Source organism: Corticium candelabrum, chromosome 13 (assembly GCF_963422355.1).
Source record: "Corticium candelabrum chromosome 13, ooCorCand1.1, whole genome shotgun sequence".
NCBI lineage: Eukaryota > Metazoa > Porifera > Homoscleromorpha > Homosclerophorida > Plakinidae > Corticium > Corticium candelabrum.
This window is the reverse complement of record NC_085097.1, coordinates 2,139,084-2,201,702: the sequence shown is the minus strand read 5'-3', so window position 1 is coordinate 2,201,702 and position 62,619 is coordinate 2,139,084. Positions and strand designations below refer to the sequence as shown.

The 62,619-nt window shown below is 41.5% G+C and overlaps 5 protein-coding genes across 7 annotated transcripts; 1 reads left to right on the top strand and 4 right to left on the bottom strand.

The window, feature by feature from the left end:
- Positions 1 to 537: 537 nt before the first annotated feature.
- On the bottom strand, positions 538 to 4,558 carry LOC134189141 (52 kDa repressor of the inhibitor of the protein kinase-like). 3 transcript variants are annotated; one of them, XM_062657384.1, is made up of 6 exons: positions 1,200 to 4,558; positions 1,069 to 1,145; positions 925 to 1,005; positions 816 to 864; positions 705 to 755; positions 538 to 645 (listed from the first exon to the last, which is right to left on the bottom strand). In XM_062657384.1, the coding sequence occupies exon 1, from the start codon at positions 4,290 to 4,292 to the stop codon at positions 1,578 to 1,580; it is 2,715 nt and encodes a 904-aa protein (XP_062513368.1). In that variant the 5' UTR covers positions 4,293 to 4,558; the 3' UTR covers positions 538 to 645; positions 705 to 755; positions 816 to 864; positions 925 to 1,005; positions 1,069 to 1,145; positions 1,200 to 1,577. The 3 variants fall into 3 exon arrangements, with proteins under 3 accessions (XP_062513368.1, XP_062513369.1, XP_062513367.1); XM_062657385.1 differs by having other exon boundaries at positions 705 to 864; positions 1,200 to 3,940; positions 4,001 to 4,558; XM_062657383.1 differs by having other exon boundaries at positions 705 to 864.
- A 13,116-nt stretch (positions 4,559 to 17,674) lies between these two features.
- On the top strand, positions 17,675 to 20,088 carry LOC134189243 (uncharacterized protein K02A2.6-like). The gene is made up of 4 exons (XM_062657484.1): positions 17,675 to 18,148; positions 18,217 to 18,796; positions 19,040 to 19,189; positions 19,718 to 20,088. Exons 1-4 carry the CDS (start codon positions 17,675 to 17,677, stop codon positions 20,086 to 20,088), a joined length of 1,575 nt encoding a protein of 524 aa, XP_062513468.1.
- Positions 20,089 to 33,830: 13,742 nt separating this feature from the next.
- Positions 33,831 to 34,860, bottom strand: LOC134189275 (uncharacterized). Its single transcript, XM_062657512.1, has 3 exons — positions 34,727 to 34,860; positions 34,166 to 34,664; positions 33,831 to 34,098 (listed from the first exon to the last, which is right to left on the bottom strand). The coding sequence occupies exons 1-3, from the start codon at positions 34,835 to 34,837 to the stop codon at positions 34,016 to 34,018; spliced, it is 693 nt and encodes a 230-aa protein (XP_062513496.1). The 5' UTR covers positions 34,838 to 34,860; the 3' UTR covers positions 33,831 to 34,015.
- Positions 34,861 to 38,019: 3,159 nt separating this feature from the next.
- Positions 38,020 to 40,196, bottom strand: LOC134189242 (uncharacterized). The gene is made up of 5 exons (XM_062657483.1): positions 40,163 to 40,196; positions 38,904 to 39,920; positions 38,774 to 38,844; positions 38,592 to 38,715; positions 38,020 to 38,084 (listed from the first exon to the last, which is right to left on the bottom strand). The coding sequence occupies exons 1-5, from the start codon at positions 40,194 to 40,196 to the stop codon at positions 38,020 to 38,022; spliced, it is 1,311 nt and encodes a 436-aa protein (XP_062513467.1).
- Positions 40,197 to 48,643: 8,447 nt separating this feature from the next.
- Positions 48,644 to 61,805, bottom strand: LOC134189241 (uncharacterized). The gene is made up of 9 exons (XM_062657482.1): positions 60,907 to 61,805; positions 58,871 to 58,935; positions 58,705 to 58,797; positions 58,542 to 58,646; positions 58,386 to 58,469; positions 58,247 to 58,312; positions 57,997 to 58,186; positions 57,870 to 57,929; positions 48,644 to 48,936 (listed from the first exon to the last, which is right to left on the bottom strand). Exons 1-9 carry the CDS (start codon positions 61,697 to 61,699, stop codon positions 48,644 to 48,646), a joined length of 1,749 nt encoding a protein of 582 aa, XP_062513466.1. The 5' UTR covers positions 61,700 to 61,805.
- Positions 61,806 to 62,619: the final 814 nt, after the last annotated feature.

Sequence of the window (62,619 nt, the reverse complement as noted above, 5' to 3'; positions counted from 1 at the left end):
CACCACTCTGCTGTGCATGCAATATACACTGTTAGAAGGTTTATATACAGTAGTTCGCCATGATTACATCGTCTTCACACTCTGACCATCTCTCTGGCAGCCACATCATGTTAGTCCGCTCACGAGGCTGTTTTTCCTTGACGAATAGGTCATGTCTTTCAGACAAAACTTTTCCGAGGTAGATATCACAAATTGTATCCTGTAGATACAGCATATATTGTACCATGCATTGTCTTTTCTGAAGAAAGACATTATTTTCTTTCCTTTAACTTTGGTAGCAGCTGTTGGAATTCCTGTATAGTCAATGACATTGATTGTTTTTTTTATTGTTTTGCATTGCTAAACCTTTTTACACAAAACTGTACATTATACTAGCTCATGTAACATTTGATATCATACATTAGCAGTGTCTGTAAGATCCACTACCTTTTTAGTTGATGACAATTGTAGACTGTCAGAATTTCTTTCTACGTGCTTGAAGTGGGTGTACATGCAAAATAAGAGTATCATTTTAGTACAACATATAAACTTTTTTAGGCTTAACTATTATAGTACTAGCTGCTACTTTTTCTTTGCTGGAGATGTAATTTTTGCATGTTTCAGAAGTCTGCGGGCAAACCAAGATCGGATTTCAATAATGTTATTCTAAATTACAATGGTCATGAACAGCAATCTTAAAATACAATCCATTATCTTTAGTTAACCTCGCTGATAGATTTAATGACGGAACTTCCTACTGCAACGTTTCTCATATACTATAAGAAATAGGGTCCTTTTTAATTAGCCTTGCACCCACAGACTGATAAGTGAGATACCAACAAGGTATACACCACAACTTGAAGAGTCTAGCTGCCGTGCAGCATCCTGAACAAGCCACAGTATTATTTTAATGCAACACAATATTGACACATAATATAAGGATACTTGTATGTCACAACAACATCTTTCCAGTCATCTTCTAAAAAGCTTGTCTTCAATTCATTGGCTTCATACGTCAACCAATCCCTGTGAAGAATACGGGTATTAATACTTCATGTTACAACAATAGGACTGTTTCTTTAAATTAACCTGATCTTCTCGAAAACTCCTGGGGATCTTACCATTAGAGGTTCATAATATTTTATTGGTTTTTTCATGTCAATCACCTGAAACAACTTTTCATTGTGAGATAGTTGCAAGCATAATGTTGCACAACTTACACTGCAGCACCAGTGTTTTCTGATATTCCAGTGAATGGGGATCAACAAAAAATCATAGTTGAAAATGTTACCCTACCACAATAATAGCATTTAAATATTATACATAAAAGACAATTATCACTTTGTAAATTTGGAATCGTAGGGTTAGGACTTCTACTTCTTAGTATAAATCTCTCAGTCTGACAATGTGATCACAGACAGCTTGTAGATGATCTATTGCCTCCAAAGTCTGCATATGCCGTATTGGCTATACCTTTGTCAGGGGCGTAGCTCAAGGGTTTCCAGAGGGGTTTCCAAATCTTACGAGCTTGATATCTGTAGTGAATATGATAATAGCATAAACGTTTCACACAACTTCAAAATTGTAAACTAAGTCATTTAGCTGTCTAGCTCAGTGTCCCACGTGTCTTCTGGTGAATCAGTATCCAGTACAAAAGTGTTAGCTAGTTCACTGTCTGAGTATGGCTCTCCAAAGTTTGGGAGAATAATCTTTCTCGGGTTCCTGGCAGAAAATAAGCGGATCACGTCCAAGTGTGACAACTTCCTGTTGTAATGGACATGCAGCATGACAAGTCCGTTGAATCGGATCTGCGACATGGATGCCCGGAGAGATGTCTTGACGCGATTGAGAGCACTTATAGACCGCTCGCACTCACAGGACGTCACAGGCCAGGTGCAGACAAGGCGCAATAGCCTCGACACAGTTGGAATTAGTGGATTACCCATTGCCAAACGCAACGCTTCTGCTACAGTAGCGGGGTGCTCTGAAATGGGCAGTGATTTCAGTATGGCAATCCACAAGTCAATTTCTGCAGACAGCGCATCCAAGTTCGGACTCGCAGTAGGAAAATCACTTTGATATGCCTTTCCAAATTCAAGAATATCTGCTTTGGCTGAAGCATCACGTAGCAAAATCGTCGGCATAAATGACATTCCTTTCATAGCTAGTTGTTGAAGGTTTCCAAACCGGATATTCATTTGCGAAATAATGTCATCTAGTAGCGGTATACTCACGTTCAGGCGATAGTAGTCAACTGGCGTTTGCGCTGGAATGTTCCCACGGTACGTCTGCCTACTGCAATATCTTGGGAGACTCTCTTGCACTCCAGTCTTCAGACACAAAGCCTGAACGTCTGTCCACCATTCACCATGCCTGTCGTTGATGTTGTCCCGCATATCTTGAAGAACGGAGATGACTCTAGCGACGTGTTTGTAAGCCTTTGCAACATCTGTGGCTTTCTCTTGGAGACTTGATGTTAGGCTTTGAATTGCAGCCATCAATTTTGATGTTATCACAAATGTTGCAAGAAATCGGAACTGGGTTAGGTTATTGTGGAGAGATGTAGCAGAGGAGGAGCTAGTAGCGTTCCATGTAACTGTTCCACCCCTGTTTCTGCTGATTGTCTCCAACGTCGTTAAAACAGCTGGATAAAGCTCAGCAAACACGACAAGGGCTTCATGTCGCGCTACCCACCTTGTTTTGCACAAATCAACCAACTTTTTCTTTGAGTCGCCACCCTCTCCTTGACGCCATTCATGAACTATCTCAGCCATAGCATGAGCACGCTTTGGTGAATATTTGAAAAAGATGTTGACGTCTAACAATGATGACCACATAGACTGGATGAAAGGCAGTTTGCTTAGCCTTATTATACACAGGTTGAGACAATGTGCACTGCAATGGAGGTACAGCGCTTTTGGGCATTCTGCAGTTACTCTGCTTGCACAACCCTGCAAAGGTCCAGCCATATTCCCTGCACCGTCGTAGCCTTGTCCACGAAGCTTCTCTTTTGGCTGCAAGCCCATTTCCGTCATTGTGGTCAGTAGCAGATTAGCTAAAGCTAGCCCGGTGGTGCCATCAGAGCAACAGAGAAATTCAGCCAACTCTTCACGAATGAGTCCAGACTCATCGACGAAACGAAGAACCAGGGGCAACTGTTCTTGGTTGCTGGCATCAGCAGATTCGTCTGCACACACTGAGAAAAATGGTGCTTTTCTGACATCTCTCAATATGTCTTCTTGTATAACCTTCCCACAGCACTCAATCAACTCGTTCTGTATTGTTGGGCTCAGGTAAGACGCACGTAGTCCTCGAGCAGACTGAGACATATGGAAGTCCCTCAACAAGTGTTCATCACCTGCGTCCACACGAAAACGCAATAGAGCTAGAAAGTTTCCAGGATTACATGCTAACTGTTCGTTGGGGTCCCAAGTAAATCCTTTCTCTCTGTGGCCACGCAAAGAAATGTTCTGGCGTCCACAAAACTCTACAGTCTTGATCAAGGCACAAAGCTTGGCTATATTTTCCTGTTTTTGCTTACTCCCTTGGTCTACGACAAGCTGAAGAATATTTGCCTGACCATGTCTCCTGGTTGCAATGAAATGGCTGGCCCTGGTACAGCAGACCTTATGACATTCCTGTTGGTCATGCTTTCTAAGGGTCTCAGACGCTTTGGTGAACTTTACCATTGCTTGTTTGCAGAGCTGGCCTGTTGATTGATCAGTGCTGAAAAGTGCACAAGGTAGACAATATCCACCATTTTGGCTTGGAGAATAAACTAGCCAGTTATACTTTTCAAGCCATTGTAATTGAAAATAGCGCTTGGTATCTCGCCCACTCTTCTTCTCTTGCCGAGGAGGAAACGGAAAGTGGCTGTCTGGAACAAAATGACCCAACAGCAAGGAGAGCTTTGTATCATCCTGCAGTTTGTTTGGATCTACCAGTTCTCCAACATCGTTTCCTACGACATCATACGATACACTATTTATTACTGTACAGCCGCCGACTGCAGTACACTCACTAATCGCTCTGCAGGCTTCAGCAGGATCACGTTCATCCCCATTGACAAATGCAAGCACTTCAACACGATCGCTTACATGATCCCCGCTGCCACCAGATCCAGTGACTTCTATACTGAGGTCTGCAGTTTCATATGCTTCACTTGTCATTGGGTTCAGTTCCAAATTGATGGAATGCGACGATGCCCGCTCAGAATCTACACTCTCTTGAGTGGGGTCCCCGCCTCGAGATCTCTTTCTAGCAGCTTCAAAGAGAGCACTGATGGTCAGTTGGTCTTTAGAACGCCTCTTCATTGTCCACAGTCACTTTCGGAAATTCCCTCTCTTCACGTGTCAGGAGACTAGGAAAGGTGCCCGCCACGTGCAAAGTTGGAACACTAGCGCGCGTTAGGCGTGCCTTGACGTCCCTGCCGGTCACGGAGCGTATGTAGGGTGTACAGTACACCACAGGAATCACTGCCGAATCTATATCAAAAACTGTACGGGAGAAGGTGTGACGTAAGACAATGAGTTGATATTAGACGGCTGTTGCTTGGGGGGTTTCCAGACCCCCTGGAAACCTCTTGAGCTACGCTACTGTTTGTGGTGGGCTTTTTAGAATCTAATGGAACAGTTATCAGTAAGACTTTTAGTTTTTAGCACAATAATGATTTTGACTAAAATACCACGTGAAGTAGCAGATGGTACACCTGTTTCTGTGTAATTGTCTTTAGTTGTAGGGGGTTGGAGATGAAAATATATACGTAGTCTAGCATTCCATCTCCATTTGCTCTTCACTTAGAGACAAGAAGCGTTGAAGACAAATTTACAGTTGTTGTAGTGCTTACTTTTATTAGCATGCCAATTACGATATATCTGCATCCACCACTCTTCCCAGAGTATCAACATCTGTTGAGCAGTGCAGAGTTTGCTTCAAGCGTGCAGTGGTGGACATATTGAGTCGATTGTTCCTCAAGTCCACATTGGATCAAAACAAGAAAATATGTCTGACAGCAGTCATGGTATTCAGAAAGTATCTGTCTCTGCCCATTGCATTGTTGAGCTGTTCCTCTGTTTCAGTGCTGATCATGCCGTTCAGTTCCGGCACAAATTCTATTCTTTGAAGAATTTCTGCTTCTGTTTGGTGTTCCTTTCATGCAGCTTGTCAAATAGACAATATTTTGCAGACACTCCTGTGCTTGGATGACTACGCACTTGATAGTTGTGGTCTAAAGTAACTGCTGATTGTTTACTGTTAGTAGCCACAGTCTGCTGTAGCCACGACATTGGTATAAGTAAAGAATGATTCTGAGCTGCCTGGATATTTGATGGAGTTGCTTCAGTTACCTTTCCATGATATGAATGAAACATATGTGGGAAGAGAGAATTTCCATGTGCCGCAACCATGTGAGCCATATCAACAATGGTTACAGCCCAGGGGCGGATGCAGGAAAAATTTTGGGGGTGTAACGCAAATGGTACTGGTCTTGCCTTACGAAAGACTGACCTTGCATTGGCACTCAAAGTCATTTTCGCTTGCACTGCTTGCACCTTTCCCATTCCTTCCTTAGATAACTCAGGAAACTCGTGTAGGGGATCCAGGACATTCAAGGTAAATAGGGACGCCCAGTCCAACTTGAGTTGTGACAACCAATTCCCGCCAAGCATTGCTGGTTCTATATATTGATGACAAAGATAACCTGTCTTAATAAATTTCAGCTCTATTATTATCAGCGACTCAATATTAAATTTACTTTCCAACACAAGGCGAATCTTCCAACGATGTGGTTGCAATAAAGAATGTCTTCTTCGAAACATCTAATTTTTCAAGCGTGCTTTTGTACACAAGTCTGACTCTAATAGCTATAGATACATAAATATTGATGAGCAGATAATTTCCTACCCTGTAAAATGTACTGTTGAGCAAGAAACGACAGACAGTCTACAGGAAACAAAAGTTATCCATACCCACTACAAACGTCGTGCAGGGTGTGATCAGTTCGAAGATCAAACAGCTTCTGACTCTTAGATAAAAGACCATCTCCAGATTTTTTCACAAGAGTTCTCTGTAGTGCAGGGCATGTAGTCTTTAGATTAAGCGTAAGAGATCTGTTGCCATTCGATGATTGCAGCTATGCATGACGCGTGATGAAAACGGCAGTCAAGTGCTCTGACTTATTAATAGGGCAGCAGTCGTACAAAGGCTTGTCCGTGTCGGAAGAGAAACTATCAATGTCAATTTCCGAGTCGGTACACAAATTATCTAGTTCTTTATAACATTGTTTAGATAGTTCACATTCTGTTTCGAAGGAAGGAGACATGTCTTCTATTCATGTATACTACTAAAATTGATGGAGTTTGTATATATATATATATATATATATATATATATATATATATATATATATATGTAGTATTTTTTATATATATTTATATATATTTGCATATAATACAGATAACACAGATAACACATATCCGCCCTAAGGATGGAACCACAAAGAGTCTAAGTCATAATAATTAGGTAGATAGTCACTAATCAGTCTTGAATTATGTATGTATGTATGTATGTATGTATGTATGTATGTATGTATGTATGTATGTATGTATGTATGTATGTATACGTTTGATAGCTGGCTAGACCGGATCATCCACGAGGCTAAAATTTGAGACAGGCGTAACCCGGACAAAGGCAGAGCGTCGGTGTCGGCCTTCAGCTTTAGTCGGGTCCCTATTAGGGAATGCAACGTAGAACGACGTGATGGTGCTGTCGGTCGTTCAGGAAGGAGACTGCATGCTTCTGAGAGACTCAATTTGAAGAAAGTTTTGTTACATGAGCTGAATCTCATAGAATAGTTTTGTTATCTCTGATCTATGTGCAATATAGTCATTGTTGATCCACATGCCATTGTTACGTCACTACGTTATTCTAGCAAGCCCATCAGACTGTATTATTTGAGCAAGCTGGAGTTGATTTCACTTATTTTAAACATCAAACTACGTCCAAAGCAAAAAGATTTAGATATTTTTTAAAAAAAATAATGTTTAGTGCGTAGGTTGGAAACGTACTGAGTATATTTTAGAATACATTCCAGGAGGACTCCACCTCCACTCGCGAGCGAATTTCTCTTCAACGGCTCATCGGATTTCTACCAAAATTAAAATGTTTATTCCTGACCTCAAACGGTACGCACGGAGCGTGTCGTTTGTTGCTGGCGACGTTAAAAAAGACATTATATTTTAGTAGACATCTTGTTTTAAAAATACGCCTACCTTTTTCTGTTTGCCCAAGTACGTGCGTCGAAAAGCTGCCGCAGTCGATATACCTGTTCTCTGCAACAGCAGCAAATTCTTCGAAGTGTAGCGACGTCCAATGCGTACAATTGGACTGTTCAAAAGGCTGCGAAAAGACTTGATCACTCAAGAGACCCTGTACTTGCACTGACTCTAACCTACATGTTAAGTGCACCCAGCGCTACACTGGGAGTGTGAAAACGGAGCACGAACAGTGCGCTAAGATCATGCCTGCGTGGCAATTATTTAAGCTATAAGGGTGAGCATAAGACTACGAATGACTTTCAAGTTTCTGTTGCCCAGATGTATATTTCTGAATGGGGATAATCTAACCTGTCCGTGCAGAGGACGGGCCAGTGAGCAAGTATATATGTATATATGTATGTATGTAGGTATGTATGATTTTGATAGCCGGGTAGACTGGATCACCCACGAGGCTAAAATTTGGGGTAGGGTAGGTGTTCCTAATTGTGGACACTCCCAAGTAATTTGAGTTACAAACACTCTTTGTCTGGTAACCTGTAACGGAGAGAGAGGAAAACATGTCCGATGTACGCACCAATGACTAAGCTTTGGAACAATACCTGTACAACTAGAATCGCACAACGTCTGCTAGCGCACTAGCAAAATATACGGGATAACGTCTGTGAACAGCTCTAACGGGGGTGTATCCTAATTGTGGACATGTTTTTCTCCGCCACAGAAAGCGACTGGGTCTGAGTAACAGCTGGACTAGATACCTGAATGGTTGCCGCACAAGCTGGTATTTTGGGCCGCAATCAAAACCATGTTCTGTTGTGTATCACGACGATTCCCCTGCGAAACTGCTAGCACGTACAAGGTTCCTCCCATCACGTCCACAAATTCGAGGTACACGAATCGTTCTTTTGTTGGATCATGAAAGTGCCCTGACGTTAGTTAAGCAATTATCAAGCACCTTAGTAAAGTTTTGAGCCTAGTTACGTTGACTTGTGAAGTGCTAAAGAAGCGCATTATGTGCATGGAGCGAACGTGTAATTCCAGTCCAGTAAACACCTGAATATCTTCACTCATCATCAGTAATCCACTGACAATCTAGCTGTTTTCACTGCAACTACATCTGGCCACAATAGGGTATGAAATGAGAACGAACAAAGTAGTGGAATGTCAATATCAGCGACATTTGTAATCCAGTCAGTATTTGACTGTCTTCACTGCTACTAGATCTGGCAACAATAAGACACAAAATGAAAACCTACAAACTCACCTAGGATAGGTGGAAGGTCAAAACTACCTTGTCTGATATCAATAATCAGCTCTACCAGCAACGCCAAAAGACGCTAGAACCACAGTTTACAGTTGAGACGTTTATCTAAACATGATTGATCGTCTCCTGCATTGCATCGTAAACAGAACACTTGGTTTCTACAAAATTTGAACGGCACGATGCCATTTTACACAGAGGTGATACACCACAGAACATGGTTTTGATTGTGGCCCAAAATACCAGCTTGTGAGGCAACCATTCAAGTATCTGGTCCATCTGTTACTCAGGGTCAGTCGCTTTCTGTAACGGAGAAAACAATGTCCACAATTAGGATACACCCCGCGTCCAAGCTGTTTAGAGACGTTATCCCGTATAATTTGCTAGTGCGCTAGCTGACGTTGTGCGGTTGTAGTGGTACAGGTACCGTTACGAAGCCTAGACAATGGTGAGTATATCGGACATGTTTCACGGTCTCTTCGTGCAGGTTACCAGAGAAAAACAGCGATTGTAACTCAAATAAACGGGGAGTGTCCACAATTAGATACACCTACCCTAAAGGCATAACTTGGCATGGGTAAGAACATAGACAGGGTGGCGTCGGCCTCCAGCTTTAGTCGTGCCCCTTTTGAGGTATAACGTAGAACGACGTAATGTTGTTCGTCATTCAAGAAGGACCCTGATAGACTCAATTTGAATTAAGAAAGTTTCGTTTGGTAGTTTTACTTACTCTGAACTAAGTGTGTGATACTCACTTTTAATATGTATATTGTTTGTTCATATGCCATTGTTACGTCACAATGCTATTTAGAAGTCCCATCAGACTGGGTTATCCGAGCAAGTTGATTTTCCTTATCTTAAACATCAAACTACGTCCAGAGCAAAGTGATAACAGTTCCGAAAGAAGCTATTGTTCAGTGCGTAGGTTGAAAACGTGCTTAGTAAATTTTAAATATCCCAGCCGCCACTCACGCGCAAATTTCTCTGCAACCGCTCAGAGGATCTCCACCAAACGGAAACTGCCCATTAGTGACCTCGGACGGTATGCACGGAGGGTGTCATTTATTACCGGCGACGTCAAAAAAGATAATATGTTTTTGTTTAGTATATCCGGGTCTTTAAAATACGCCTATCCTCGGTTTGCCCGAGTACGCACGTCTAATACCTGCCACATTTGATACCCTTGTCTCCTGCAACGTCTTCAAAGTGACGACGTCCAATGGGACTGTTGAAATGGCTTCGAGAAGACTCACTGAAGAGAATCGTGACTGAATTTACACTGAATCCAACCTACACGTTTCCTGCACTGAACGCTAGACTGGGAGTGTGAAAACAGAAAACAAACAGTGCGCTAAATCATATCTGCGTGTCAAGCTACTGTATTCTAAGGGTGAGTAACAAACTGTACACGACTTTCAACTTTCTGCTGCCCGGATGGAACGGAAAAGTCGCTGCCAATTTCTTGGAACGGGACACTCGGCTAGATTTTCATTTGTCTTCAACGGGATATTAACTAATTAGCAGTTTCCAGTTTATTCAAACGCCCGCCCGCATCAGTCATTTGGACTAAATCGACATGGAGAGTGAGTCGATTTCTAGCCAAAAATTGCACGTGACGTGTTTACACACGCTCACAGTAAGTCTTCCGTACATAACACTAGAGTACTCTGCCCGTAGGACGGGTCATTATTATATATAAGAAAAACTGTACTTTCCACCTCAATTAACAAACAAGCTAACCTCATTTCTACATCTTCACACAGTACGTGCTCTCCATTACACCTCTTCTATAAGCTCTAATCATTTTTGTTTAATTAAGTATAAATATTTAAATTTTACAAATAATGTAATTTTTATTTAATAACTTCATGTTTATAATTTAAAATCTGACGACAACAACAGCATCAACAACAACAATAAAAACAACAACAAAACAAGTTAACTAAACTTACATGTACATGTATATACACGTCTATATAGCTGCCTGTTTGTTGACTACTGACAAAACATTACCGGCAGGTTAGATTGTAGTTGTCCTGCACTCTTGTCCGTACACTGCGTACGTATACTCTCGGAAGCAACGGGACAGATAGAAGAATTGACTACAAAGGCAAATTAAATGCATTCCACAAGATCAGAGTATGCGCTGCCCATCTAGATCTATAGATACCGTAACTAGTCGTCGGTCTTGAACATTTGACGTGACTCAGTTCTAGATGCCTTTATACATTATATTTTACTAGTATAGGTCTTGAAACTACGCAAACATGTCCAACAAGAATCCCCATCAAGTTTCTTTGGACAACGTACAATCACTCATTATGACGACGCACTTGTTTCAACATGGGATCAACTAGTAGCGGTCTTTGACTGAGTATAAGACTAGGTAAGCTACCGAAGTAGTAGCCAAGCTCTGTGAAATAAATGGCAATCCCACCAAAAATTTGCTTTAGTATTCTGACCCGAAAAACGACAGTACTGTACTCTCAGTCTGTCCTGGAATAGAGTGAACTGATCGACAGAAGTTGGTGACACGACTATGGTTCGCTGGGGAGGCTCTATGTATATATCCAGCGCATACAAACATTCTATTTGCGCTCATCAACTGTATGAGTCTGAAATCGATTTTGTATTTTGTGTACAATTTCAATAGCTTGGCGAAGCCCGCTTGCACGAGGTCGACGTGCTCCTGAAGAATCCGGAAATGGAGCGAGGAAAAGAAAAATGTGAACGAAAAAGCGGTTGTTTACTGTAGTTGACGTCTTTTCCAGATTTTCGTCAGCCGATGATGACAAGAAAGAAAGTCATTAACTTAATTAATTTAGGTCTTTCTCTGCATGCTGCCATATTCTGCCCGGTTGGTTGAATTGACGGTCTAAATAAGTTACATTCTGGTGTAATATACTTAAAATTTGTTTGCAGCCCTGATCTAATCCTAACGCTCAACTGCCCAGTATCAATGTGGATCAATGGTGTCAGAAAGAATGAATCCGGATTCAGATGCAGCCTTGGAACATGCATTATTAATAAAATATTGGTTAGCTGGAGTCTTCACTTTAATAGGAAATTTTCGCGATTGATTGTGTCCTTGATAAGTTTCTATGTAACTGCAGCGAGCCTGAAAAAGATTCAGAAGAGGACATTAAGTTAATATTGAAGGCATCCCGCCTGACTGCGTTCAGATATAGGCGTCTAGACTCGAGTGTACAATATCATTAGTAAGCTAAATAAGTCAGTGTGAGAGTGCTCCTAGAGACTGTGTTACTGTTTGACGAGTTCTGTTTCATTTATATCATTTGTAGAGATTAAGAATTAAAAACCCCAAATAAGCAAAAATATACATTTTTTATTTCCCGTGTATTCAACTACTTTTTTTTCAGAACTTGTCACGATAGGGTGCTGGTCCGGGAAGCTCCATAAACGGTACCGGATGTTTATTGTTTGCAGGTGTCCGTCTTGCGGAGTGGCAAAGACACACGTACAACGACACAATGATGGTTGGCCTTTGCAAGGATTCTACGCATGACAGCAAAGAGTCCAAACAAGCATACGGTATGGTAAACTCGGTCGCATATTCAGAAAGGGTTCTGCTGCGAAAAGTAGTCTGCGAAAGCTTCCTGCTACTTTGAAATATGATTGCCAAACGGTAGAATGGCTCTGAAATATTCCCTTCTGTGACTCTATGTTTGTGATAGTAGTTACTAAGGAAGATAAGGAGACTTTGTGATAGTAGTTACTAAGGAAGATAAGGAGACTTTGATTTCGAATAGAGGTTAAGTAATTAATTGCTTCCTGTTTTGAAGCAACTGACTTCGTATGTGTATTAGCTATAGGATGTCGTAGCCAGACACTCTCCCGCCGTCATATTTCTGGCGAGTAAGGTCGAGGAAACCGTCTTTGAATGTCGTTGTTCTTCTGTTGTCATTTTCCAACGGCATTCCGGTTGGGTAAAGCTCTTTATGTCTAATGGTTTGAAGACTATTAAAGTTTACAGGAGTGCATTCTGATGCCGTTTGTGATTAATTATTAAAGTTAAGTGTGACGAAGTAAATAGTTATGACCATGCAGTACATTCTACTGTTAACTTTCAAAAATATGTGCTTTTAAAGCATGGACGCTTCACTTGCATATTCTTTTTATTGAGTATTCATCTAATCAAATCTTGAGTTTAATAAATGCGATCTGGTGACCGTGTGAGAACCGCCAAACTTATAACCGAACGGTATACTACAGCTTATTGCACACAACCACCGATGAGAAATGTTTTGCGAGTTAGAAAAGTGAGCGCAAAATAGAGAGGGACAAACCACTCGCTTTGTGCTCTCACTACCCACATGCTATAAATCCTATGCTATTACTGATTTAATTAATAACATATGACTGCTTTACGTATTACTTGGTGTTTTGTACCACACCTGTAATTCTTATCATAAAAAAGCAGTGCACGACTAGGATTGCTTGTTCAGGTTCTGTCTAGCTAGAACTTGATGAAGCACTGGCATATTTAAAATAAATGTGCACTTATGTGACAAGAGGTACTCGAAATTAAATTGTAGCCAAATGAGACATGAGACATGAGACATGAGAATTTGAAATTGTATTTTCAACAACCATATGTTCTGGTGACAAAACGTGATCAAATATGTGATGTAATTCTGCCTGCTAATGCACCAACTTTAACGTCCAAAGAGACATAAATACGACACGTAGTCGTTTCGTGCAACCAACACACCAAAATATAATATCTCTGACAAGAAAACCTAACTTTGTGCTCTGTTTCGACATGTTTACAATATCTGATCTACTAACACGACTGCAACTGTCGCAACAGGCTACACCGTTACCTCAACAGTCTAACTGATGATGGGTGTAAATGCAAACAATTGAAATTATTCTAATTATTTTCTCACCCCGACAATATTAACTTCCAGGCGACATTTCGTTCACACTCTCTCGACTTTGCTAATCCAATGCAGCGTTTTGTAAATTAGAAGATAAAATGGCATAACCAGGAGTCGCATTTGTAAAACGACACATTGACAATAGCAAAGCAACAACAACAAAAAATTGTGACAGCATTCAACCCAACATGCACTCACTCCAAACAGTACAGCTGAATGATGTAACTCTATTGCAAACAGTTTAAACCTACAGACAGCCTACATCATGCTCTATTGATCCTACAGCTTGAAACAATTACTAACTCTGTCTATTGTCTCTGCATTCTAACTGTCCCGTTGTCAGTCCGGACGACATTCTTACACTAGAGCGGAACGTGAGTCTCGTTCTTGCGCACACCAGTGAACGTCTCCATCGTCCCGATACACATGGCATTGAAACTCGTCTTGATCGCCGTCCAGTCGACCAGATTTCCTCCCGGCTCGAATGCGCTGATAGCAAGTTCTTGAGGCTTGCCGACGGTACGCGGAATGGCTACCATGGGTTCGTTTGATCCTGTCTGTCCGTCAAACTCGAAAGTGCAGACTGGTGGCAATTTTTCATAAGACCGTTTGAAGGGCAGAGTCAACTGGAACTTGGAACCGGAAACGCCTCCAATATCGAAATTGGCTTCTCCGCCAAAAGCGGTACCCCTGATCGGAGTAGCCTTGTTGCTCGATCCGTCCCAGGTGACTCGGATAGTACTAACCGACAAGAGTTTGTCGGCATCTCTTGCCGGATCGAAGATGACCCACTGACTTGGTAACAAGGATTGACATTGTAGCAACATCGTCAGCAAGAGAAGAAAGACGGTGCACATTTTTTCGTACTCGTTCGTACACGCTAATTGGTTTGCAGAAAGAGTGGATTAAGGAGAAATGATTGACGGCGATTGATACTGCGAGTTTGACTGTCCGGCAATGAGGGTGGAACGTTGATGAAATAGACTGAGCGAATACTGACACGTATATGTGTTGTGACCGTTTGTATATAGAACTAGATGTATTCGTGTCTTCTATCGTATATTTGTGTACACACGCTGGCAATAAGCTATGCCATGTTTTGCTTTTCAATCATAGCAGCCGGTAAACAAAGTAGGAGTTTGTATACAAATATTATATTATATTACTTTTCTAATTTAGTATAAAATTATGCCAATATAAGGAGTTGTAATTTTGTATGCAATGATTGCATTGGTAGATATTGTGTTAAAGTAGGAACGAGACGGAAACAGCTAATGTGTTGTGCAACGATATTGAGAAATGGTCTGTAGACTATCACGAGCTACTTGAAGAGCAGACAGTGAACTGAGACTATAATTTTGAAATACTTTATATTGTCGCCTCATGCGTAACAGTAAGAACACACGCACGGACACACACACACACACACACACACACACACACACACACACACACACACACACACACACACACACCGTGCACAAATCATGTTTCTAGCTTTTATGCCTACTCATGTCTCTTGAAGGAGTCCAGTCTCTGCTCAAGCTCTCTTTACACTGTGCGCAGCGGACGTTTTTCTCTATTTCTACGCGATAGCAATTGCTTCAATATTGTCTTCCTTCCTTGCAGAGTAGACGAGTCAGTCGGACCGTAGCAGATAACGGAAATATTCGTCTTCACGTGCCTCCAGCTGTGTTTGTCTCCGTATGAATTGAACAGAAAGACGCTCACTCTGTTCCTTTGCGTTGCAATGCGCGTCATGTAGGTGTCGAACGCGAACTCCTCTCCTTCGAACGAGAACGAGCAGATGGGCGGTGTGCTGATATATTGAGTCTTGAAAGGAATCCTCAACTCGTTGTCGTCGTTGGGGTTGACTCCGGTGTTGCTCACGTCGAAATTGGCAACGCCACCCCAGTCGACGTCGTTGTTCGGACAGTCGGTCAGTTTAGCCTTAGACATACCTTCCCAAGTGCAGTAGAGTAGGCTGATGCCCAATGCGTCGTAGGCGTATGACGAAGCGACGTCTTCTATGAGGTAGAAAGAAGGCATTGAGAGTGCGTGGCCGCATGTAATGGTGATGCAGACCATGAGTAGAATGATGAGGGAGTTCATTGTTTGAATGACTGATCTCGCTCTTGCGGGGTTCGTGAGCAAACGAAGTTGTGAGTCTTTTGTGAGCGATTGGATCGATGCGACGAGTCGTCGTTGGCATGGCATACGTTTGAGGGCGTTTTTGATGTGTCGCGTTACCCGATTCTTCTAGAGATTACAAACGCTTCTAATAGCGTGGTGTAAACCTAAACAAATTTGTAGTGGCTGCACACATTAGGTTCATTCAAATCAGACGTGCATTCGGGTATGGTTCGTGTACTTGTTGCGACCAGAGATATAGCTCGCTCTACAAGGCAACGAATACACAAATTTTGAATCTCGTTTGAACCTGGGGGACGGTAGAATGGTAGAGTCCCAGGTGCGTGTCTCATGGCATCATTAGTGGGGATTTCAACGGTTACTCTAGATGGCTAGCCCCTCCCACACTAAAGGGAAAGAGAGTTAACTAGATAGAATATCCGTATTATAATAGTAAACTAGGTGATAGTGTAAACAACATGGTAGATTACACATTAATTATATTAGTATCAAATAGTCACATGATTTAATCTATGAATAGCAAAGACTTAACTTTATGGTAATTTAATTCGACGGTTCATTCCATGGAATGATCTTGCTTACTATAATTATTAATTGAAATCATTTACTTCAAGCTGTGGCAAAACCAAATTTTTGGGATTCCTTAAAGAAAGCTTGCAAGAGTAGTAAACATACATTATGGTAAGTCCACTCAAACGACTATGGGCCATTCCACACTGCTGGAGCTTTTGAGTTCTTTTAGATGATCACTAACTAAATAAGTCTATATACCATTTCACACTTGAAGCACATCAAACCGCATTCAATCTGCTTTGCAGCAGATGTGAATAGATGCGCATTCAATGCGCGTTGACTCATTTCACACTAGGAAAACGCAATCTTTGTATACGTCAGACATACACCTCCCCGTGTAACGTGCGTTAGAACATGCGGTCATCATGACTATAAGTCTCTTCGTAAAGATAGTTCTCTATATGTTGCAGTACGTCTATCCACGGTTTGACGATTAGGTTTCAAACGCCAATGCGCATTGACTAATGCGCATTCAATGCGTTACGTACTCAAACAAAAAGAAACCTGACAAGAACAACCTACTTTCACGGTGTACGTATAGATTTAAATGTATTGACTTACACAATTTTGCGCGTGTATATATTTTTACTTACTTCGTTTGGTAATGTTGATCACAACAACTGGGCATCAAGTCGTATTTACACAAAACTTGAGTGCAGTGTGTCAGATTCGTAAATTGACGGTTTTAATATTTTTTGAAAGCATTATATGTGTAGTTACTAGTTCACAAATTTTTTAATTGTCGCAATTCTTTAATATAATCTTTTAGCTTGTCTCTTTTCTTATTTCAACATTTTCCCCTGAAATTATAGTTGTATACGCCGCTTTCTAGGGGACCTGCAATGTATTGCTGAAAAGGACTATTTTTATTACTATTATTTTAATAACACATTTTTATGTACCCAATTACGTTCATATGGGATAGAGACAATAGTTATGATCCAATCCTACTGTGCAGGAATGTCCATGCAAGGAATTGATAGTATCGGGACACATCATGGTGACCATACTGTGGTGTATTGTGTGAACTAATTAGTTAGAGACGGAGTTACGATGACATATAAGATAGCTGTAAGGCAATTGCATTGTTAGAGTCTGTGTTCCGCGTTCAGATATAGTTCAGTGTGTCTATAGCAATAGAGCGTCAGTCTTCCGTGGTGTAGAATCAATGTGTGCGTATAAGTACAAATACAGTACAATTGGCGACGAGGATGGCCACGGGAAGACACGGTAAGCTGTCAGAATTTAACGCAGGAGTTGATAACGTAGAAGATTACAAAGAGCGTTTTCTTCTGTAATGCGCTGCGAATGGGTTGGAGGACACAGACAAGCAGAAAGCAGTCTTCTTGACTTGCGTCGGTACTGCGACATACACTCTCTTGAAGAATCTGGTAAGGCCAGAGAAGCCACAAGACAAGTCACTGGATGAGTTGTTTGCTCTATTGAAGAGCCATTTTGAGCCACGTATCGTTGTGATCGCGGAGAGATTCCGTTTTTATCAACGTCTTCAGAGAGAAGGTGAGTCGATCGCGAAATATATGACTGAACTGCGCAGGCTATCGAAGCAATGCGATTTCGGAGGCTACCTGGATATAGCGCTCAGGGATCAACTGGTGTGCGGATTATATCATGAGGCTGTGCAGAGAAAGATCCTCGTCGAATTAGAGCTGACCTTAACGAAGGCAGTCCACATTGCACAAGCCGCTAAAAATGCGAGCGACGAATCGCACGCTTTACGCGGGAATACCACAAGGCGACCACCTGTAAAGCAAGTCGAAACGGCGTTTAGCGTACAATATGACACAGCAAGTGGCGCTTACAACGCAAGGCAATTAGACAGCAGAGAATGCTATAGATGTGGTGGGCGTGGACATCACCCCAGTACATGCAAATTCAAGTTTCAGAAGTGTCATTTCTGCAAGGAACAAGAGCATATCAGTAGAGTACTCCGCAAACGATCTCAACAAATGAGCTCAAGAAGGGCACCGCGGCCGTACGTACCACAGCGAAAGGCAAGCCACAACCCACTCATCAAATTGATGAAGATACTGTCAGTGTGGTGTTTGCTCAATCTTGAAAGGACAGAGTCAAGAGCACACTGCAAGTAGCCGGCAGTCAGATACCAACAGAGGTGGACACAAGAGCCACAGTGACGGTAATACCCATCAGTGTATATGAGCAGTATCTGTCCCATGTCCAGCTACATGCAAGTACGGTGTCATTGAAGACGTACAATGGTGGAAGCCTCAAGGTGAAAGAAGAGGTAAGTGTAACAGTGAGATACGGTGAGCAGCATGCTACTGCTAATAATATAGGAGTAGATGGACAGGGTAAACCAGCCATTCTGGGAAGGAACGGATTAAGTCAGATCCGGCTCGATTGGGGATCTCTGTTTAGTGTTGAGGCACACCGAATGTTTGACCCTAAGGAGAAGTTTCCAAGATTATTTGGTTCCAGCGTGGGTACTGTACAAGGGCATGAGGCAAGAATTACACTGATAGCTGAGGCTAACCCGAGATTTTACAGGCCTCGACCAGTGCCATATGCTCTACAAGAAGAGGTCAATCAGGAACTAGATAGCATGCAACGCGAGGGAGTGATACGATCAGTAGAGAAGAGTGACTGGGCAACTCCAGTAGTTGTAATTCGGAAAGGGGATGGTACAGTGAGACTGTGTGGTGACTAAAAGGTCACGATAAACCCCTATTGGATATGGGAGGTTATCCAATGCCAAACCCTCAGAATCTGTTGGCAATCTTGGCTGGAGGAAGGCGATTCTCGCGAATAGATCTGAAACAGGCGTACCAGCAGCTGGGTGTTGCCTCTGATAGCCAACATTATTTGACGATTAATACCAACCAGGATTTATTTACGTTTAATCGAATGCCTTCAAATATGTTTAGCGCCTGGAACTTGGCAGCGAACTATAGACAACCTCTTGTCAGGAATTCCTGGTGTCATCTGCTATTTGGACAACATATTAGTAGTTGGCGAAAATGAAGAACAACATGAGCAGCGGTTGTTAACAGTGCTGAGACAATTGGATAAGGCTGGTATGAGACTGAAACAGGAAAATTCGAACTAAATCAGCCGCAAGTGGAATACTTGGGTCATACTATCAGTGAGCAAGGCAGCTTATCCTCGTAGACTAAGGTCCAGCGATTAGAGATGCGCCGAAACCGACAAACGTGACAGAGCTTAAGGCTTTCGCTGGCTTACTCAAATGCTACGGGCGGGTTTTGCCAAAATGGTCAGCGACCTTGCATCCCTTGTATGCGTTATTAGGCAAGAATCGACCGTGGAGGTGAGGATCTAAGGAAAGAGGAGCATTCCAAAAAGGGAAATAGGAGCTTCTGGAATCAAAATTTCTGACACATTACGACCTGCAAAGGCCAGTGAGTCTGAGTTGTGATGCATCATCTTACGAGGTAGGTGCCTGTCTGACACATAATGCCAGATGGCGAGGAGAGACCGATAGCCTTTGCATCCAGAGCACTGTCGACAGCGGAGAAGGTACGCCCAACTGGAAGAAGACGAATTAGTATTGGTATACGAATTGAAGCAATTTCACATGTACCTAGTGGGCAGAGAATTTACGTTGGTTACAGACCATCGGCCCCTTCTGAAGATCTTGAGACCATATGAAGGCGTCCCAACATTGGCAGCAGCCCGGTTACAACGATGGACACTGCTTCTTAGTGCATACAACTACAAGCTAAAATTCAAGTCAATAGTAGAGAACAAGGAAGCAGATTGGTTGTCCAGATTGCCGATAGCTATGCAAGGGATTGACCCAAATGAGGAGATTTACCATGTAGACTACTGCGATCAGTTGCCAGTGACGGCAACCGAAATAGCCAGAGAAATCCAGAAAGGTCCAATACCGAGAAAGGCTTATAAATATACCCGAAGTGGATGGATAACTTCAGGGAATCAGTGTTTAGAGCCTTAAACCACGCGCCAGTCAAACTCAGGCGCGTACTTATGGGGTGGGGGGTGACAACGAACTAAAACATTTTAGTTAGAGGTCCGCTTGCTTTCTATGTATAATATAAATTGCAATTTTTAGACACTCTATGTTCGTTACTAGAGCTCTAGCTAACTGTCTCGTTGTACTAACTACACAACTCCTATACCCAAATTTCTTCTAATAGACCTGGTAACTAATAAATAGATTCAGTAGAATAGAGCATGTTGAACTAAGATATGACTGGGAAGTCCACTAGAGAAATGCGAGCGCTAAACTTTGCCAATACACTCAGAAATCCCAAGTACAACATGGGATTCCGCAGTAGACAGGAGATTACAACGGACGCCAAATTGGTCACCATGTTCCTACCATTGAATGCCATGTTGGGCTCCCATCACGATATCGACACGGTTATGTTGAGAGTAAAGCACGCCTACCTCATATACAAAAGTTCGCTTGACAACTATATCTATAGAGCTGCCGCTGCGGCAGCGGGTAAATTCAACATTGAGCATCTGTCCGTATGGATGCCAAAGTTTCGACCGTCGCTCTCCGTGCACACGCATTTGGAGGCTCGGCTGGTGGCAGGCGCGCAGCGTATAGTCTCTACTTGAGCAAGTTAAAGTGTAAAGAAATAAGTTTGGAGACGCCGAATTGAGCCACACCTGGAGAGTCATCAGTGTTGCCAGCAAGCAACTCCGACACGTCCTTGTTGTGATTGTGTCCGTTGAGCGGGATGGGAATCAGCAAAAGAACAATCAAGTCTTCGACAACGCCAAGCTGACATTGTTGAGTGTGTGCGTCAATAGCAGGCAGTACCCAGACCGGGAGATCGAAACAAACTTTACCGAAGCCTCTAGAAATTACTCGAGGGCGTACATGTTATTCCAGAAAGCGGCCAATAAATATTCGGACACGGATTCGGGAAGCCAAGTCTCTGTGGAAGAGTTTGCAGAACTATACCCGATCATACACGTCGAAAGGTCCAAGCACAAGAAAAGATTGAAAATGAGTACAGACGACCACGAAATACGACGGCAATTGGCGAGCAACTTTAGAGACCTGGTAAACGACGATTCGGCATATCAAGTCTACTGCGTGGTATTGAGTAATTGATATACGATGTTGGAGGGATATTGACATGAGTTACGTCAAGTTTGGGTCACCCTGACGGCTAGTCAAAAGGAAACGTTACGAAATTTCTTTCAGATACACACGGGCTACACCCTGATTATCTCACTCCCAGTTATCGAGAGGTGGTGTCTTGAATATAACCCAGACTCAATACAACAAGATCACAAAGGTAAAGGCCGAGCGACGGAACATTGATTTGAAACTCTCCAAGTCGAAGATCGCTAAAAACAGTGCATCGATCGGCTCGATAATAGCTAATGTGCACCTAAATTCCTCAAACTTTCTCCCCCTCGGTGCTTGGCACTCAAGGTCTCGCAGTAGCATTGGGTGTTATCTTTGGAGCCACCAAAAAAGCTACCAGTGGTAATGGTGCGACACCTAAGAGAAGAAGATAGGCCGGTACCACCAAGAAAGCTGTCAGTGGTGTCCATACCAAGCAGGCTGGATTTCTGGGTACGTTGTTGGCCGGCCTGGTGGCACCTCCCATAGCAAGTGCGTTGGGTATCGGCGGTGGAGCCCGCAGGGCGGGCAAAGGATTGACATTGCACAGCTCGGTGGGTGGTTGAAAAAAGAGAAGGCGTGGAAACCTCTAACAAATTTACAGATCGACGACATACTCGAGAATTGAGGGGTAGCCAACTATAGAGGAACCTATAAGAAATCCTAGCAAACAAGCCCAAAGCCAATGAGTCTCTAGTCATTACCCTCAAAGATTACTTTGATAGTGATGGCACCCATTGGGTGGCCATCTACAACAATGGGGGCCAAGATGTGGAATATTTTGATAGTTTCAGAGTGCACCCTCCGAATGACGGCTAACGGTATATGCAAAAGACGGAAAAAACATCATGTACAATTCGAGTATGCTAGATATAAATAGCATGCTGTGTGGTTACTATTGCCTATATTTTATCATTCATCGGTGGCAAGGGCACTCTATGCAAGATATTCTTCTCAATTTCACCCAAGTGCCGTCGTTGGGAAATGAAAGCCGGATGGTAGAGAATTTTAATTAAACCTTATATGTAGTACCATGATGACGTACTATGTGAGGTGTAAAGACTCCGGAATTGAATCCTACTCCTATGCAGGCAAAGAACGGTAGAATAGGGTTGAGATCGACGTGCCTGGTGTTTAGAACCAATGAATCCAGATTTATGTCGACGAAAGAAATCGAGGGTCGTGGATTGGGTGGAACTACATCTCATATACCGTTTTTGCCATACACCGAGGGTAAAGCCTAGTTTACAATATGACGCTGACAACGCTCACGATGCTCGCAAAGATGTTCGCGAGAACGATGGCGAAGACGCCGAGTAGGTGTCAAAATGGTGACGCTGACGCTGACGCTGTACCATTTACAATATCATTTGATGAGTGTCAGCGATGAGCCACTACGCGCATGCTCATCATAATCGTACACCATGTTTAAAAAGTCTGTGATTTGGATTTCATTTCCTTCCGCACCAAGTTGTCGCGGAGATGCTTCCACATATCTTGGCAGATTGCTGCTGGAAGCCCGGCTATTTCGATACGTTTTTCCAAGCGTTCTTTCTTGCGCCTCACATCTATACAAGATACCATGACTTGATCTGCCACAATCAGCCGTACATATACGTATCCACATCCCGTAGGCTTTTCTTCCATAGTTTACTTCCAGTTATTTCGCTCGCGGATTTAATCTTTGATTTGTCGACAATACGCACGTGCTTCCGGTAGACGCTAGAGCACTTCTGGTTTGGACACTATAGTTGAACTTGAATCGACTCTAGTGTTGGCGACGCTGATGACGCTAATCGAGCGTTTACAATATGACGTCTGCCTGACGGTCCTCCCTAAGGTCCTCGCCAGCGTCGTCGCTAACGTCACCAGCATCATATTGTAAACCTAGCTTAGAGCGGAGGTGGTAGAACGATTTAATCAAACTCTCAAAACAAAGATGTGAAAGTACTTCTCGGCCAACAACATCTATAAGTATATAGACGTTTTGGATACCCTGTTGCAACAATACAATACCTCCTATCACAGATCTATACAAATGACGCCCACAGAAGAAGTATCCGTAACACGCTCAAATTTTATAGTCGGCGATCGTGTTCGAATTCCCACCTGGACCGAACAAGTGTTCGAGATCGTCAAAATACAGAGCACAAACCCAGTGACCTACAAGATCAAAGACTGGAACGGAGAGACTACAGAGGGCTCGTTGTACGAACCAGAATTGGAAAAGACGTCCCAAGGCGTGTTTCATATGGAGAAGGTGATACGAAAAAATTGTCGCCGAGCATTTGTCAAATGAAAAAGATATCCCGATGTTTTCAACAGTTGGGTGTCTGTAGACGAGCTTACCACCCTTGGATAAGATTTTGGATAGTGTTACATATTTGCTCATATATGATTAGAGTCTTTGGCTGGTGGGGGCACATTGTTGGCTTGCTGCTCTGGAGGCCCCATTCGCATGAATATCTTGGATAGAATAAAATCCAATTTGATAGGTTTCCTTTGGTGGAACCTATACCATATTCCTTCTATCTGTCGCATTCTCATCACGACCGTCTTCTTCTGATCTTCGGTGAAATGAAATCGTTCCAATTGTTTTTTGAGGTGCTATTTGAGATTGTGTTTGGATCTTTTGACGTAGTGGGTGTTTGGCCCCGCTTTTGGGTGTTCTAAGTCGTGAATTTTACCACATCCCACGCATTGGTATTGCCATTCCAATTTTAAAATTTCAAATTTAGACTTGAATTTTTACCTTTTTAAATTTTACACCATACTCACGTTTTTTGGATATGGGAGCTATCCATTCCAATTTTGGATGAGGATGGAGGCGCAATACCAACACTCTTGTCCTAGTAGATGATGGTCCTACAATGAGGACATTGGATAACCTCTCGAGGCTCGCGGCAGGTGTGGAAGCCGTACCAATCCTCTGCTTTGCACATACACAATATCCTATAGTTATAGGTTTTTCTTTCTCTAATAGATCACAATATTTTATGTAACTGTTTATATAGGCATGGAGGTACTTGAGTTCCTCTTGCATTTGTATGACAAAATTCATATCAGTTCAGTGGAGCTCCATAGCGCATTGTGCGTTCTGAATCCATCGGAAACAAGCTCAAGTATCTATTGGAGTTATTCGACCCAGATCAATTTGGTTGTACAGCGCTCTAGTGTGCCCTGCGGACCCTGTGGATAAAAGAGCTAGTATACCTTCTTCAACTGCACGAAGAAAAGATGATCAGTGATGAAGCCCTCAACTCAGGATTGCGTGCGCTGAGATCTCCCATAGAAGCATTTGCTTACTCGACGTCTCTATACTCATGTTGCTGGTTTGGGATATACGGTGACATTACTGGCCATTCAGATGCATCGAGTGGGGATGAATGGCAGAAGAAAGGCAATGGTAATTGGATTGCCTTTTCTTTAGACGAAGGCTTTCTCATTCTTCTTTATCTAAAGATTCAAGTTTTGATACATCAAAGTTGCCTGAAAGTTGTACTTGAGAAGCCTGCTCTAAAGGTTTTGGGTGATGACCCGAAACTCCTTGTGTACTCTCAAGCAGTTGTTGATTTTAGTCTGTCAGAGACAGTAGACATTCTCGTGTGTGAATCCACCGCCAAAGATAAAATTTGCCAAGTTCTACCATTGGGTGTGAACTGCAACTGCACTTTTGTCATGGATCTTGACTCTGTTAGTATTGCAGACATGAAAGCTGATGATTTGGGATCACGGTGTTCAAATGGCACTTGTCGCTCCTACTTCAAGCTGTTGAAACGAAAGAAGATCTCCTTTTGAAAATACCACCTCACTGCGAAGACCATTTTGTGATTATCTGCCGCTATTTTGTACATGCAACCTACTCAAAATTTCGAAGGAGCATTGAGGAAATTCAAGGTAGGCCAGCTGCTTTGGCTATGCATAATAATGTCTTTGACATCCCTTAGTAGTTATATGACGACCTCTTACAGGGTTTTGCCTAAGACATTGAGGGTATATTGCTGTGCTATGCCTCCTGCGAAGGCCACTCTACTATTTTGACCTCACGAACTTAATATCATGACATTAATTTCTAGTGTACTGCTTGTGCAACACATGGTAGCTTGTAGTAAATGTGAATTTTAGGAGGGCGCTTTTGCCATTTATGGTACTTTCAACTCAAGATAGATACTCATCTTTGTCAAATCTGAAGCAATTTGCAGTCATTTACACATTTAATAGTTCTATAAGTACCACCTACTTTTCTTTGGTTCTGTTGTCTTCTACTCAAATTGCTAATGATGAGAATAGACGAAAACATGCAGATGTCCTATTAATTGCCTGTTTCAGATTGTGGTAACCAACATGTACAAATGTTTTACAGCATGACAAGTGAACTGGATGTAGCATTCCAATGATGTGATGATTTTATGGTAACACAATAATAGCCAATCATACTCATAAACAGCCATACAGCTATTTAAAATTTTAAAATTTAAGAAGTGTGCTTATATCAATAGTACTACCTTTTTCTTAACCTTTTCGAAAACTCTGCGTTAGGGTAGAGTAGGTGGTGTGCTAAGATGTCGTGTCTATATAGTGTTGCAAACGTTTCAATTGATTTTGTCAGGGACACTGGTTGCTAACTAATTTTTAATGCTTTGAGGATCTAAAATATTCAAATGTTTGAACAAATTCTAATTACTTATACCATGAGTGAGTACCAGCATGTAACTGCTAGTTTATATGTGTAGAACATTCTGATGAAACATACTGAGGAATCATTGGTACAATACAAGTACAATAGCAGCTTCTAATAGGTGACATGATTATGATTGTGATTCTATGTTGTTGCAGACTTAAGGTAACAGCATCAAGTATTGCTTGCTGCAGTATTTGCTAGAGAGACCGAAAGTGGACATCAAAAGCAGCCTCACGTGAATTCAAAGACTACAATTTCTTTCTTTAGAACTTTCGAGAAAACCAAAGACCATAAGCAGTCACTTGCGATGAAGTCTACTCCTGAGCATGTGATAGAAACAGTCGCCAAGGAGCAAGGTAGAGAAATTGTAGCAAGAGGCATTGCATTTCTCCTTCGTGATAGAGCAGGTTGCTAATTTTCAAAGGATGGCTGCACAACCGAAAGACAGTGACGTGCTGTATAGCATAATGATGGAGAGCAAGCTTTCACAAGGTAAAGGAGAGTTGTTTGTGCAAGATGTAAAAGCAGCCCCGAAGCCTCAATCAGTTCTATTCTATGAGTGGCAGACAAATGACCTCATCCGTTTCTACACAGATAATGATCAGTTCTCAGTCATGAAAGCAGAAACCACCTTTAACCTTAGTGAATTCTTCGTCACACCACTAACTTAGTATCACCTGATTTTGGAAGATGTTTGCACAGGAAAGCACCCATTAATGGCGATAACAATGCTTGTGCACCAGCGCATGCAGTTTTCTACGTTCAATTATTTTGCCTGTACATTGGTCAGTCACAGCAAGTTGCTTCGAAACATTATGGCATTTGGTGCAGATGGAGACAGGAATCTGACTAGAGCTCTTGCTCATAATTTTCCTTTTTGCCTTTTAACTGCGATGTTTTGTGCACTTCAAGAAGGATGTTCAGGGAAGTTATGCGAATTGCCTATTCCTAAGCAAGTATCGCAGAAATTTCTGGATGAGATTTTTGGGAAACGTAAAGGCAATATAAGAGTTGACGGTCTGGTTGATGCCTGCAGTGTTGAGGACTTCGATGACAAGCTAGAGGCTGTAACGGTATCTTGGAATGAACGAGATTCTCAGTATGCTAGCCAGGTTGTTCCCAAATTTTGCAATCACTTAAACAAGCCAAAGCTGATGTAGTTCGTTATCACATGCGTAAGGATATTCGAGAAGCTATTGGCCTTGGTCCTCCTTCTTTAATCTTCACAACAAACAACTCAGAAGCTATTAATTCTGTGCTAAAGAAGCAAGTAAGCTACAAGAAGACCCAGTGGCCTGACTTTGTACAAGAGATGAAAAGGCTAATCGATGCACATCGAAATGAGATCATTTGTTCGTTGTCTGGAAGGGGCCAATTTTGACTTGCAGAGAACTACAAGCACCTTGGCGTGGCGATGGAAGAATGGAGTAAGATGCGATCAGAGCAGCGAAAATGAGTTGTCCAGAGGTTTCATTCTGCTCCGGTCTCTGCTTTATCTCACCCCCTTATCAGAGATGATGATGTAGCAGCTTGCACAGTTAGACTCCTCAACCACTGAACTGCCTATCTATTTGTGCGGAAGAGAGTGGAATTTAGAGATTACCAATGGTCTTCCTGCTTGCTATATGGAACAAAGCTGGTATGTTACTAAAGGGGGAAGACATTATTACCCCATTGCCAGGAACAGGCAAAATAGGTCGAGCTGTCTTCTTACCGTAGTGATATTCCTCACATCGTTAGAGATAAAGGAAATGGGCAGTATGCGTGTGATTCTAACTGCCCACAGTGAGTTTCCAGCAAGTTGTGCTCGCATAATGTTGCTTTTGCAAAGATGAACCTTTCCTTTAGAGAATGTTTGGAATGGTATGGGGCATCACTGCCATCAGCTTCTCAGCCTAACATCACCTCGTTAGCAATGAGTGGAATGCCCCCTGGAAGAGGATGAAAGAAAAAGCAGGTAACTCAAAGTGGAGTCAAGAAATATGCAGCTCCAACTGACTCTATTGCTGCCTTGCCATATACTATGGTAGCTTTAGGCACGGTTCCTGCAACAGAACAGTTTATGGATAATTCTGTCATTGCCCATTTTCAGAACATGAGCTGTCAATTCATCAATCGTCTGTGCCTTCCTGCCATTGTGTCAGGGTACGTACCTTGACAATCCCTACAAACACAAATCCGTTTTATCCCAAATTTATAACCGAAAATATCCGCATCTGCCAGGGCTGTAGCAAACTCACTTCGATAAGCAGATGGAACAACTCCAACTCCATCATATGATATCACCACGGCAAGAGTTGAAAAACGCTCCTACCGGGATACATCAGGAAATCTTGTCACTCACAAAAAGGAATTAGCTGCACATTATTACAGTGCAATTGAGTGCGTGAAGGCAGCTGAACCAACCTTTGAACTAATGAGCCTTTGTATTCCGACTGATATTTATAGCCAGCTGTCCTCTGTGCATTGAGAATGCCTACGTATGCTATTTTGGACCGAGTCTTTAGAATTTCATGAAATACCTTATTTTTCATTAGCCAGTTGTGTTGTTCATTCCACATTGCTGTTGTGTTGTGTTCGTTAGGCAATAATTTTTTGTGTTGTGTTGTTCATTAGACAGTAACTGTTGGGCTGTTCATTAGATACCCAGTGTTGTTGATCCTGTTCTGTTTTTGGTACTGCTTATGTATGGCTGTGTGGAGATACTGTCTGCTTCTTAAATGTTGTTGCGCAGTTCTGACTCACGTTGCAGCCCGCGTTTGATATTCCATTACAGATTATTTGTTTAATTTTGCTCTATTCAGGATGTGTGCAGAAATTCAGCTTGCATCAATTCGCAGACATGGCACATGCGCATTCTATTCCGCATTCTATTCCGCGTTCCATTGCATTCCACTTTCCTTGTTACCCGAGGCCCGGATTTCCGGGCTAAGGGTATGATAGTCGTTCGATAACCGTATGACCGTATATGTAGTTGGTTAGCGCAGTACAAATGAAGCTATTCCGACCAATAGACGAACGTGATGTCATCATGAGGCTTCACCTCTGTTTCTTTGGTAGCTGCTAGCAAAAATTCGTCCATCGGGCGTCCGTCCTGTACATGGTTCTGCAGTCTGCCAGCTTGAATTTTTAGTGCGCGTGGCTGAGCGGCCGTGGTGTTGTTGCAAAGATCACTAGTGTCGTCTTCAACAGAAATTAGGCGCTTGACGGGAATTTGCGAAGGGAAAAGTGCATTGTCCATGACAGCGTCTGTTTGTCGGACGAAGCCGCTCGGCCGACCTGTAAGTACGCTAGTGCGTCTCTATTCATTTTTGTTGCGGTCTCCAAAGTCAGAGCGAACAGACGCCTAATTAATCTACATGTGCTCGTGCATGTTTTCCCATATTGATGTTTTGTTTTGCCTGTGAGGTAACCTCATTACAACAACCAAAATTGAGGTTAGACGGATAGCTGTGTAAGTACGGTACGTACAGTAGGCAACATCTAACTATTAGAGAAATGGCACAAACAACAAGATGCCTAGAGAAGCTGCACAAAGAACGAGACTTTTACATTCTTGTGAGCGGAAAAATCGGTGGTGAGCAGCGCTCAATTTGTAACATACGTTTCCCACCAACAAACAGAACAATAATCATGTCCGTTACTTCATCACGGAAGGCGAAAATTGCCAGCCGTCCTAGCGTTGAGGCTCTCCGACTTGTCACATTTGGTTTGTTCCAGCACTTCGACACAACTACATTTGTAAGATGCATGTTTTTCCCCATTACGACAACTACCAGACGTCTAGAGAAGCTGAACAAACAACCAGTCGTCTAGAGAAGCTCGACAGACAAACAAACAGATGCCTAGAAAATCTGCAGAAACAACCAGACGTCTACATTCTTGTGAGCTGGAAAATCAGTGGTTAACTGCTTGTTTAGCTCTTCATTTGTAACTTCCCACCAACAAACAGAACAATTGTCACGCGCGCTACTTCATCACGTACGGCGCTACCCGACTTGTAACATTTGTCTTGTTTCAGCACTTCGAAACAACCTGATCTACTTTTGAAAACGCGCATATTTTCCCCATTAAGACAACAACCAGATGTCTAGAGAAGCTGCATAATGGTCTCGAGAATCTATACAAACAACCAGCCGTCTAGATTGTTGTAAGCTGAACAATCGGTGGCGAACTGTTTCTTTTGTTGTACGTGAGAGCTTAGCACTTAGAAACAACGCATAATCTAGCTACTTTTGTAACGTTTACGTTTTCCCACATCTAGTTCTTTTTGGCTTTGGGGTTACCTATGCCACGCCTAAAACCGCCCATAGTGGTTCATTACGATTTCAAAAGCTGCACAAACAATCAGACGCCTAGAGAAGTTGCTCAAAGAGCTAGACCTCTAGAGAGCAAAGGTTGTAACATTATGCTTGTCCCATCAATAGTGTCATCTTCTGAAAGCTCAAAACATTGTAGGTGCATGAAATCTTGTTTTGTTCACTGAAAATCAGTGCTGCGTCTTTTGCACCTATCTAACCGAAAGCTGGTTTTCGTATTGCTCTATACTTTCGCTGTGCGTGGCGGTTAATTGGTTCTGTCATAGAGCCACTAATTACCTTCCGGCCGAGGGTTTGCACTTCTAGTGCTTCCTTATATTACATGTTGCCCACATTGGATGCGCCTGTTCCCTGCAATGATAGCAACGTCTTAGAAGTTACGACTTCTTAGTCCAATCAGACTGTTGAAATGGCTCCGAGAAGACTCGCTGAAGAGAAGTGTGACTGCATTTGCACCGAATCTAACCTACACGTTTTCTGCGCTAAACGCTACGCCGGGAGTGTGAAAACAGAGAGCAAACAGTGCGCTAAATCATACCTGCGTATGTAGCTACTGTTCTACAGGTGAGTAAGAAGTTACACACAACTTTTAAGTTTCTTCTGCGCGGATTGAACGGGAAAGTCGCTGCAAATTTCTTGGAACGGGACACTCGGTTAGATTTTCACTTGTCTTCAACGGAATATTAACTAATTAACACTCTCCAGTTTATTCGAACGTACGCCCGCACCAGTCATTTGCACCAAATCTACATGAAGAGTGAGTCAATTTCTACCAAAAAAATTGCACGTGACGTGTCTACACATCCTCACACTAAGTCTTTTCATACATAACATTACACTACTCTGACCGTACGAAGGACAGGTCATGCATCTAGTACTATATATTTTTAAATTAAAATTTGACGAAAAAAACAGCAACAACAACAACAACAACAACAATCACAACAACAACTACAACTTTACTAGACTTAAATGTATTCTACACGTCTATTCAGCTGCCAGTTTGTTGCTACTTGCAAAACATTATCGGCAGGCTAGATTGCATGTTATTGTAGTTGTTCTGCACTTTGTTCGTACACTGCTTACGTACGCTCAGGAGCGACGAGGCAGGTAAAAGAATTGACTACAAAGGCAAATGAAATGCATTGCACAAGATCAGAGGATGCGCTGCCCATCTAGATCTATTAGTTGTCGGTCTTGAAGATATGACGTTACTCAGTGCCAGATGCCTTTGTACATTATATTTACTAGTATAGGTCTTGAAAAACGCAAACATGTGAAACAAGAATCCCCATCAAGTTTGACGTAATCGAGCACCAATTCTTTGAACAACGTACAATCACTCATTATGACTACACACTTGTTTCAACATGGGATCAACTAGTACCGGTCTTTTGACTGAGTATAAGACTAGGCAAGCTGCCGACGTAGTAGTGAAGCTCTGTGAAGGAAATGTCCATCCCACCCAAAAATTCCTTTAGTATTCTGGCCCAAAGAACGGCAGTACTCTGAGTCTGTCTTGGAATATAGTGACCTAATCGACAGAAGTTGGTGACACGACTATGGTTCGCTGGGGAGGCTCTATGTATATATTCAGCGCATACAAATATTTTATTTGCGCTCATCAACTGCACGAGTCTAAAATCGATTTTGTACACAATGTCAATAGATAGGCGAAGACTGCTTGCACGAGGTCGGCGTGCTCATGAAGAATCTAGCTGGAAATAAAGCAAGTAAAAGAAAAAGGCGACCGAAAATGTAGTTGTTTATAGAGGTCGCCGTCTTCTCCAGCTTTTCGTCAGCCGATGATGACAAGAAAGTAAGTCGTTAACGTACGTTACGGTATCTATAGATCTAAATGGGCAGTGCATACTCTGATCTTGTGGAATGCATCTAATTTGCCATTGTAGTCAATTTTTTACCGGTCCCGTCGCTCCCCAGCGTATACGTACGCAGTGTACGGACAAGAGTGCAGGACAACTACAATCTAATCTGCCGGTAATGTTTTGTCAGTAGTCAACAAACAGGCAGCTATACAGACGTGTAGGTTACTAGCTGGTACGACATGCAGATGCTATATAGTAGTATATACATGTAAGTCTAGTAAAATTGTTTTGGTGTTGTTGTTGTTGTTGTCGTTGTTGCTGCTGCTGCTGTTGTTGTCGTAAAATTTTAATTTAGAAACGCTGAAGATATTATAAATAAAAATTACATTATTTGTACATTCAAATCTTTATACTTAAGTAATTAAACAAAAATTGATTAGAGCTTATGAAAAAGGCCGGTGTATTGTCTCAATGGAAAGCACGTACTGTGTGAAGATGTAGAAATGAGGTTAGCTTGTTTGTTAATTAAGGTGGAAACTATAGTCTTCCCTAAATATAATACTAGATGCATGACCCGTCCTTCGTACGGGCAGAGTACTGTAATGTTATGTACGGAAGACTCAGTCTGAGTGTGTGTGGACACGTCACGTGCAATTTTTAGGTAGAAATCGACTCACTCCATGTAGATAATCGGGGCAAATTACTGGTGTGGGCGTGTGTTCGAATAAACTTGAATGTTCTAATTAGTTAATATCCTGTTGAAGACAAATGAAAATTTAATCGAGTGTGCCGTTTAGAGAAATTTGCAGAGACTTTCCCGTTCCATCCGAGTGGCAGAAACTTGAAAAGTCGTGTGCAGTTTCTTACTCACCCCGGATACAGTAGCTTGACACGCAGGTATGATTTAGTGCACTGTTTACTCTGTGTTTCACACTCCCAGTGTAGCGTTCAGTGCAGGAAACGTGTAGGTTGGATTCAGTAACTGCAGTCACACTTCTCTTCAGTGAGTCTTATCAGAGCCATTTCAATCGTCAGCGGAGGCAGCTACTTCACAATCAACTCTGGACATTCCCTCTTTAAGGAAGAAGTGGTAACACAATGCGGACGTCAAGTGCGGTTATCAGTAAGAGCCAAAGAGGCGGACATTACATGAACACTTTTGCGTTGAGTTGAGTTGGGTTGTTCGTTTCAATTTTTACAAGGGGGTATTGTAGTATTGTAGTGTGGGACTGCGAGGATGGAAAGCACGCGCAGTCGATGAGCGGTGCTTTTGGCGTTACTATCTAAATACATCAGTTATTCGGCTATTCTACAGTCTACACGAGTTGATATCGATTGTAGGCAGTACAGATAGTAGGCCATTTAAGGGTGACATCTTGCGCGCATGAATTACCGCTGTATCTACTAATACGGTTGTTCTTTCGCATACGACAGAAATGGCTTCTACAGTGATGTTATTATGGATTAACTAGAATGATACTTTCATTCACAGATTTGAAAAATGTTTGTTCTGCGTTACTGCTTCCTGCTTAAAGTTAAATAAGGTTACGGTTTAGTCTATATAGGATTAGGATTAGGGTTACGGGTTAGGGATACACTTAGGGATAGTGTTTGGTAGGTATACTTAAAGATTTTCTCGTCTTGAACTAAACAAACAATTGCATCGTTATGGGTCTTCTATTTGAACAGCATTTGTCTATACATCAATGATACTATAGATATAGAAATGAGAAACAATTTTGTAGGAAGACCAGACTCTTGTGCTTACCGCTAATTTACTTGTATGTATGTCGCATTGTACAAACAGCACATCAAACTACTCCATGCATGTAATCTAGTAAAATAGCACTTGATACGTTACATGTAAAAACATAGACTTTGACTATATGTCAAACTCCTCTATCGATCAGCTATTTTCTCACCTAATTACAATCATTTATGTTGTCCTACTAGGTCCTTTTCTTAAATTCATCGAAGATCTCTTTTACCCGAGTATGAACAGGTGACATTTCCGGAAGGGTCTCCACTTCAGCTAAATACATTTAATAAGCATCGTTAAATGTTATAAGAACACAGTTGTTAGCTTATACAATAATTACGTTTATCTTTTTGGGCTTTAACATGTTTTAAAATTTTCTGGGCAACGTAATTCACAAAACTTCTAACGTCTTCATTCTGCTTCTTCTCAATGCCAGTAATTCCAGCTAATATGTTTAAAATCTCGATATCACAGCCGCTGCATTCATCGGCTGTAAGCTTGTAAAAGACTGGTATGACCTTCTTGTAACGTGATTTAAATTCAAATGAGTCAGGTCCATTTTTGTTAAATTCAAGTGCTGCTTTTACTTCTGCTGCAGGATAACGTTTTCCTTTAAATTTATGGCTGAGTATAACGACAAATAGAGGAGACTGTATAATGGCTTCGGCAATGTCTGTCTGTGCCATGCGTCCTTCTGATAAGGAATCAGCATCAAAAAATGAAACAATCTGATGTTTCTTTCTCATCTCCTTGTTTAGAGGACCGACGAATTTCCTTTTGTCTTCACCGGCATGACACAAAAACGCGTCGTACTTCCAGCCTTGAGAAGCTAGAATGGGCTGGAAACCCCCAAAAGTATATTTAAGCATAACAGCAACGCTTCATTGCAAAGTATACATACCTTTAATTCACTATTACCGTCAGTGGTATCTGCCACTTCTACAGTCGAATTGACTCTGAATGACTCTGACGATTGCCCGGTTTCGATCTGATCAGCACTAACACCTATCATTCACGAAAGTCTAAAGTTAACATATTTAGCAGAAACCGAGTGGCAAAATTAATATATTTATTCAATATCAGTCATTCGTACCATCTAAAATGCATGTAGCAAATATGAATACATACAAGACACAGCGTAACTGTTCTGTTCTAACGGTCACACGGGATGTTTGTCCAATTTAACTAAGGCTTGCATGTGTTTCCAACAAAGCATTCGTTCATGGGAAGATGTACAATTAATTAAACACAGTACATCTATTGAATTACAGTATTATCACCTAAAACATGTTAAAAATGTAGAAAAGTGCAGCGTGTAGTACGATTCGACGTCATATTTATGGGTAGATCAAGAAGTTCCAAGCAGTCTGCGCTGCTCTTCGGCATCGTCTGCAATTAGACAATGATCGCGGACGAAATCGCTCTCAAGAATCTTTGTGCAAATTCTACAGTCTCCTGCACTGTAATACTGTTTACAGTCTAGTTCAGTCACAAAAGGGTTGTGGATAACAAATATTTTGCAGCTTCTGCATATAACAACTCAATATATTGTTAGCTGTGTGACAGTCTGTGAGTTTCGTTTTGCCAATCGACTACAAGTAAGCTCTTTCAGTGTTACATGCAGCTTAAATCAAGTCAATGCACGTGCAGGAGATGTACGTGCGCAAAGCATGCATATGCAACTACATTTACGTATTGGCTAGTCGTCTCGCGTTGGTGATTAAGGGCTGGTTTACAATAACTTACTGAAGCCGATCGTCATCTCAGCGTATAACGTAAACGTAGTCAGACGTTGAAACCTATTCATTTACCGCAAAATGTCTGAGCACAACCCAGCAACGTCTTATCAGCTGCGAAAAGAGTCTGTCGTCAAAGGCTGTTTCTGCCCCTGTGGCAATTGTATGCCTTCTTACAAAGGTTTCCTGCTTCTAGTTGTTGAGATCATTGTCATCCAACTTGTTAGAAAACTGGAGTCCCAAGGGAGTAAAAGCGCGTAAGCCGAATGGTAGTTACAAACCGCATTATTTCCAGTTTAATTACATTACGTTGACGCTCGAATAGAGCTCTGGTCTAATCCAACGTCTTGACGCTGGTCAGAACGTATATAAAGTCTCGGCGAAACGAGGCAACTTGTTTACAGCAGGACGCTAGCGATACGTATGTTGATGATACGCTGGGCTGACGCTCGGCTTGCGTAAGCTACTGTAAACCAGTCTTAACACGTCGCAACGGAGTCAGCTTCTGAAGGTGTTTCTCTGTTGTCAAGTACACACAATCCGTAGCTACAATACAAAAGGATGAGGAGGTGGAACTTCATGAGACCTTTTCGTCGCCGTTTGCTCACTTGCACGAATCGTTCTTACACTGATCTGTAGTCGAAACGGAAACGATTTCTTGAAGTAGGTCTTATAATGAAACGTAGTCGTGAGGGAAAAAATTTGAGGTTGGTGCGCACGCGAGCACACACAGACACACAGACACAGACACAGACACAGACACAGACACAGACACAGACACAGACACAGACACACAGACACAGACACAGACACAGACACAGACACAGACACACACACACACACACACACACACACACACACACACACACACACACACACACACAGACACACACACACACACACACACACACACACACACACACACACACACACACAGACACAAACACACACACACACACACACACACACACACACACACACACACACACACACACACACACACACACACACTGAAAGCTCGATAGATAAACCTATACTATCGCGCATATTTCGGTTTTGCTAAAGGCATTAGAAGCCTCGCTACGCTCAGCAATTATAACTATTACTCAAACCAAATATATCATAATAGCATAGCTTTGATTTTGATTTTGGGAAAAGCTGCGTCGCATCATGTTTCACAGTGAACAAGTTGATTTTGTCTATGGTACATACGGCTATATGCGTAAAACTAACTGAGAGAAACAGCAGGCATCGCGATTAGATGTTGTCTGGGCGTTGGTCTCGTCGACAAGCGCTTCAAATTCCCTATATGTCACGTAAGCAACCTGTAACTGATTTTGCCAAATAATGTTCATGGTTTTGCCTTCATCGGGCATCTCTATTTGGACCTTTCGATGTTACGATGCCTTACCACATGTGCATATTAAAAGTGTTGGATTCACAGCAGTATCCTTCGAATTCCTATACTTTAGAGATTTCCTTTGATTAAAATAAAGACAAAACTATTTGAATCAGTTGCACTATACATGCAGCGTACTATCTAATATCGCATAGTCGCCAACTCTCAAGTTGGCAGTTTTATTGCCGCGACGCAAAGGAAGGCTTATCACTTCGCTAATAGAATTCCTCTGCCGTTCGATCAATTTATCTCAAAAATGAGTCGCTGTAGCCTCGGATTAATATAAATGTCATAATTGCATGGCGATTGTGCAATAAGTGAATGTAGTACTGTTCCAACCTCCTTGCTAACCATCGTCCCGGTTTATAACCCGGACAGCCCGATTACTAACCAGATGCCCGGATTACTAACGGGATAGCTAAGAGTAAGACAGCAGACAACCAAAGCCAGCCGTAAAAGAGACGTGCTGCGAGAGGAAACAAAAAGTTAATTTGAGCGAGAAAGGAAGAAGCCCGGCAATTCAGTCTCCTCTGACCCTTGACAAGAGAGAACAACTGCTTCGGCAATTGCTACGAGAACGTCTATAGGAATCGGAAAAAGGGACATCAAAATTCTTGAGTCTTCCACTGCTTAGCTGAATGACTTGATAATTAATGCTTGGCTAAAGCTGATACACGTTAGTTTCCCCCTGTGGAACGGCTTTCAAAACACACTCTTGAGTAATAGGTTAGAGTTCTCTGTATCGCGCACAAAGTCCATTCAAATACATATCACAGAATGTTCAAGCTCAACTTGCTTCAAATTTACAGAACGGATATCCATAAGGTTACTGTAGCGTCTCTTCACAAACAGAAGGGCGGACATGACTTTAGTTTGTTTGCCCTGGCATTTGCGGTGACTTAGCGTCTGGAATAGATCCAGCGTATGCCCGATTTAGACAGAGTGAAACGAGGCAGCACCAATGTATCTTGAAGGAAACTATAACTTCATTTCCTCGTTTCATGCCTGGAGAAATAGGTTCAGTTACTGTCAAAAGAGTGAGACCAGCTATTGTTGCAATCACTCCACACTGCACCTGCCGTCTACCAGAGGAATTTTCAAGTCCATCTTAGGAGCAGTATCTCCTATAGTGTGACATATAACAGAACTCACGCAAGCAAAATAATAGAAGCAATACAATAATTCTTCATCGATATTGAATACCATCAACGTTAACGGAACACTTCGGAGATGATTGAGGGAGTTCGCGAAAAGTATACCTGCGTATGAATGAGTGCCTCGTAAAATGTTAGAGCACCATCGACGACAGCGTCCATTGATTTTACCCCCAAAGAATCTCACAAAACGCTTAGTCTCTCGAAGGTTACCGGACGCAAATAAATCGCAAGGAAAAGTCAGTTTCTAGACAGTTCGAAAGTAGCACGACGGTTTCCACCGTGCTTGGAGTGACGGAAACGACAAAGAGACCATTTGAGGGAACACGATTGCGCCATTACGGCTCACTTGATCTGATGGCGAGCAAAAACGCTTCACTTGGTGGACGAAATTCTTAAAACGGCTCCGTTAGTTTTGAAGCTATAAAACGTTTAACGTACATCTGTCGGGTTTGCTCTGAGATAGCGGCCAGGTACCCAACTTGGCTAGAATGGATTTCTCATTAGCGAGTGAAGACGGATTCAGCATACTATCGCATATCTCCAGAATGCTCCTATAATACTTACCAGCGCGCTCAGTGTCTCGAGTATATAGGATACGCTAAAAATAAACAAACTTGCGTTAAAAAATTTAAAATTGGATTATGACTGATGAATACCTCCAAATATGTATTATTATTGCTGATAGCCGTTACTGATTCTTCTGTTCTGTTGCTTACAATTAGAGTAGCTGATAAGTGTACATACAAATGACAAAAATGTTGGTTATAAAATAATAATTTGCAATACCTGCTATTTCTGGCTGGGAAATTAATGCACTGTCGAGTGAGTGTGAGACAGGCATTGATACTGGCAAAAACGTTGCAGGACATTTCTCGTCCGGTATAAATATCGCATTCACGATGCAATCTAAAGTGTCAACAATATTATTTGTAGCTTCCAAGTTGAATCGGCGAAAGCATCTAGCATCAACTGCAGCATTCCAGATGCTCTCAGTTGAAATCTCATGAGCATCTCCTCCGCAAATCACCTTCCATGGAACACTACAACTAATTTCTAAGCGAACTTTTCCATTTACACCAATGCAATCTCTGAGTGGAGAATGTAACTCGTGGTAAGATCTTGCTCTTAGATCCTTAACCAAGGTATCGTAGATTGGAAAGTGGATAATGTAAGCAACGATCTCCCACCTAAATCGCAGTATTTCCTTGCCAAACAAAGCGTAACTAATATTTCGCGAAGACGGAATTATGCCTAGCGCGCGACGTAGCCATCTGATTACTTTACGAACCCACGCAAAATCCCGAAAGTGGCTAACATATTCCAAGAACGTCTTTGGATCATAAGAAACAGATGAAGCCGTCGTAAATTGATTGCTTTTCGTATTGAGATGCAATACAGTTTTCCACACCTTTCGTTCATTTATTGACTGACTCATCTTCAGCTCCAACAGCCCTCCAACATCCTGATTGCTTGCCGCAAGTGGTACGACAGGTAGGAAAAACAGATGCGCGTGTTTACCAAATTTTGGAATAACCGGCGATGGCAGTATGCGTAACACCGGGCTTAGAATTTGTTCGTTTTTGATATCAACTGGTGGCATCAATAGAGGATCGACGTCAGTTTCAAGAGTGAAAGTAGTTAACGTAGAAACGGCGTCTTCTGGAATAAAGATATAACTTTCACTTGATCGAATGCATCCTCCATCTTTGCCAATAGCTAATGAGACCGAGCTTGTTCGTTTGCCTTTTGTTGCTAATGTAGTTTTCATAACATTCGAAGAAATAAGAAAACCCGAAGCTGAACCTGTCAAAAAGAACAAAGAAACAAATAATAAAATAATAATGCTAACGATCATAATAATGGCAATAGTATTAACAAAAATTTTGGCCTGGTTCCAGAAACACATTAATCGACTGCAATGTCAAGAGACTACTAAAAGTCCAAATTTGGTTAATGTCTCTCAACTGCGTTGGTCAAACTATACAGAACCGAAATGTCCTAACTTACGGAGACTGATTGAACCCGCTAAGTTAGAAAAGACCAACCACGAGGACGAATAAGATAAAAAGAACCCGTCATATGTCTGCCATCTATTGAAACTGTTTGTGCCGGTGTGTGAGCAGTAAGAGTACCGGTTTACAAAATTTTAGAAACAATTTTTTTAAATGTTCTAGCTTTTTTAGTAGTACAGCATTTTTGAGTGGTCCAACTTGCACGATTTGATCTGGGGTAGGTACTTGCCAATCCTAACGCAACGTCTATTGATGCGCTGTTACACCCACTGTCTCCCGTCCGTGAGTCTAAGGTATGGATTGCATTGTCTATCTAGTATCTTCCATTGTCGAGGGTGCGCATCCTCACTCGGCGCCTGATATGTATAAAGGGTATAGTGAAATTGCTTGCTAGTAGACAAATGTGATCTATGGTATATACACTGGCAATAACTCTGCAAATACTTGCCGCTGCTCAAGCGGTGAGTTATCACGGTTAGACTCTTGCTGAACTTATTGTGCATACACAGACAGTTGTAGGACTCTATTGGTTGGGTGTACGAATGCATTCCAATGGTTGAGATTGTATTATCAACCAGTATACTTTCTCTTAATAAAGTCATGAAAATGGCTGCCACTTGCGGCATTTTCTTTATGGTGTACCTGGCTCGATATCTCGGCGCCACTCACGTCCAAGAGGCTACGGACATGGCTGCATACGCAGGGTATGCACACGATGTGCAATTGTGTCACAACTATGACAAGGTCGATCTCGTCGAAGTCATGGTATAGACTACAGAAGGTGGTCACGAGCAAGTCCTCCTTGAAGTCGAGAATTGGAAGTGAGCAATCTCGACTCGGCTATGTTATAGCTGCAATTGGCGATCAAGAAAACGTCATGGGCCAGTGTCTTAATTGGGGTGTTACAATTTGATCTACCCATGGCGTGGGCAGCACACAGTCTTCATAAAATATATTGCAACTATGTCACGAATGGGGAGCCACGTACGTCGACAAGGCTACATAGTGTCTGCTGCAAACAACAGTCACGAATCTATAGTTCTCCCGGTCGTGATTGTGATGTTAAGAATTCGAAACCGCCAATGCCAACGCTGCCAGGTACGGCCACCATGAGATCGTGATACTATGCCATAGATGTGCCATAGTCTTTGAATGGGCCATAACATGTGCTGAAGAGGGTGATCACGAAGACATCATGCGGTTGTTTAACAACTTGGTTGTTATCGATTCAGATTGAGCAGGCCTATCACCAACAGTCCTAACCCTCTAGAAGGGTTATTTTATATTATGTTGTGGTCCGACGAATAGTGGTTCGGGAGATGTCGTCCCTAACATACACCAAGGCTTGATGTACGGCTACTCTTTGATCTCCTCTTTCTGCTTGGATGACGTTTCCTCCACATGCACATCTTTGCAGAGAGGTCCAAAATACTCAATTCCGAGTCGATCGCCTCGCCTCATCACCAATTCTATCGTGCTCTCGTAGTTTTAAGAGGTATTTAAACATCAGTCGAGTGCCGTACTACCGATATGCTCCTGGTCGTATAGTTGTAAAATTGGAATGAATCGATTCTATACCTAAAAATGTCAGTGTGGTGCAAAACATAAAAGGTGTGCAAATAAAATAACGAATTCGCGGAAGTAGTGGCATCTAAGACGTAAAACGCCCGAGAGGGGCGTCAAAAACCTACATCAAAAGATCCAAATGCAATCTCAAATACCACATCAAGAAACAAATTGAACGTTTCGATCTCGCCGAGGATAAAAGAGGACGGTCGCGATGAGAATTAGACAGATAGAGAGAATAAGGTATAGGTTCCACCAAAACAAATTGAACGCATGGGATATCCTTGCATTTGATCGCGTTCTTGATACGAAAACGTCTTGGGACGTCCTTTTGTAGCTCGGCCTCGTAGAAGGAACCCTCTATACTTCCCCCTTCCAGTCATTGAGTCTGTAAGTGACGGGGTCGGTGTTGTGTATTTCGACGATCTTGAAGACATTATCGGTCCCATTGGGTGTGTATCCTTTTCAAAAGTCATCTTTCTAGCAATTGCAACACGATCACGAACTTTGATTTTGAATGTTTTACGGACACTTCTCCATACAGATGATTTCAAACGAGGGATTTTGGCCTTTTGCGGGCGTTATTCGTATAGATCTGTGATAGGAGGTAGTGTATTGTTTCAACAGGGTATCCAAAATGTAGATATATACTTATGGCTGTGTTGGCCGAGAAATACTTCCACATCCTCGTTTTCCGACTTCGACGAAACCTTTTTGCCACCACCTCTTACCTTCATTGTATGTCAAATACCTGTGGAATTGTTTTCTTCTAACAAGCGATCAAAGGTCCTACTGTAAAGCTCACCGCCACGATCTACCCACAAGTTCCTGGGTTTGGGGTATGATTGAATCCAAGACCTGGCTTTTCTGTTTTATCGCATAGGAGTCGACCATGCGTACTTGCTGAACACGTCAATTACATTGAGAAGATACTTGATTCCGACCTTGTATTTCCAGAAAGACTGCATATAGATTGGATTCGCAGACCGCGCATCGTCTAGTCTCGTGTAGCCAGATTCTTTTCCCGAGTCGCGAAAATAGCCATAGGGTCTGGCGCAGTTGTTTTGAAGTCGTCATGTTGCCGCTCGTACGATAAACGGACACCTATAGACCGGATGAGCATGGCTCTAATTAGTATAATTAGTAATCTGTGTATGAGTACCTTCTGAACTCTTGTCTGAGCAGATTCGTGAAATGTTTTGTCGTCATCATCATTCGGTAAAATCTCCTCGAGTGCATTGTGGTAATTCTGTTGTATTTGTAATCAGGTGGGAAAAGTCTGGCTACTTTGACAGCCAAACGGCTCGTAAAGTTCCATGCCTCTGTATGTCTGGCATGTCTCTCATGGGTGACACGTTTCTCAATATTTATGTTGTCATAGGCAACGATCCAGTCTCCATGTTGATGCTCTCTGTTCTGCTCTATTGGCTTTGCAGCGTTTCCCACATACCTAAAAGTTTGACTATATGACAAGCAGACACCCATATGGTTAAGAGTAGTAACGACTTGTTTACTAGTTGCCCTGGCAACCAACATCAGACTAACTAGAAGCTGAAAACCTTTGACCTTGTCACTTGTCTTCTTCGCTAGTAAGCAGACTGCTGCCAAGCTGTAGATATCTTTTGGTCCTGTAGTGGTGTCAGCTTGGCCTATCGAGGAAAGCAGTGATGTAATTTTGGGAGTGTGTGTAAGTAATTGGCTGTGTAGATTATGTAAACTAAAGTCTGCAGTCAGTGAAGATGCATCTGCTGCATCAACTGGACCTGTTGACATGATTCCTCCAGCTCTCTGTAGCGCATTCAGCTCTGCGTTAATTTCTGTACCTACTTGATGCCACTGGATAGATTGACTCTGAATAATTGATTGTTGCAGTTCAGCCTCCAATTCTTGTGTGCGCTTCTTTTCACGTTTGAGCTCAGCTTCTAATTGTGTAATTCGTAGTAGATGGTCAGAGGTCGGTGATGTAATATCCACTCTTGTATGCAACAACGTTTGGCTGGACTTTCCTCATGATCACTCTTTCTTCGGATACCGCAGTAAACGTATGAGCGGCAGCCTTGAACTCTGGCGCTTTTTCTCTCTACAGTTGATCCAAAGGCAAGGCGCACTAGCTTGACAACATCCACAGAGGACAGCGTTGCCTTTCCGGTGGTCAACAAGCTACAGTTGACACTGTTCATTACCACTTTCGTTGGAACTCTATCTAATGAGCTTCCCGACTCATATTGTTCTTGTAGCCTAGCACAGTCATAGAGAAGCGCTTAGTGCATGCATATACTCCAGGCTACTGGTGATCAAATCACATTGGACCTTACAGCTTCAGATAACGTGAATTGAACTCGGGACATCGCTCTGTGAATGAATCGGTTTCCATGTCGCATAGACAAACGAAGAACAAACAATGAATGTATGCAATTATGGGATATCACACAGATAGCGTAATGCCAAATTTGCTTTGATAGAAGGGTGTATTGTTACAACATAATGAACTAATAGCATGAAAGTATTGACGTTGGTGACGTGGGGTGACACTTAGATGACGTTGGGTGACACTAGGTGAAGAAAGTGGGCGGTATGATCCCAGACCCTCTCCGGCGTTTTCGTGTTATACGAGAACCGGGAACGACGGCGCGAGAGGGTCTGGTACGAGGCTAGCGTAGGATCATAGAGTAGCTATTTGTATTGGAGAGATCCAAGTGAAATACTAAACCACAAAATAGACATTTGTATTGAAGAGATACAAGTGGCCCAGAACCGGTACTCTATAAACTACCTTAGTTAAAATCGTTCATTTTCGACGGAAGCACAATGCAATTGTAGAACAAGTGCGTTAACATCCTATAGAGGTCAACAGGAACATGAGACAGTGCAAGACTATGCTGATACAACTTGCGGCGAATTGCACTTTTACCATAGCAGAGTATGGGGATAGAGTGAGCGACATATTGGTTGCTGGAATTCAAGACGATGTATTTCTGCAGAAACTACATGAGGTATTTAAGACTTGCTGACCCAATTATTGGACGAAGTAGTTCAAATAGCTATAACTATCGAAAGTGTGAAAAATAGTGCAGCTGAGACATTTTGAAACAATGGCACAAAGTCAGGATGTTTGCCAACTAGAAAGAAGAACACCTTACTTTCTATTATAGAAGACAGCGTCAAGTAGTTAGACAAAGAGCGATATGTTTCCATTCCCATAAACAAGGACACTATCATTGGAAATGTCCTAAGAAGATAAGGAACAAAGAAATTGCATCAAAATCTTGTTTTCGAGAGGTTCATGAAAGACTAGCAAAGCGTTCAAAAGTACAAGTAGTATAAGGAAATGGGGGTTCTGGCACACATGGTTCAAGCGTCTCGGACAAAGATATTGAAGTTTGCAAGAGCATTAAAACAATGGATTGTTGATATAAACACTCATACAGAACAAATTTGTGTTATCAACACATGTGATGTTATCACCCCATTTCTACAACTACCTGAACATGCTATCGTTACTATTATATAGTTTTCCATAACTGGTTGAGAAGAGATAATGGATTCACAAGCTTGAAGAATCATTACAAACATTCTGAACTCAAAAGTAGTTATAACAGGCTGAAGCTACGTGCAGTATTCTTTATTACACACTCAAAGTTACTAATAGATTCCAAATAATTGTTATATATGTATATATATATATATATATATATATATATATATATATATATATATATATATATACAGTACCGGTCAAAAAGGATTACTCCAATCAACATTTTACACACGTGGCATGTAAAACTACAATTATCTTAACAAAATTAGTGTAACATTGATTCAGTGTTTTGTGTAACCTCCTATAGCGTCTATGACATTGTTTACTATTGTAATCAAGCTATCAAAAAGGCTTTGTGTTGTTTCTCGTAGCACATTATTCCATGCTGTCTTCAAACATTGCCACAGCTCTGACATGTTGCGTGGCAACTGCTGCTCAACAATACCCGCAAGATAATCCCATATGTGCTCAATTGGATTAAGATCCGGTGATTGAGCTGGCCAGGGACCAAGAGAGACGTAGTTATTGTGATGGAGCCATTATTGAACACTCTTTGCCCAGTGAGAGAAGCATTGTCATGCATAGTGTGACATCACCATGACCTAGCTCAAACTCCTAGATTGTTGGAACTGGAGCATTTTCGAGAATGCATATGTACTTTTCAGCGGTTAACCGCTCGTTGACCAACGCAATGTAGTCAATACAATTCCTCATCATGCAGCCCACACCATGATACTATCTCCAAGCTACCATATGCGCTACACAATCATCTTGTAGCTGCTCTCCTGTTCTTCTTCTTATCCATACGCAACCACCGGAACAACTCAAATTTGCTTTCATTGCTCCAGATTATGCGTGACCAATCGTCGGTTGTCCAGTTTCTGCGGTTCTGTGGAAATGCGAGGCAGCGAACGCAATCAGCTGTAAGGCGTGGCTTCCATCTAGCAAGACAGCCAAACAATCCACCCTCTCAGAGACACCTTCTAGCTAGCAGTGGAGATGGGATTTTTGCTCCATTGGCCTGCAAAAATTCGGTCCTAACCGAGGGTGCAGTTGATCGTCGGTTAAAAAGCGATATTCAGATCAGCTGGCGATCGTCTCTCATGCATAGGCGTAGGAAGCACGGGGGCCCGGGGGCACGTGCCCCCCCACTTTTTGACATGTCTGTTCTGAACATAATAACTTGAGCAACGGTTAATAAGCCTGCTGGATCTTGGCGTTTTCCTGATGTCTTCGAGAACAAAAGCAACTGGTAACTGGTAACGCCCACACAAGACCGCCAATGAAGGTGCCCCCCCAGTCGAAAGTTGCTTCCTACGCCTATGCTCTCATGGAAGTCATGCGAGGTCTCGAGGGAATTCTCTTTGTTTTCGTATTTCCAGCTTTCCTTTGCCTTCTCGCTAGGTTAGAAACTGTTTTCTGGCTACAGCCAACACGTTCAGCTATTTGTCTTTTACTGTAACCTTCTTCCCACAGAGTGACAATTTTACCGCGATTCTCAGGTGACGTTCTATCTTTCCTGACCATTCCGCTCTGAGATAGTTCCTAGGCAATTTGCAATGCAGCACACAAAATTTGCTCAAATCAGTGAAAGGAATTCTCAGGTTAATGCTAGGTAGCTTAGTGGGCAAAGTGTAGCAACTAGGCAGGAAAAACGCTATCTCTGCCAAATGAAAAATAGCTATACTCTAATATCTAAATTTGTATTGCTTTATAGATAGCGTTGCTAATGGTGACATACAAAATTCTGCAGTTTTATCTGCAAACAGAAATATACGAAAGTACAGCATACATGTAATTGATTAGTTTCAATACCACAAACATGTTCTGTGAAAATAGTGATGACAAATTATTGAATTACTCTAGATCAGCAATTAGGAGTGAGTAATTCTTTTGACCAGTATTGTATCTTTGATGAAGACGCTCAGCTGAATGTCAGCGTCAATACTGTGAACCAGCCTTTAGATTCGCCTCTGTTCTTATGGAATACATTTTTGATCTTAAACCAACAAACTCAATAATAGGTTCAAAAGCAGTTTCATCTTGATTCTTCAAATTTACCCAAAACATTTTGTTTGAACAATCATAAATTCACTATCTTTAGGATAATCTGACAAATCAAATAATTGTTTTATCATTGAAAAAATCCTTGTAAATATCTTGAAAGCTGTCTTCCTTTCAACATATCCAATTTGTTTAAGTTTATCTAATTGAGAACATGTCTTCTCAATTTGATCATTATTTGCCTTCATATCATTAATGTCTTGCTCTATTCATTTCATTACATTTACCTTATCTTGAATAGTTATAGAAAAAGCTGATGATGATCTTGGTTTGGAACTGGCTTCTTAATACTTGATGATGACAATTTTACAGCGAGAGAGTTGGTATTTACCAAGTGCATGAAAGTACTCAGATCAATTAGTTGATCCTTCAACAGTGTTGTAAGATCAGAACAATCTATAATGGCTAAAATATTTTTATTTAAACCATTTATTCTACTCATATATAATATTATATATGTTTATCATTTTAAGTGATTTAGGGAAGAAAACACTTAGAGATACTCAAACAAGTTCAGACAAGCTGAGACAAATATCCAGAAATGTTATGATTACATCACATCCGCTGAAACATTCCTAAAGGCGCACATTCTTTTAGCATTCTTAAACGACAAGTTGCATTCCTAAACAACCAGCTGCATTCCTAAACAGCTGCATTCCTAGGTGACCAGCTGCATTCGTAAATACGCAGTTGCATTCCTAAAAAGCCAAGTTCCATTCCAAAAGGTACACGTAAAATGTCATGTGACAGATGTCTGACAAGTATTGTCTGGAACCAATCAAAGATTGCATACAAACTGTCACTATATAAGCTAGGTAATCTAAGTACTAAATCCATTCGGTCAAGACCATCTACTGTTGGTTTTCATCAATCATAACCCTTCCTCAGCAACCTTCTCAAGTTCATGTATTTCTTTGTTGTAGTGATCGATTTCTTTCTCCACAGTAGTAAGCTCATTCTAGACTGCTTGAAGTCGCACCCTTATTCTTCTTCTCCTAGCTGCTGACTTTCTCTCTTTTTCACGTTCGAATATCAAAGTTAATATTTGCTCTAGTTTTACTTAGGCTTGGAGCCATAGCTCTTCCACATCCAGCTACTTATTGTTGTTCTAGTATTAGATTGGCTATTTTCACAGCGTCATTCTGAATATATTCTTGTAACTTCAAATCTGCCATCTGCTGTTTCATCTGAACTGACTTTCACCTCAACAATGAACTTGTGTGAACATGTTGATTAATTAATATCCTGTCACGTTCTGCGCAATATCAAAAGGTCAATTAGATTTCTATCACCCGGCAACTTCCTCTGATTTTCCTTATACAGAAGCCTCTCTACAAACGGATTCCTCAAAATGGTTCTGAGTAAGCATGACCAACTTTGAGTGGTTCTAGATACTGGTCTTCTTCATTTTCTTCTCTATCAGAAACAACAATTTCTTCCCCATCAGAAACAACTTCACTTAAAAATTTCTTGTAAAAAATATATGGACACATGTCAGTTAGTATGTTTCGATCACAAGCTTCACTTCTCAAATATCCTTTCAAGACATTTAGTTCTTTTGATAGTTTGTATATGAAACCTACTAACTCTAGTTGTTTAGAATAAGTCTTCTTTTTTGTTAATACTTTTATAATAATACCTAATCCAGTAACAGTGAGTGCATAATGATTCTTCAGACATGTGAATCCAATATCTCTTTCCCAACCAGTTATGGAAAACTATATAATAGTATCGATTGTCATGTTCAGGTAATTGTAGAAATGGGGTGATAACATGATGTACATTACGACACACATTGATAACACGAATCTTCTCTGTATGAGTGTTTTAGATAAATAATCCATTGCTTAGATGACTTTTGGAAACTTCCATATCTTTGTGCAAGACGCTTGAACCAAGTGTGCCAGAACAGTCTATTAGGTTTTCGTTTGCTTATTTTAATGATCTTTTAGATGCCTTTTGGAAACTTCAATATTTTGTCCAATACGGTTGAAGCATGTGTGCAAGAACCACCACTTCCTATACTACTAGTACAAAACTAAGGAAGTCCTTAAAGTACAACATTAAGACTCTGAAGCATCTGAATCCAATTCCTAATTAGTAGACAGAAGCCCTAGACATTCATTCAAATCCGTCGTGAAGACTGTCTACTGTGAAAATATGGTTCACAATACCTAAAAAATTTGGTTGATGCTTGACTAAATGATTATTTAATGACTTTTTGTGTGGATATGGGAGCTGATGTCTCTTGTTCAACAAGGTGACATGGAATAGGATTGGTAACTGAACTGATAAAAGAAAAAAAGAGACTTACAAATAGAATTTTGACTTTCAAATTGCATGACGAAGATCAGGATTTGCTATTGCAACTGTGTAAGTTGTTCCAACTAATTCAATTATTTGAGACCAGGTCAGCTAGGGTTCCAAACTCTTGGGTATAGATTGAGCAAGGAAGATAGGTCTGGCTGCCGTGTGCCTTGACTAATTCAAGTCTGTAGAAAGCAGATCTAGTGTAATGTTGACTGGAGTGACTAAGAAGACACACAAGGAAATAAAATGTTAGAAAAGTTTTTAGTCTTGTTTGAAGATAAATAGGGCTGTTGCGGTAACACTGTTGGGACTCGTGTACGTGGTGAAGCAAGGTTAAATGTTTTTCCATTCAGGAGACTGCCATTACATCTTCGAGCACAAATAGAGACTGAAATGGAAAGAAACATTAAGACTGGTGCCTAGAACTGGTCAACACGGCTCTTTCTGCTTTTCTCACAGTGAACATCGTTAAATCTGGACCTATCAGAATATGTGGCGACCTCAAACCACCACTCCATTGTTTTCTAGTCACTAATCAATATCCAATTCCTATACCAACAGAGCTGTTTATATATATATATATATATATATATATATATATATATATATATATATATATATATATATATATATACTAGCACGGGGTAAGCTTTTCTCCGACAACAATTTAAAGGGCGCCTACAATCAGTTGCAACAGTCAACTTAATCTTTAACACCCATATTGGATTGTTTAAGTATAGACGTCTACTGTTTGGCATCATCTGGGCCCCTGCCACTTTTCAGAGAGTCATAGCCAAAGTCTTGAAAGGCTTGAAAGGAATTTTCGTTTACATGGATGGTAGTTTGGCTAATGGAAAAGCTGACAATGAACACAAAGAGGAAAAGTCGTAGAAAATCATTTTTCGTGAGGGCACTCGTGTATATACAAGGGTTTGGCAATAACATTTACACCAACATACACCACATTTGTCTATTTCAATATCTACATAAAAATACCAAATCCAAGAACTAGATTTACACAGTACAAAAGAAATTTTTTTCTCCTCTCATTTTCTTTGATCAAACTCTGCAATACTGTTGATGTCAATTTCATCTGTTTTCTGTTTGTGAATATATAATGGAGCATTGTGACAAGTCAGCAGCGTTAGAACTTCTCCAACAGTAGTGTCTTTGCCTTGAAGAGTGACAGACAGTTGTTCAGTACCACTTACAAGCTTACAAGAGACGATGGGATATGGTAATTTCAATCCAAGAAAGAAAACCGCCATTTTCTGCCATACTCATTGTGACATGTGTTATTGACTTCAAAAAGAGTTTCACGAAGAACAACGTAGTTTCTAAGCTTAGTCTATAGCTGAAAACGGCACAGTCCATCAGGTAGCACAAAGATGCTGAATTGAGGTTAGGAGATCCTGGAGAAAGCTGTCTTCCAGAGTTTCAAATAATGTAGACCGATTAGGAGAATATCGGATTAGTTGTGACACGTCCATTACTAAGTCCATAGCATCTCATACAGAGACACACACACGACAAACTGATTGCAAACAAACGTTAGTGCAATGTGCTAAGCAGTTCACATAAACAGCTGATGACAGCCATTTTGAATATGAGCTGAACACCTCTCAAGTAGCCACTCATATTACTAGCTTTATCATGTGCCAGGCCACGACAATGATTGATAGGAAGGCATAGTCTTATCAGTAAATTTTTGTTTTTGTCTGTTTTTGGAAGACGAATCAATTCCACAAGATATTCATGAACAGATAACTCTTCATCCACCCAACGTATATACAACGCCATCTGTTCCTTATTGTTCACATTTGTGGCTTCATTAGCAATAATTGAAACAAATGCTGTACTTCTGATGCCACTGAGAAGCTGCCTAAGGAGGTTCAACTCCATTAATGAAATGCTCATTTAGAATAACAGGAGAGAAGTATCTTCGTTCTTAAATCCAGCTGTTCAAGTCCGGGTAATCATCACACCTAAGCTTCATGAGTTGAAGTAGATTGCTTTCCACATCTTCATGACCTCTAATTGCTAATCCTTGTCTCAGGAAAAATTTCAAAGATGACAACTGTTTCATGAAATGATTGTGTGGCCAGACCTTACAAAGTAAAACCTACGCAAGTCCCAACCAGGAGCTCAACAGTTAGTAAGTTAATTTGCAGAATTTTGGTTGAGCACGTGCAACTAGTGCTCCCCGGTTCATACGCCTATGGACAATCAGTCTGCAGTTTTGCAAAGATTACAGCAAATGGGTTGAGCATCAAAAACGAGAAGTGCGCTTTCTGGCAACAATCAAATCAATACTTGGGACATACTCTGGATAGTGCAGGAGTAAGAGTAACTGAAAAAAGGATTAATGCAATTCACACGATGAGAGCACCAAAAAAGATCAGTCTGAATTGAGATCGTTTTTACACACGGTAAACTATTTTGGTAATTTTCCCCCACACATTTTAGTTATACAGTGCCTTTTAAACACTACTCAATTGTCAATTACAAAGGCCTGCCTACACCACTAACTGAGATACACACCCTCGTGCTAACTTCACATTAATTCTGCAATGCAGAATGGCATCGGACTACCATAAATCTTTGCAAAAGTATAGATCAGGTACTCATTTGTATACATAAGGTATAAAAATTTTGAAAAAAATTAGAAAGATCAATGTAGGGTTGCCGTACGAAAAAGAATAGAAACAAGACCATGTAAGGTGTGCTGTGACATCTTTCGTATACAAACTGAATGAGCAATACATCATACCTACATTGCACCATTTTATAATTAGTAAAGTATAAGACACATATTATAGTGTCTCTAATTGTAGAAAATGGTGCAATGTAGAAAAGATATCTTGCCCAGTCTGTCTGCATACGAAAAATGTCGCAGCACACCCTTACATGGTCTTGTTTCTATTCATTTTCATAAGGCAATCCTACATCTTTCTCATTTTTTCAAAATGTTTTATACTTGTTTGCCTTCTTCTTCTGGATGAGGTTAGTATGCGCAGCGGTAACGATGTACGCAAACAGATATGTACAGTATGCAATTTGCAAGGTTGACAGTGAGGCATCAACACACTCCCTGTGTAGAGTTCGGTACAAGAAACATTTAGGTTGGATTCAGTGCAAATGAGACCAAAATTTATAGAAAAACGCTAGCAGTAGAAGAACGGTTTCAATCGGCCTAAAGTCTTAGATCCTAGGAAGCGTTGCGGAGGGCAACGAACCATACAGTCTACACGGGACTGGTGTGGGCTTGTGGTCGACTGAAGTGGAAGGTGTAGAGTTCCCGTCATCAACAAACTTTACGCGGGGATCGGTCCCTTGAGAGGGAACAATAGACTGCAATGACAAACTTGAGTAGTCATAGACCTGCTGCGTTGCAAGCCCTGAGGTTTGGTATAGAAATCAGCTTCGTAGCATAAATGGTTGATAGCGATACCTGCTCTTACAGAAAACTGAACACATACTCAACCCTACATACCAGCACTACAGCATTGCTGATAGTTCGAATAGACTAAGTACACAACAAATTGAGGTCAAGAAGGACCTTCTACTTTGGAGCAGCGCCTAGCTCTAATGAGTACACCACCTGGTGTGATGTCTACATCATTAACCCTAGGCGTAGCGAGGGGCATAGTAGTCGTCTTATCAGAAGTAGCAAAAGACCGACTTGACGGAAATACCGACTCGATGGAAACAACTTTGGAATGTACAACATGCGTTCACTGGTAATGCTCGTGTAATCTCGACTTATGGTTGTTAAAGCTTGTCCAATAGTCTAGGCAGAGTAACGGAGGACGTTCCAATTGATTATTGATCGTGATTTTCGAGTGTACCTTGAAGTCACGGCTTGTGCAATTATAGATATAGCAACCTAGCAGATCCAGCACCCCAGCAGAGTGCCCCTGTGACTATCAAGTGCACCCACCATACATTATTGGGAAGTGTTAGGAGCTATGTCTACCACAGTGGTTTCACTCATGATGAAAATGCCCATTATTTGTAGTTTGGGTTCATTCTGAGGCACGTACCCTGTAAGATGCATGCACCTAGTACAGTTCATGCAAAAAGTGAATGAACAATACAAAAGCATTAAAAATGTATTTTAGTAAGAATGACTACACAAATCAGTAAAAGGCAAACAAACAAGTGTGGATAGTTCAATACTGTACCAAATTGAAGGTGCCATGACTAACTCACCATTGCACAAATTGTAACACAGTGTGAGTTAGTCCTGGCACTTTCAATTTGGTACAGTATTGAACCATCCACACTGGTTTGTTTGCTTTTTGCTGATTTGTGTAGCCATTCCTACTAATATACATTTTAAATGTTTTTGAATCTTGTTGTACATAATGCTTAGTACCACTTAAATTTTATATGATATTGCACTCATGGGTAGCTTGACAAGAACTAGATCAAAGATACTTTTCGACAATAATTGGTCAATGCAAAGCAAAATTACTGTACAGGAGGAGCTGCTAATTTGAGGAAAAAACTGATTGCAAGTTGAAGTTGAAGTTGCAAGACACAGAATACCAGATTTGGTAATTTCTAATAATGGGCTTCAATTCTCCTATCTTGCTATTATGACATTTTCCTTATCATGCAGATTCAGAAACAAAACATCAAGTCCTAGATATCTCCAGGGCAACAGTGAGGCAGAAAGAAAATTCAAAACAGCAAAGAACTTAATTAATCAAGAAGTCACCATTTCCCTACCTAGCATTACTGGCGTATTGTACAACACCTCTAGTCAATGAATATAGCCCTATTGGATGAAAGGCAGATGTAAACTACAATTCCAACTCTCAACGCTTAGTGGCATGTACGCCATCTTGGACCTCACTGAAACAAGTAAACAACTGCCTAATCAAGACGCAGAAAGCCGACTTTGATAAATGCCACAAAGTCAAAGAACTTATCCCACTGCTAACTGATGACCCTATTTTCATCCCAAACAAACAAGAATAAGGAAAAAAGTCATTGATAAAGCAGTGCCTCTACAGTAGAACCTTAATATAATGAATCGCAGAAGACACTAGGATAGCTTTTTTGTTGTAGCAAGGGCTCGTTATAAGCAAAATCATCTGGGTCATCCATTGTGCAAAATCAGGGAAAGCAAGGCTATACAACGCAACAAATATTAGTTATTACAAAGGAGGAAGGGATTACATGGGATCCCGTTGCCTAAGAATTGTCGCAAGAGTTGATGGAGTGACTTTGTAACGAGCTGCCACATCTGTTTTTGCAGTCCTTTTTCTCTACCTCTCAGATGATTTCAAGCTGTTTCACCACAGATAAAGATTTCCACTTGGACATGATACTATAAAAGAGGATGTGCTTGGAAAGCTCTGAACAAATGCCTAATCGACATCTGACTGCGAGAAATTAATTGAATTCATCGTGTCCAATGATGTAAGCACGTTCTATGATCTGCACCCTCAGCAGCAGCTGCACTTTGTAGCCGTAGCCAACAATTTTGCAGAAATGAGCACAGTCACACCACCTACTACATTATATCAAGGTTATAATGTAATTTTCTACGTTTAGGTATAAAAAAGCCACACTATAGCGAGGTTTTTGCTAAAGGCGAGTTCGTTACATCAAGGGTCCCAAGATGAAGAAACGTATACAAACGAGTTCGGGACACAAGAATAGTTTTGTTATATAAAGAATTGCTATAGCGAGGCTCCACTGTATCCTATATTGTCAACACAGAGGCGTACCGTGGCATGAGCTAGAACGGCCTATAGTCCCATCATTTGTAGGTGTGGTCATAAAAATTGTGGACTGTAAATATGTGTAAAACCAAGCTGTATATAGCATATACACCACTCATTTTCCAGTCTGGATCTGTCACTGATCCTACAGTATCAGACAATAAAAATGGGCGTGTTTGTAAAAGTGGGCGTGTCTGTAAAAGTGGGAGTCCTGTAGTATTGTGAAGTTTTGTCCTCCATTTCTAGACGTCACTCTATGCACCTGGTCAACTATCCAGAGGAAATGATCATGATCGAGACAAATCAACAAACTGAGGACCACGAGAGGACAGAAAGCAGATCAGCTGGCATTGTCCGGTAACAAAAAAAGAGCAAGAAAACCAGCAGACTACACCCATAAGAAAGGAAGTAGAGCCACTAAACCTTGGGAATGACAAAGAAGAAAGACGCAGATATGTCGTCGAGAACACAAACAAGAACAAATGACTCAGCAAAAAAAGGTCGGGAAGAATAAGCATTCTTCCAAAACAAATATTGCATTTCATCAAATAAATCCCACTCTCAAATAAATGGTGCATTTCAATGAATTCCCATAAATCTAGCAAGATTGTACTTCTTCGTTTCTTTGGACTACTCTGCTACTGTCTCGCCACATGTCGTCTCAAAGACTGAAATGCGTACCAGTATGGTAAATGTTGTTCTTTTAATTAAAAATGTGTCAAGTGTTGTGTAAACACTCCTATTATAAGCAAGAATAGCTAGCTATCCCTTACAATTAAGAGCCTCCCTTGTATAAACGCAGCAGTTAGAATTTTAGCTATAATAAATGCCACAGAAAGAATTAAAGAAATAGTTACACAGCAAAACCGTAAAGAGACAGAACGCCGATGATTATCACTTAGAAAGGCAGATGTGGTATAGTAGTAAGTATATTAGACTAGCTGAACCTGCCATTTCGGCAGTGTGTTTGTTTGCATCTAGCACAATGTATTCCATTCAATACCATAGCAGAATGAGTTGTGTAAATGAGCTTTCACTACAAAACAAACCTGCCTGTGTGGGCAACTACTAGTTAGTAATAATAATAATTAAATGTCATGTTGAGTGTTAACCTAAATACATTACAGCACATCAGGAAAAAGAATGTTTCATCTCACTCTAAGCCGCCAAAGTATCATTTCAATCCGTCGGAAGCAATCTAGGGAAAATCCAACTAGGCCATTTGTCGCAAACAGTCGAACTCAGCCTGCTTGCTGCGTTTCACAATAATCCGTGAGCAGTGTGGGGTTGGTAAGCACATTACTACAGACAGACAAACAGCAGTGGGCGATCAAGTATCTATCTATCTATCTACCTATACCATTGATAAAGCTGTTGGGTGTGGGTGGGTGTGTTTGCATGCATGCGTGTGTGAGTGTTGTGTGTGTGTGTGTGTGTGTGTGTGTGTGTGTGTGTGTGTGTGTGTGTGTGTGTGTGTGTGTGTGTTTGTATGCGTGCGTGTGTGAGTGTTGTGTGGTGTGTGTGTGTGTGTGTGTGTGTGTGTGTGTGTGTGAGTGTGTGTGTGTGTGAACTGCACAACAAATCTTCACCAAATTTGCAATGCCCATTCCTGAATAATCTCAAACAGTACGCATGTGCATGAAGAATGTCCTTTATTACCAACAAATGTTGATAAAACAAGATGTTCTTAATATGTCTGAGTTTATAGATAAGACGTGTTGTTTGGTTACATACACGGAGAACGAATTATCCAGAAGTTTGTGTTTTCTCAGCCCAATAACCGAATTTTATCATAAAAATTTGTGTCAATACCTTAATTAATTTTCCTGGGAGAAGAAAGGGCTGATCAGCTAGTTATTATAGAATAGCTGGTATGAGCGGACCTACAGAAAAGTGCTTATGCAGGGAATAGTTATACTTGCCTACCTAGGAAATGAACCATAGTGTTCAATAATACAACATACACAGAAGTGATATCAAGTGGTTTCAGCACTTCTTAAAAAATTAATATCAATTTACCATTAACCTACTTGCTGCTATACTAACCTGTTGCAAATATTACAGCCCTGCCCATACTTGTAACTGGATTGCGATCTGATCGAGTTCCAATGATAATAAATCCAATCATCAGGATGTGGTTTCGATCACGATCGGTTAAATCCAATTAGAAATAGTGAGTGTTAATTATCTTCACGTACACTACGAGTCAGTGTAGTCAGAACATCTAACCCTCCTCATTTATCTTCGTTCTCTCTCACCATGCATCACTGTATCAGAGCTTTTCACAAGCAAAGAACCCACCCATACACATTGGTCATTAGTTACGTGATACCAAAAGGGTGGTGGAGGTATCATTTTCTAAGTGCAGTGTGGACGCTTGCTAAACCAATCAGATCACGATCCATTCTGGTCTACTGTGGACACGACTTCAGACTGCTATGTATAAATTACAGGTTGGCAATAAAATTCATGTTTAATAATGCAGTATTTTTGCAATTGCATATAAACATACCGAACAATAACTAACCTGTTTCGTATCTTTGACTAACATCAGAGACCTGAGTAACCTCTTTCTGTTTCAATTTTTCTAAAACATTCATTTTAATGTCAGCAGTCAAAACAACATTGGAGTTTGCAGCCACTTCTATCCTTACCAAGGTCAATAGCTGTTTGCTCTGCAGCAGAATTTGATTCTTCTTTCATTCTCATTTTTTCCTTGATTTTCTCTTCAGAGTAGGTAGCAATTTGTTTCAGTTCTTTCTGTTTCTTGAGAAGAGTCAGACTAGTTCTTATTGCTTCCAATCTTTCTTGTAATGAGTAACTGTAAGCAGTTAACTCTTGCAACTAAACAAAACAATTCCATTACATAGCAAGTAATAAAAAGTGACAGGAAAGACGTTGTACTTGTGGTCTCTGTGATAATTTCAATTCTATGTCCTTTCTAATACCTCTAATCTCATCAAGCTTGTGCTAACAAAAACGCATAATATTACAGACACTAGAAATGACTTATACCACTGCTGAACTGTATACTAAAACATACATATACATCACTTGCAACAGTCGTCTCTTTCACTTTCATTCTAGTAAAGCAAGCAGTAACCGAACCGTCATGTTCTGATATTTCCTACATGTTCATACAATGAGATAAGTATTTCAACTCGTTGGTTAATATATAAACAACATTCATTGCTATAACCTGCCGTGCAATGTCAGGTCTGTTGTTTCCAAGAGCATCCATCACTACCATGTTCTGTTTGTTCATCTCATCCAATAACTCTCTACGAAACGTTAGAACTTGTAGCTATACAAACAGATCTACATCATTCTAAATATTCACTACGACACACAGCACTGATCACCTCATTTTCAAGCTTCTTTGGATCAAGATCATCACTTAAAGCATCAACAGTTGGAAACAACCAAACCAACTGTTTCTCAATACATCTAGATTGCTGTACAAGTAATACAAACAAAACTTAATATTTTAAATATATTTTGCAAACAAATCAGAACAAGAATATATACTGAAGCAATCGTTGACAATAACAACAACATCCTCTTGTTCAGCATCCACATTCTAATTGAGCTCCCTAGACGCAGCAGTCACAAACCGTTTTAACTGTAGTGATAAACTTGCAAGGTAGACACACACACACACACACACACACACACACACACACACACACACACACACACACACACACACACACACACACACACACACACACACACACACACACACACACACACACACACACACACACACACACACACACACACACACACACACACACACACACACACACACACACACACACACACACACACACACACACACACACACACACACACACACACACACACACACACACACACACACACACACACACACACACACACACACACACACACACACACACACACACACACACACACACACACACACACACACACACACACACACACACACACACACACACACACACACACACACACACACACACACACACACACACACACACACACACACACACACACACACACACACACACACACACACACACACACACACACACACACACACACACACACACACACACACACACACACACACACACACACACACACACACACACACACACACACACACACACACACACACACACACACACACACACACACACACACACACACACACACACACACACACACACACACACACACACACACACACACACACACACACACACACACACACACACACACACACACACACACACACACACACACACACACACACACACACACACACACACACACACACACACACACACACACACACACACACACACACACACACACACACACACACACACACACACACACACACACACACACACACACACACACACACACACACACACACACACACACACACACACACACACACACACACACACACACACACACACACACACACACACACACACACACACACACACACACACACACACACACACACACACACACACACACACACACACACACACACACACACACACACACACACACACACACACACACACACACACACACACACACACACACACACACACACACACACACACACACACACACACACACACACACACACACACACACACACACACACACACACACACACACACACACACACACACACACACACACACACACACACACACACACACACACACACACACACACACACACACACACACACACACACACACACACACACACACACACACACACACACACACACACACACACACACACACACACACACACACACACACACACACACACACACACACACACACACACACACACACACACACACACACACACACACACACACACACACACACACACACACACACACACACACACACACACACACACACACACACACACACACACACACACACACACACACACACACACACACACACACACACACACACACACACACACACACACACACACACACACACACACACACACACACACACACACACACACACACACACACACACACACACACACACACACACACACACACACACACACACACACACACACACACACACACACACACACACACACACACACACACACACACACACACACACACACACACACACACACACACACACACACACACACACACACACACACACACACACACACACACACACACACACACACACACACACACACACACACACACACACACACACACACACACACACACACACACACACACACACACACACACACACACACACACACACACACACACACACACACACACACACACACACACACACACACACACACACACACACACACACACACACACACACACACACACACACACACACACACACACACACACACACACACACACACACACACACACACACACACACACACACACACACACACACACACACACACACACACACACACACACACACACACACACACACACACACACACACACCAGATATTCCTACCTTGCATAGACATGACACCTTGAATTCTGGATGAGCTAATGTTGTCATGATCTTCAGATTCAACAGTCTGTTTGCTATTGATTGGAGACTCATTGATATGGACCGGCAGCAAGGCCTCACTTGGAACTTTCAAAATTTTACTAACAACATGCTTTTGTTTCTCCTCATTATTCAAAATTTTACAAAATGCTTCAAATGATCCTTTTCCCTTCTGTGGAAGAATTGTACTTACAAGCATGTCTGATCGAGCAGCTTCACTCATTGACTCTTGCTGTAGCTGCAGAAATTCTTCTCGTGTAAGTAAACCGTCTGCCCGAAGTTCATCCAAGAACAGACTAAGGCGCAGCTCCTTGATGAGGTCCGAATGACGAGGCTTCAGCTGGTCCCAATGAGACCCCGCCTCTGACAATGTACTAGCGGGTGTGGATGCTTCAAATTCATTAGTACCTTTCTGTTGTGGCGTTTTCTCTACTTCTTCAGTAGAAGACTTTGGCACGATTTTCACCTGCAAAACTTCTTTTGCAATATGTGCTTGTTCTTGGACTTTCAGGAGGATTTGTCGAAAGCGATCGACAACATCGTCTCCCTTGTAAGGTAAGATTTCATATAACAATTTTCGAGAGCGCTCCTCCTCCGTCCAACAGGGAAGTCGCAAAGTATTGCAATCTTCAGCAGATATGAGGTCGCCAGTACGTAATTCTTCCAGCAGTGACGACGGTTTTAGCTTTTTCACAAGTTCCGGCAATTTGGGCGTAACAAATCGTTCCCAGTCGGTCTTTGACTCGGACGACATGTTGGGTGATCACACGCGTAGCTACGAAATGGAAACGTTTGCAATTCAAGTGAGACGTAGAGCTCGCGCAGACATTACCTTGACCACATACACCAAACGCTGTCAGCGAAACCTCACAAGACAAGTGCGATCTAAAATTTTAGTCTCGCGTCAGCAAGAGACTCGCACAGATAGTCACGTGAGTTACGCGTAGTCATGGTAGCGAGTTTAGCTAGGAGACAAAAAGCTTGCTACTTGACTAAATCATCACATTCTATGGCAAGTTTGCATGTTTTGATTTCAGACAAAGAGCAGTGAGTCTGACGCAGCTACGAGAAATCCTGGTAACGCAAGTTTCCCCCGCCCCTCCTCCCACGAAAGTTCAGCCATTATTAACTACTAGGTGTGTTTAGAGACCTTATTATAAAAGCAAAATTCTCGTAAGTTACGGATGCCGGCTCATGAGGAGATTGAAGGTTCAATTCTCATGAGCAGATCCGCGATCGATCATTATTTTAGGTATTCTGGATACGCAGCTGGAGAGATTGATCCCTACGAAGCTGCTCTATTAATTAGTTATCTACATCAACTACGATAATTATATAACTCTTACCGACAAGATCGAGCATCCTTCGATCCATGCACTAGCTATAGCTCCATGCCCAGGTGCAAATATAGGAGCAAAGGAAAATGGGCTAGCTTCATGCACAATCAGTTTTGATTTTAGATCTTCTGAATCCCGCGCTATACGCATGGTTGCTATGCAAACGGCAGATCTAGAATTCGAAGTCTCGGCCGCTAACATGTATGTTTTAGTTAATAGTTTAAAAAATTAATTAGTGCACGAATGCCTTTGCAGATATGAATAATTATCACCTAATTATTTAATGTTGCTGGACACTCCTAAGGATGAGAGTTTCCAGGCAAAGCAGAAGAGCTCT

Bases quoted from the DNA above. Each gene is read 5' to 3' on its own strand.
- LOC134189275 (XM_062657512.1), bottom strand. From the start codon at position 34,837: ATGATAGGTGTTAGTGCTGATCAGATCGAAACCGGGCAATCGTCAGAG. The intron at 34,665-34,726 runs GTATGTATACTT...GGGGGTTTCCAG, and splicing joins ACGGTAATAGTGAATTAAAG to CCCATTCTAGCTTCTCAAGG. The intron at 34,099-34,165 runs GTAATTATTGTA...AAATGTATTTAG, and splicing joins TAAAGCCCAAAAAGATAAAC to CTGAAGTGGAGACCCTTCCG.
- LOC134189141 (XM_062657383.1), bottom strand. From the start codon at position 4,292: ATGAAGAGGCGTTCTAAAGACCAACTGACCATCAGTGCTCTCTTTGAA.
- LOC134189243 (XM_062657484.1), top strand. From the start codon at position 17,675: ATGACTGAACTGCGCAGGCTATCGAAGCAATGCGATTTCGGAGGCTAC. The intron at 18,149-18,216 runs GCAAGCCACAAC...CAATCTTGAAAG, and splicing joins CGTACGTACCACAGCGAAAG to GACAGAGTCAAGAGCACACT. The intron at 19,190-19,717 runs GTATGAGACTGA...ACATGTACCTAG, and splicing joins GAGACAATTGGATAAGGCTG to TGGGCAGAGAATTTACGTTG.
- LOC134189242 (XM_062657483.1), bottom strand. From the start codon at position 40,196: ATGACGGGTTCTTTTTATCTTATTCGTCCTCGTG. The intron at 39,921-40,162 runs GTTGGTCTTTTC...TCTTTTTGACAG, and splicing joins TTATCTTATTCGTCCTCGTG to GTTCAGCTTCGGGTTTTCTT. The intron at 38,716-38,773 runs GTATTCATCAGT...GTTTATTTTTAG, and splicing joins ATAATAATACATATTTGGAG to CGTATCCTATATACTCGAGA.
- LOC134189241 (XM_062657482.1), bottom strand. From the start codon at position 61,699: ATGTCGTCCGAGTCAAAGACCGACTGGGAACGATTTGTTACGCCCAAA. The intron at 58,936-60,906 runs GTAGGAATATCT...TGCTGCGTCTAG, and splicing joins AGGTGTCATGTCTATGCAAG to GGAGCTCAATTAGAATGTGG. The intron at 58,647-58,704 runs GTGATCAGTGCT...CTGTTTGTATAG, and splicing joins CAAAGAAGCTTGAAAATGAG to CTACAAGTTCTAACGTTTCG.